Genomic DNA, 72,089 nt, shown 5'->3' with positions numbered 1-72,089 from the left:
TTTTCACATCTAGAAAAATTCCCTCCCATAGAGATAACACGTCATAATGACGATAAAGAAAGAAGTACATATGACCTTTGACCCCACTTTGCGAAGACAAGATGTCATCTGAGCAAAAAGTGGTTATTTTGTTATATGATCCTTGTCACATGGTCTTTACGTGTGCAAAATATGGGAAAGATAGGACATGTATTCACCAAGATACAGGATGAAACATTTATGACCTTTGACCCTACTTTACATAACCAAGATGGCATCTGATCAAGTAGTTGTTATTTTATGAAATAATGAACGTGACATGAACTAAGCATGTACAAAATATGGTGTTGATAGGGTATGTTTTTCTTGAGTTATTGCAAAGAAAGTTGCAGAAAGAAAGAAATATTTCAATACAACGAATATAAGCTTTAATTTCAACCACGTTTATTGACGTGATCCCGACATCGTATGAAAAAACAAAATGCACATTCACGATAGCCCAAAGTCTCAGCTACAACATATTAAAATCTGGGAGAAATTCACCGAAGCATAAGTGAGCTAGTGCTCGAAAAAGACAGTCATGTCAATTTTCATTTCCAGAAAAACTGCACTCCCATAGAGATAACACGTAAACTGGTCAAATTCGACAAGGTTACTTTCAATTCATTTTTATGAGGTCATGCTGTCATTCAATCAAAATTGTGTTATAACATAACTGATAGAGTATTAAATAAGCTACAGCATACTGAAATCTGGGTGAAAATTGACTAAGGATAAGTGAGATACGCTCGAGTAAACTTGAAATTTGATGACGTCATTTTGAAAATTTACTTGTTTTGATTTATTAAGAAATTTGGTATCTTTTCATCATTTTTCCAGCATTGCCAACCGATGAAATGACATGTACAACTCATCAGCTTTCAGAATATGTAAAGAAAATTGGGGGTCACCGTCCATCCTGACGAGTAAAATCGGATTTAAAATTGGCGGTTTTTTGGCATTGTTGTACTGTATATCGCCATTGACGCGCGCGCGGAATTTCAACTTTGACGGGCCCGTATGACGTCATTTTGAGTCGGATTGACTTGAAACTTGGTAGAAATATTCCTTGACATTTCAGACATCCCATCAAAGTGAAAAAACGTGAAATTGTTATTGCATATGAGCTGTGTGTGCGTATATGCGCGCGCGCGTACGCGTCCGTCCGATTTTTTCAATTTTTCAAAAAATGCTCCAAATGGTCTGAAACGTGTGCAAAAAAAATTTGAGCTCGATTTGAGCATACAAATATTTCAACGCGCGCGTACGCGCACGTTTTAAGAGAAAATATGAATTTTTAGAATATGAGTAGAATGCGCATAACTTGAAATATAGTTGACGTAAATTTCATTGAAAAACTCCATTCCATTAATGAGATATGATTGAGAATGTGTTTTCATATAATGACGTCATAGTGACGTCACGGTCGACTGATCACTATGATTTTATTAGACCCGTCGTCTTTGGGACATGATACATATATGGTATAAATTTGAAATTGATAGGAAGAACACTTTCTGAGCTAATCGATACACAAATTTTGTCCAGAAATAAAGAAAGAAGAAGACCCAACAAAGAATCCGTACAGATACAGAAGGTGATCCGAGAGGATACTCGGATCACCTAATAAGTTTGACATTGATAGGAAGAGGAATTTCTGAGCTAATCGATACACAAATTTTGTCCAGAAATAAAGAAGAAGAAGAAGAAAAACAAAGAATCAGTACAGATACAGAAGGTGATCCGAGAGGATACTCGGATCACCTAATAACCAGAGATGTTACATCAGTGTAAAGCTCAAAGAATGTCAGCCGAAGACCTAAAATGACGGCGCCCTCATCGTCTGAGACGACGTTAACGCCGCAATATTGGTACTGTATTTTAATTAGGTGATCCGAGTATCCTCTCGGATCACCTTCTGTATCTGTACGGATTCTTTGTTGGTGGTTCTTCTTCTTAGGTGATCCGAGTATCCTCTCGGATCACCTTCTGTATCTGTACTGATTCTTTGTTCTTCATTAGGTGATCCGAGTATCCTCTCGGATCACCTTCTGTATCTGTACTGATTCTTTGTTCTTCATATTTTTTAGGTGATCCGAGTATCCTCTCGGATCACCTTCTGTATCTGTACTGATTCTTTATTCTTCTTTCTTTGTTTCTTTCTTTATTTCTCCTCAAAAGTTGTGCAGAGGTTAGCTCAGAAAGTGCATTGCTTCTCAATGTCAAACTTATACCATATATGTGTCATGTCGCAAAGACGACAGCGCAAGTAAAATCATAGTGATCAGTCGACCGTGACGTCACTATGACGTCATTATATGAAAACACATTTTCATGCATATCTCATTAATGGAGTGGAATATTTCAATGAAATTTACGTCACATATATTTCAAGTCAAGCGGATTCTACTCATATGCTCAAAATTCATTTTTATTTCAAAACGCGCGCGTACGCGCGCGTTGAAAAATTTGTATGCTCAAATCGAGCTCAATTTTTTTTTGCACACGTTTCAGACCATTTTGAGCATTTTTTGAAAAATTGAAAAAATCGGACGGACGCGTACGCGCGCGCACATATTCGCACGCAGAGCTAATATGAAATAGAAATTTTCCATTTTTTCACACGGATCGGATGTCCAAAATGTCAAGGATTATTTCTACCAAGTTTCAAGTCGATCCGACTCAATATGACGTCATACGGGCCCGTCAAATTCAAAATTCCGCGCGTGCGTCAATGGGGATACACAGTGCAACTATGCCAAAAAACCGCCAATTTTAAATCCGATTTTACTCGTCAGGATGGACGGTGACCCCCCATTTTCTTGACACATTCTGAAAGCTGATGAGTTGTACATGTCATTTCATGGGTTGGCTATGCTGACAAAATGATTAAAAGATATCAAATTTCTTAATAAAGTAAAAAAAGTAAATTTTCAAAATGACGTCATCAAATTTCAAGTTTACTCGAGCGTATCTCACTTTTCCTTTGCCAATTTTCACCCAAATTTCAATATGTTGTAGCTTACGAAATGCTCTTTCATAAATGTCATTACGCAATTTTGATTAGATGACTACATCACCTCGAAAAAATGGATTGAAAGTAACCTTGTCAAATTTGACCAGTTTACGTGTAATCTCTATGGGAGTGCAATTTTTATGGAAATGAAAATTGACATAACTATCTTTATCGAGCACTAGCTCACTTATGCTTCAGTGAATTTCTCTGAGATTTTAATATGTTGTAGCTGAGAGGTAGGGCTATCGTAAGTGTGCCCTTCGTTTTTTCATACGATGTCGGGATCACGTCAAAAAACTTACTTGAAATTAAAGTTTATCTTCGATGTATTGAAATATTTCTTTCTTTTTGCAACTTTATGTGCAATAACTCAAGAAAAACATACCCTATCACCACCACATTTTGCACATGTTTAGTTCATGTCACAAACATTATTTCATAAAATAACAACTACTTGATCAGACGCCATCTTGGACATGTAAATTAGGGTCAAAGGTCATAGATGTTTCATCCTGTATCTTGGTGAATACATGTCCTATCTTTCCCATATTTGGCACACGTAAAGACCATGTTACAGGGATCATTTCATAAAATAACCACTTTTTGCTCAGATGCCATCTTGTCTGTGCAAAGTGGGGTCAAAGGTCATATGTACTTCTTTTTCTATCTTCGCTATGACGTGTTATCTCTATGGGAGGGAATTTTTTAGATGAGAAAATCGACATGACTCTCTTTATCGAGCACTATCTTACTTATGCTTTGGTGAATTTCTCTCAGATTTTAATATGTTGTAGCTGAGACTTTGCAGTATCAGGACTCGAATCATTGATAAAAAAAAAAATCGGATCACCTTAATTTGTCATTGATGACAAATTACAATCTCTAGTTTTTTTTATTCTTCTTTATTTCTGGGCAAAATTTGTGCAGCGGTTAGCTCAGAAAGTGCATTACCTTTCAATGTCAAACTTATACCATATATGTATGATGTCCCAAAGACGACAGATCAAGTAAAATCATAGTGATCAGTCGACCGTGACGTCACTATGACGTCATTATATGAAAACACATTTTCAATCATATCTCATTAATGGAATAGAATTCTTCAATGAAATTTACGTCACATACATTTCAAGTTATGCGCATTTTACTCATATTCTCAAAATTCATATTTTCATTTAAAACGTGCGCGTACGCGCGCGTTTAAATATTTGTATGCTCAAATCGAGCTCAAATTTTTTTTGCACACGTTTCAGACCATTTGGAGCATTTTTTGAAAAATTGAAAAAATTGGACGGACGCGTACGCGCGCGCACATATTCGCCCACACAGCTCATATGGAATGGAAATTTCCCGTTTTTTTACACTTATCGGATGCCTAAAATGTCAAAGAATATTTCTACCAAGTTTCAAGTCAATCCAACTCAATATGACGTCATACGGGTCCGTCAAAGTTGAAATTCCGCGCGCGCGTCAATGGCGATATACAGTGCAACGATGCCAAAAAAACGCCAATTTTAAATCCGATTTTACTCGTCAGGATGGACGGTAACCCCCCATTTTCTGTACATATTCTGAAAGCTGATGAGTTGGACATGTTATTTCATGGGTTGGCGATGCTGGCAAAATGATTAAAAGATATCAAATTTCTTAATAAAGTAAAAAAAGTAAATTTTCAAAATGACGTCATCAAATTTCAAGTTTACTCGAGCGTATCTCACTTATCTTTTGCCAATTTACACCCAGATTTCAGTATGTTGTAGCTTATTAAATGATCTTTCATTAATATAATAACAACATTTTGATTGGATGGCGGCATCACCTTGTAAAAATGGATTGAATGTAATATTGTCAAATTTGACCAGTTTACGTGTTATCTCTATGGGAGAGCAGTTTTTTCTGGCAGTGAAAATTGACATGACTCTCTTTTTCGAGCAGTAGCTCACTTATGCTTCGGTGAATTTCTCCCAGATTTTAGTATGTTGTAGCTGAGACTTTGGGCTATCGTAAGTGTGCCCTCTATTTTTTCCTACGACGTCGGCATCACGTCAAAAAACTTGGTTGAAAATGGCACGAGGCTTCGATGCAGCGTCATTTTGCTTAATACACAGGGCCTATGGAGAATGAAATAGGTCATTGCGTAGCGCATCCGACTCGTAACCCTAAGGTCCCTGGTTCGAGGCTCACCCCTGCCAATATTTTTTTTTAATTTTTTTAAACACCTTTTTTCTTCTTTTTCTTTAGTTAATCTTAATCTCCCTTTCCCTACTTTATCTTTTTCTGATTTTTTTATGCTTCTCCTTCAAATTTCTATAAAATAACATAATTTTTTCTTTATTTTTCTTTCTTTCTACTACTTTCTGTGCAATAGATGAACAACAACAATGGCTATCAGTCCCATATTTTGCACATGTTTAGTACATGTCACGTACATTATTTCATAAAATAACAACTACTTGATCAGACACCATCTTGGGTATGTAAATTAGGGTCAAAGGTCATAAATGTTTCATCCTGTATCTTGGTGAATACATGTCCTATCTTTCCCATATTTTGCACACGCAAAGACCATGTTACAATAATCATTTCATAAAATAATCACTTTTTGCTTAGACGCCATCTTGGGTGTGCAAAGTGAGGTCAAAGGTCAAATATACTTCATTCTGTATTTCCGTTAGTGTATACGGAATTCGGTACCAAAGATGGCAGGTCTCACTCCCTTTTCTAAATGAGAATCCAAACATCACACGGCCAATGTCCCCGTCAACACAGATGAAACCTCTATGGTCACGAATATTTGGATCAGGACTCAAATCATTGATTTTCAAAGAGATCGGATCACCTAATTTGTCAGTGTTGACAAATTCCGAGTCTAGTATTTTTAGGTGATCCGAGTATCCTCTCGGATCACCTTCTGTATCTGTACGGATTCTTTGTTAGGTGATCCGAGTATCCTCTCGGATCACCTATTGTATCTGTACTGAATCTTTCTTCTTTATTTCTTTCTCCTCAAATGTTGTGCAGCGATTAACTCAAAAAGTCATTCACCTATGACTTTTAAACTTATACCATATATGTATCATGTCATAAGAACGACAGATCAATTGTATCTTTGTGATCAGTCAACCATGACGTCACTATGACGTCATTATCTGAAATCACGTTCACATTCGTATCTCATTAATGAAATGGAATTTCTCGATGACATTTACATATAATATAGTTCAAGTCAAGTTCTATCGATATATTTAAGAAAATTTCATCACGACCCTGGTAAACGAGCGCGTACGCGCGCGTTGAAATTTTAATATGTTCCAATCGAGCTCAAAATTGTTTTGCACACGTTTCAGGTCATTTGGAGTATTTCAGAAAAAATCGACGGACGCGTACGCGCGCGCGCATATACGCACGCACAGCTCATATGCAATAGAAATTTCCCGTTTTTTCACCCTTATCGGCTGCCTGAAATGTCAAGCAATATTTCTACCAAGTTTCAAGTCAATCCGACTCAATATGACGTCATACGGGCCCGTCAAAGTTGAAATTCCGCGCGCGCGTCAATGGCGATATACAGTACAACTATGCCAAAAAACTGCCAATTTTAAATCCGATTTTACTCGTCAGGATGGACGGTGACTCCCCATTTTCTGTACATATTTTGAAAGCTGATGAGTTGTACACGTCATTTCATGGGGTGGTAATGCTGACAAAATGATTAAAAGATATCAAATTTCTTAATAAAGTAAAAAAAGTAAATTTTCAAAATGACGTCATCAAATTTCAAGTTCATTCGAGCGTATCTCACTAGTCCTTTGTCGATTCTCACCCAGATTTCAGTATGGTGTAGCTTATCTAATGTTCTTTCAAACATAACATAACAAAATTTTGATTGGATAACGGTATCACCTCGTAAAAATGGATTGAAAGTAATCTTGTCAAATTTGACCAGTTTACGTGTTATCTCTATGGGAATGCAGTTTTTCTGGAAATGAAAATTGACATGACTATCTTTATCGAGCACTAGCTCACTTAAGCTTCGGTAAATTTCTCCCAGATTTTAATATGTTGTAGCTGAGACTTTACGCTACCGTAAGTGTGCCCTTTGTTTTTTCATACGATGTCAGAATCACGTCAAAAAATTGGGTTGAAATTCAGGCTTATCTTCGATGTATTGAGATATTTCTTTCTTTCTGCAACTTTCTTTGCAATAACTCAAGAAAAACGACCTCTATCACTTCCATATTTTGCACATGTTTAGTTCATGTCACGTGAATTATTTCATAAAATAACAACTACTTGATCGGACACCATCTTGGGTATGTAAATTAGGGTCAAAGGTCATAAGTGTTTCACCCTGTATCTTAGTGAATACATGTCGTATCTTTCCCATATTTTGCACACGCAAAGACCATGTTACAAGGATCATTTCACAAAATAACCACTTTTTACTCAGATGCCATCTTGTCTGTGCAAATTCAGGTCAAAGGTCATATGTACTTCTTTTTGTATCTTCGTGATGACGTGTTATCTCTATGGGAGGGAATTTTTTTAAATGTGAAAATTGACATGATTGTCTTTATCGAGCACTAGCTCACTTACCCTTCGGTGAATTTCTCCCAGATTTTAATATGTTGTAGCTGAGACTTTGCGCTATCGTTAAATTTCATTTTGTTTTTCATACGATGTCGGGATCACGATAAAAAACTTGGTTGAAATTAAAGCTTATCTTCTATGTATTGAGATATTTCTTTCTTTCTGCAACTTTCTTTGCAATAACTCAAGAAAAACACGCCCTATCACCCCCATATTCTGCACATGTTTAGTTCATGTCACGTACATTATTTCATAAAATAACAACTACTTGATCGGACAACATCTTGGGTATGTAAATTAGGGTCAAAGGTCATAAATGTTTCATCTTGTATCTTGGCGAATACCTGTCCTATCTTTCCCATATTTTGCACACGTATAGACGATGTCGCAAGAATCATTTCACAAAATAACCACTTTTTCCTCAGATTCCATCTTGGGAGTGTAAAGGTGGGTCAAAGGTCATATGTATTTGTTGTTGTATCTTCGTTATCTAGTGTATACGGAATTTGGTACCAAAGATGGCAGATATGACTCCCTTTTCTAAACGAGAATTCAAACATCACACGGCCAACGTTTTTAACAACAGACGAAACCTGTATGGTCATGCCTATTGCGATCAGGACCCGAATCATTGATGAAAAAAAATCGGATCACCTTAATTTGTCAGTAATGACAAATTACAATCTCTAGTTCTTCTTCTTTCTTTCTTTCTGGACAAAAGTTGTGTTTCGATTAGCTCAGAAAGTGCTCTTGCTATCAATGTCAAACTTATACCATATATGTATCGTGTCACAAAGACGACAGATCAAGTAAAATCATTGTGATCAGTCGACCGTGACGTCACTATGACGTCATTATATGAAAACACATTTTCATTCATATCTCATTAATGGAATGGAATTTTTCAATGAAATTTACGTCACATAAAGTTCAAGTCAAGCTGATTCTACACATATTCTCAAAATTCATCTATGCGCTTAAAACATGCGCGTACGCGCGCATATAAATATTTGTATGCTCCAATTGAGCTCAAATTTTTTTTGCACACGTTTCAGACCATTTGGAGCATTTTTTGAAAAATTGAAAAATTTGGACGGACGCGTACGCGCGCGCGCATATACGCACGCACAGCTCATATGCAATAGAAATTTCCCGTTTTTTCACACGGATCGGATGTCTGAAATGTCAAGGAATATTTCCACCAAGTTTCAAGTCAATCCGACTCAATATGACGTCATACGGGCCCGTCAAAGTTGAAATTCCGCGCGCGCGTCAATGGCGATATACAGTGCAACTATGCCAAAAAACCGCCAATTTTAAATCCGATTTTACTCGTCAGGATGGACGGTGACCCCCCATTTTCTTTACATATTTTGAAAGCTGATGAGTTGTACATGTCATTTCATGGGGCGGCAATGCTGGCAAAATGATTAAAAGATATGAAATTTCTTAATAAAGCAAAAAAAGTAAATTTTCAAAATGACGTCATCAAATTTTAAGTTCATTCGAGCGTATCTCACTAATCCTTTGCCAATCTTCATCGAAATTACATTATGATGTAGCTTATTAAATGGTCTTTCATTAATGTAATAACAACATTTTGATTAAATGACGGCATCATCTCGTAAAAATGGATTGAATGTAATCTTGTCAAATTTGACCAGTTTACGTGTTATCTCTATGGGTGTGCAGTTTTTCTGGAAATGAAAATTGACATGACTATCTTTACCGAGCACTAGCTCACTTATGCTTTGGTGAATTTCTCCCAGATTTTAATATGTTGTAGCTGAGACTTTGTGCTATCGTAAGTGTGCCCTTCGTTTTTTCATACAATGTCTGCATCACGTCAAAAAACTTGGTTGAAATTAAAGCTTATCTTTGATGTATTGAAATATTTCTTTCTTTCTGCAACTTTCTTTGCAATAACTCAAGAAAAACATATCCTATCACCCCCATATTTTGCACATGTTTAGTTCATGTCACGTACATTATTTTATAAAATAACAACTACTTGATCAGACGCCATCTTGGGTATGTAAATTAGGGTCAAAGGTCATAAATGGTTCATCCTGAATCTAAGTGAATACATGTCCTATCTCTCCCATATTGTGCACACGCAAAGATCATGTTACAAGAATCATTTCACAAAATAACCACTCTTTGCTCAGATGCCATCTTGTGTGTGCAAAGTGGGGTCAAAAGGTCATATGTACTTCTTTCTGTTTCTTCGTTATGACGTGTTATCTCTATGGGAGGGAAGTTTTCTAGATGTGAAAATTGACATGATTGTCTTTATCGAGCACTAGCTCACTTACCCTTCGGTGAATTTTTCTCAAATTCTAATATGTTGTAACTGAGACTTTGCGCTATCGTTACGTGCCATTTGTTTTTTCATATGATGTCGGGATCATGTTAAAATACTTGGTTGAAATTAAAGCTTATCTTCGATGTATTGAGATATTTCTATGTTTCTGCAACATTCTTTGCAATAACTCAAGAAAAACAGCCCATATCACCCCCATATTTTACACATGTTTAGTTCATGTCACGTACATTATTTCATAAAATAACAACTACTTGATCAGACGCCATCTTGGGTATGTAAATTAGGGTCAAAGGTCACAAATACTTCATCCTGTATCTTGGTGAATACATGTCTTATCTTTCCCATATTTTGCACACGGAAAGATCATGTTACAAGAATCATTTCACTAAATAACCACTCCTTGCTCAGATGCCATCTAGGTTGTGCAAAGTGGGGTCAAAGGTCATATGTACTTGTTGCTGTATCTTCGTTATAGTGTATACAGATTTGGTACCAAAGATGGTAGATATGACTCCCTTTTCTAAATGAGAATCCAAACATCACACGGCCAATGTCTCTGAACACAGATGAAACCTGCATGGTCATGCCTATTGCGATCAGGATTTGAATCATTGATTAAAAAAAAAAAAATCGGATCACCTTAATTTGTCAGTGATGACAAATTACAATCTCTAGTTTTTATTCTTCTTTATTTCTGGGCAAAATTTGTGCAGCGGTTAGCTCAGAAAGTGCATTACCTTTCAATGTCAAACTTATACCATATATGTATGATGTCCCAAAGACGACAGATCAAGTAAAATCATAGTGATCAGTCGACCGTGACGTCACTATGACGTCATTATATGAAAACACATTTTCAATCATATCTCATTAATGGAATAGAATTCTTCAATGAAATTTACGTCACATACATTTCAAGTTATGTGCATTTTACTCATATTCTCAAAATTCATATTTTCATTTAAAACGTGCGCGTACGCGCGCGTTGAAATATTTGTATGCTCAAATCGAGCTCAAATTTTTTTTGCACACGTTTCAGACCATTTGGAGCATTTTTTGAAAAATTGAAAAAATTGGACGGACGCGTACGCGCGCGCACATATTCGCCCACACAGCTCATATGGAATGGAAATTTCCCGTTTTTTTACACTTATCGGATGCCTAAAATGTCAAAGAATATTTCTACCAAGTTTCAAGTCAATCCAACTCAATATGACGTCATACGGGTCCGTCAAAGTTGAAATTCCGCGCGCGCGTCAATGGCGATATACAGTGCAACGATGCCAAAAAAACGCCAATTTTAAATCCGATTTTACTCGTCAGGATGGACGGTAACCCCCCATTTTCTGTACATATTCTGAAAGCTGATGAGTTGGACATGTCATTTCATGGGTTGGCGATGCTGGCAAAATGATTAAAAGATATCAAATTTCTTAATAAAGTAAAAAAAGTAAATTTTCAAAATGACGTCATCAAATTTCAAGTTTACTCGAGCGTATCTCACTTATCCTTTGCCAATTTACACCCAGATTTCAGTATGTTGTAGCTTATTAAATGATCTTTCATTAATATAATAACAACATTTTGATTGGATGGCGGCATCACCTCGTAAAAATGGATTGAATGTAATATTGTCAAATTTGACCAGTTTACGTGTTATCTCTATGGGAGAGCAGTTTTTTCTGGCAGTGAAAATTGACATGACTCTCTTTTTCGAGCAGTAGCTCACTTATGCTTCGGTGAATTTCTCCCAGATTTTAGTATGGTGTAGCTGAGACTTTGGGCTATCGTAAGTGTGCCCTCCATTTTTTCATACGACGTCGGCATCACGTCAAAAAACTTGGTTGAAAATGGCACGAGGCTTCGATGCAGCGTCATTTTGCTTAATACACAGGGCCTATGGAGAATGAAATAGGTCATTGCGTAGCGCATCCGACTCGTAACCCTAAGGTCCCTGGTTCGAGGCTCACCCCTGCCAATATTTTTTTTTATTTTTTTAAACACCTTTTTTCTTCTTTTTCTTTAGTTAATCTTAATCTCCCTTTCCTTACTTTATCTTTTTCTGATTTTTTTATGCTTCTCCTTCAAATTTCTATAAAATAACATAATTTTTTCTTTATTTTTCTTTCTTTCTACTACTTTCTGTGCAATAGATGAACAACAACAATGGCTATCAGTCCCATATTTTGCACATGTTTAGTACATGTCACGTACATTATTTCATAAAATAACAACTACTTGATCAGACACCATCTTGGGTATGTAAATTAGGGTCAAAGGTCATAAATGTTTCATCCTGTATCTTGGTGAATACATGTCCTATCTTTCCCATATTTTGCACACGCAAAGACCATGTTACAAGAATCATTTCATAAAATAATCACTTTTTGCTTAGACGCCATCTTGGGTGTGCAAAGTGAGGTCAAAGGTCAAATATACTTCATTCTGTATTTCCGTTAGTGTATACGGAATTCGGTACCAAAGATGGCAGGTCTCACTCCCTTTTCTAAATGAGAATCCAAACATCACACGGCCAATGTCCCGTCAACACAGATGAAACCTCTATGGTCACGAATATTTGGATCAGGACTCAAATCATTGATTTTCAAAGAGATCGGATCACCTAATTTGTCAGTGTTGACAAATTCCGAGTCTAGTTAGGTGATCCGAGTATCCTTCGGATCACCTTCTGTATCTGTACTGATTCTTTATTTCTGGACAAAAGTTGTGCAGAGATTAACTCAGAAAGTCCTCTGCCTATCAAATTCAAAATTATACCATGTATGTATCATGTCACAAAGACGACAGATTTTGTAAAATCATTGTGATCAATGGACCGTGACGTCACTATGACGTCATTATATGAAAGCACATTTTCATTAATATCTCATTAATGGAATGGAATTTTTCTATGAAATTTACGTCACATATAGTTCAAATCAAGCGCACTCTACACATTTTCTCAAATTTCAGTTTACACTTAAACCGCGCGCGTACGCGCACGTTAAAATATTGACATGCTCCAATCGAGCTCAAATTTTTTTTGCACACGTTTCAGATCATTTGGAGCATTTTTTGAAAAATTGAAAAAATTGGACGGACGCGTACGCGCGCGCACATATACGCACGCACAGCTCATATGCAATAGAAATTTCCCGTTTTTTTACACTTATCGGATGACTGAAATGTCAAGGAATATTTCTACCAAGTTTCAAGTCGATCCGACTCAATATGACGTCATATGGGCCCGTCAAAGTTGAAATTCCGCGCGCGCGTCAATGGCGATATACAGTGCAACTATGCCAAAAAACTGCCAATTTTAAATCCGATTTTACTCGTGAGGATGGACGGTGACCCCCCATTTTCTGTACATATTTTGAAAGCTGATGAGTTGTACATGTCATTTCATGGGGTGGCAATGCTGACAAAATGATTAAAAGATATTAAATTTCTTAATAAAGTAAAAAAAGTAAATTTTCAAAATGACGTCATCAAATTTCAAGTTCATTCCAGCGTATTTCACTAATCCTTTGTCAATTTTCACCAAGATTTCAGTATGTTGTAGCTTATTAAATGCTCTTTCATTAACATAATAACGGTATTTTGATTAGATGACGGTATCACCTCGTAAAAATGGATTGAATGTAATCTTGTCAAATTTGACCAGTTTACGTGTTAACTCTATGGGAGTGCAGTTTTTATGGAAATGAAAATTGACATGACTATCTTTATCGAGCACTAGCTCGCTTATGCTTCGGTGAATCTCTCTAAGATTTTAATATGTTGTAGCTGAGACGTAGGGCTATCGTAAGTGTGCCCTTCGTTTTTTCATACGATGTCTGCATTACGTCAAAACACTTGGTTGAAATTAAAGCTTATCTTCCATGTATTGAAGTATTTCTTTCTTTCTGCAACTTTCTTTGCAATAACTCAAGAAAAACGGCCTCTATCACTATCATATTTTGCACATGTTTAGTTCATGTGACGTGAATTATTTCATAAAATAACAACTACTTGATCGGACACCATCTTGGGTATGTAAATTAGGGTCAAAGGTCATAAGTGTTTCACCCTGTATCTTAGTGAATACATGTCCTATCTTTCCCATATTTTGCATACGCAAAGACCATGTTACAAGGATCATTTCACAAAATAACTACTTTTTACTCAGATGCCATCTTGTCTGTACAAATTGAGGTCAAAGGTCATATGTACTTCTTTTTGTATCTTCGTTATGACGTGTTATCTCTATGGGAGGGAATTTTTTTTAATGTGAAAATTGACATGACTGTCTTTATCGAGCACTAGCTCACTTATGCTTCGGTGAATTTCTCCCAGATTTTAATATGTTGTAGCTGAGACTTTGCGCTATCGTTTTGTTAACTTCGTCTTTTCATACGATGTCGGGATTACGATAAAAACTTGGTTGAAATTAAAGCTTATCTTCTATGTATTGAGATATTTCTTTCTTTCTGCAACTTTCTTTGCAATAACTCAAGAAAAACACGCCCTATCACCCCCATATTTTGCACATGTTTAGTTCATGTCTCGTACATTATTTCATAAAATAACAACTACTAGATCGGACAACATCTTGGGTATGTAAATTAGGGTCAAAGGTCATAAATGTTTCATCGTGTATCTTAGTGAATTCCTGTCCTACCTTTCCCATATTTTTCACACGTATAGACGATGTCGCGAGAATCATTTCACAAAATAACCACTATTTCATCAGATGCGATCTTGGGAGTGCAAAGGTGGGTCAAAGGTCATATGTACTTGTTGCTGTTTCTTCGTTATAGTGTATACAGAATTTGGTACCTAACATGGCAGATATGACTCCCTTTGCTAAATGAGAATGCAAACATCACACGGCCAATGTCTCTAAACACAGATGAAACTTGTATGGTCATGCCTATTGCGATCAGGACTCGAATCATTGATAAAAAAATCGGATCACCTTAATTTGTCAGTGATGACAAATTACAATCTCTAGTTAGGTGATCCGAGTATCCTCTCGGATCACCTTCTGTTTTTGTACGGATTCTTTCTTCTTCTTCTTCTTCTTCTTTTTCTTCTTATTTCTCCCCAAAAGTTGTGCATCGATTAGCTCAGAAAGTCCTCTTCCTATCAATTTCAAACTTATACCATATATGTATCGTCTCCCAAAGACGGCAATCGAACTAAAATCAAAGTGATCAGTCGACCGTGACGTCACTATGACGTCATTATATGAAAACACATTCTCAATCATATCTCATTAATGGAATGGAATTTTTCAATGAAATTTACGTCACATATATTTCAAGTCAAGCGCATTCCACTCATATTCTCAAAATTCATCTATACCTTAAAACGTGCGCGTACGCGCGCGTTGAAATATTTGTATGCTCAAATCGAGCTCAAATTTTTTTTGCACACGTTTCAGACCATTTAGAGCATTTTTTGAAAAATTGAAAAAAATTTACGGACGCGTACGCGCGCGCGCATATACGCACGCACAGCTCATATGCAATAGAAATTTCCCGTTTTTTCACACTTATCGCCTGCCTGAAATGTCAGGGAATACGTCTACCAAGTTTCAAATCAATCCGACTCAATATGACGTCATACGGGCCCGCCAAAGTTGAAATTCCGCGCGCGCGTCAATGGCGACATACAGTGCAACAATGCCAAAAAACCGCCAATTTTAAATGCGATTTTACTCGTCAGGATGAACGGTGACCTCCCATTTTCTTTACATATTCTGAAAGCTGATGAGTTGGACATGTCATTTCATGGGTTGACGATGCTGGAAAAATGATTAAAAGATATCAAATTTCTTAATAAAGTAAAAAAAGTAAATTTTCAAAATGACGTCATCAAATTTCAAGTTCACTCGAGCGTATCTCACTTATCCTTTGCCAATTTACACCCAGATTTCAGTATGTTGTAGCTTATTGAATGATCTTTCATTAAAATAATTACAACATTTTGATTGGATGACGGCATCACCTCGTAAAAATGGATTAAAAGTAATATTGTTAAATTTGACCAGTTTACGTGTTATCTCTATGGGAGAGCAGTTTTTCTGGAAGTGAAAATTGACATGACTCTCTTTTTCGAGTACTAGCTCACTTATGCGTCGGTGAATTTCTCCCAGATTTTAGTATGTTGTAGCTGAGAGTTTGGGCTATCGTGAGTGTGCCCTTTATTTTTTCATACGACGTCGGCATCACGTTGAAAAACTTGGTTGAAAATGGCACGAGGCTTCGATGCAGCGTCATTTTGCTTAATACACAGGGCCTATGGAGAATGAAATAGGTCATTGCGTAGCGCATCCGACTCGTAATCCTAAGGTCCCTGGTTCGAGGCTCACCCCTGCCAATATTTTTTTTTATAATTTTTTTAAACACTTTTTTCTTCTTTTTCTTTAGTTAATCTTAATTTCCCTTTCTTTACTTTATCTTTTTCTGATTTTGTTTTATGCTTCTCCTTCAAATTTCTATAAAATAACAATTTTTCTTTATTTTTCTTTCTTTCTACTACTTTCTGTGCAATAGATGAACAACAACAATGGCTACCAATCCCATATTTTGCACATGTGTAGTACATGTCACGTACATTATTTCATAAAATAACAACTACTTGATCGGACACCATCTTGGGTATGTAAATTAGGGTCAAAGGTCATAAATGTTTCATCCTGTATCTTGGTGAATACATGTCCTATCTTTCCCATATTTTGCACACGCAAAGACCATGTTACAAGAATCATTTCATAAAATAATTACTTTTTGCTTAGACGCCATCTTGGGCGTGCAAAGTGAGGTCAAAGGTCAAATATACTTCATTCTGTATTTCCGTTAGTGTATACGGAATTCGGTACCAAAGATGGCAGGTCTCACTCCCTTTTCTAAATGAGAATTCAAACATCACACGGCCAATGTCCCGTCAACACAGATGAAACCTGTATGGTCATGAATATTTGGATCAGGACTCAAATCATTGATTTTCGAAGAGATCGGATCACCTAATTTGTCAGTCTTGACAAATTCCGAGTCTAGTTAGGTGATCCGAGTATCCTCTCGGATCACCTTCTGTATCTGTACGGATTCTTTGTTTTTCTTCTTCTTTATTTCTCCTCAAAAGTTGTGTATCGATTAGCTCAGAAAGTGCTCCTCATATCAATTTCAAAATTATACCATATATGTATCGTCTCCCAAAGACGGCAATCGAACTAAAATCAAAGTGATCAGTTGACCGTGACGTCACTATGACGTCATTATATGAAAACACATTCTCAATCATATCTCATTAATGGAATGGAATTTTTCAATGAAATTTACGTCACATATATTTCAAGTTATGCGCATTCTACTCATATTCTCAAAATTCATATTTTCTCTTAAAACGTGCGCGTACGCGCGCGTTGAAATATTTGTATGCTCAAATCGAGCTCAAGTTTTTTTTGCACACGTTTCAGACCATTTGGAGCATTTTTTGAAAAATTGAAAAAATTGGACGGACGCGTACGCGCGCGCACATATTCGCACACACAGCTCATAAGCAATGAAAATTTCCCGTTTTTTTAGACTTATCGGATGCCTAAAATGTCAATGAATATTTCTACCAAGTTTCAAGTCAATCCGACTCAATATGACGTCATACGGGCCAATCAAAGTTGAAATTCCGCGCGCGCGTCAATGGCGATATACAGTGCAACGATGCCAAAAAAACGCCAATTTTAAATCCGATTTTACTCGTCAGGATGGACGGTGACCCCCCCATTTTCTTTACATATTCTGAAAGCTGATGAGTTGGACATGTTATTTCATGGGTTGGCGATGCTGGCAAAATAATTAAAAGATATCAAATTTCTTAATAAAGTAAAAAAAGTAAATTTTCAAAATGACGTCATCAAATTTCAAGTTTACTCGAGCGTATCTCACTTATCCTTTGCCAATTTACACCCAGATTTCAGTATGTTGTAGCTTAGTAAATGATCTTTCATTAATATAATTACAACATTTTGATTGGATGACGGCATCACCTCGTAAAAATGGATTGAAAGTAACATTGTCAAATTTGACCAGTTTACGTGTTATCTCTATGGGAGAGCAGTTTTCCTGGCAGTGAAAATTGACATGACTCTCTTTTTCGAGCACTAGCTCACTTACACTTCGGTGAATTTCTCCCAGATTTTAGTATGTTGTAGCTGAGACTTTGGGCTATCGTAAGTGTGCTCTCTATTTTTTCATACGATGTCGGCATCACGTCGAAAAACTTGGTTGAAAATGGCACGAGGCTTTGATGCAGCGTCATTTTGCTTAATACACAGGGCCTATGGAGAATGAAATAGGTCATTGCGTAGCGCATCCGACTCGTAACCCTAAGGTCCCTGGTTCGAGGCTCACCCCTGCCAATATTTTTTTTAAATTTTTTAAAACACTTTTTTCCTTCTTTTTCTTTAGTTAATCTTAATCTCCCTTTCCTTACTTTATCTTTTCCTGATTTTTTTATGCTTCTCCTTGAAATTTCTATAAAATAACATAGTTTTTCTTTATTTTTCTTTCTTTCTACTACTTTCTGTGCAATAGATGAACAACAACAACGGCTATCAATCCCATATTTTGCACATGTTTAGTACATGTCACGTACATTATTTCATAAAATAACAACTACTTGATCGGACACCATCTTGGGTATGTAAATTAGGGTCAAAGGTCATAAATGTTTCATCCTGTATCTTGGTGAATACATGTCCTATCTTTCCCATATTTTGCACACGCAAAGACCATGTTACAAGAATCATTTCATAAAATCATCACTTTTTGCTTAGACGCCATCTTGGGTGTGCAAAGTTAGGTCAAAGGTCAAATATACTTCATTCTGTATTTCCGTTAGTGTATACGGAATTCGGTACCAAAGATGGCAGGTCTCACTCCCTTTTCTAAAAGAGAATCCAAACATCACACGGCCAATGTCCTGTCAACACAGATGAAACCTGTATGGCCATGAATATTTGGATCACGACTCAAATCATTGATTTTCGAAGAGATCGGATCACCTAATTTGTCAGTGTTGACAAATTCCGGTTCTAGTTCTTCTTCTTTCTTTATTTCTGGACAAATTTTGTGTATCGATTAGCTCAGAAAGTATTCTTCCTATCAATGTCAAAATTATACCATATATGTATCATGTCCCAAAGACGACGGGTCTAATAAAATCATTGTGATCAGTCGACCGTGACGTCACTATGACGTCATTATATGAAAACACATTCTCAATCATATCTCATCAATGGAATGGAATTTTTCAATGAAATTTACGTCACATATATTTCAAGTTATGCGGATTCTACTCATATTCTCAAAATTCATATTTTCTCTTAAAACGTGCGCGTACGCGCGCGTTGAAAAATTTGTATGCTCAAATCGAGCTCAAATTTTTTTTGCACACGTTTCAGACCATTTGGAGCATTTTTTGAAAAATTGAAAAAATTGGACGGACGCGTACGCGCGCGCACATATTCGCACACACAGCTCATATGCAATGGAAATTTCCCGTTTTTTCACACTTATCGTATGCCTAAAATGTCAAGGAATATTTCTACCAAGTTTTAAGTCAATCCGACTCAATATGACGACATACGGGCCCGTCAAAGTTGAAATTCCGCGCGCGCGTCAATGGCGATATACAGTGCAACGATGCCAAAAAAACGCCAATTTTAAATCCGATTTTACTCGTCAGGATGGACGGTGACCCCCCATTTTCTTTACATATTCTGAAAGCTGATGAGTTGTACAAGTCATTTCATAAGTTGGCAATGCTGGAAAAATGATTAAAATATATCAAATTTCTTAATAAAGTTAAAAAAGTAAATTTTCAAAATGACGTCATCAAATTTCAAGATCATTCAAGTATATCTCACTTATTCTTAGTTGATTTTCGTCCAAATTTCAATATGTTGTAGCTTATTAAATGCTCTTTCAGATATATAATAACAACAATTTGATTGGATGACGGCATCACCTCGTAAAAAGGGATTAAAAGTAACATTGTTAAATTTGACCAGTTTACGTGTTATCTCTATGGGAGTGCAGTTTTTCTGGAAATGAAAACTGACATGACTATCTTTATCGAGCACTAGCTCACTTATGCTTCGGTGAATTTCTCCCATATTTTAGTATGTTGTAGCTGAGACTTTGGGCTATCGTAAGTGTGCCCTTCCTTTTTTCATACGGAGTCGGCATCATGCCCAAAAACTTGGTTGAAATTAAAGCTTATCTTCCATGTATTTTCATATTCCTTTCTTTCTGCAACTTTCTTTGCAATCACTCAAGAAAAACAAGCTCTATCAGCCCTATATTTTGCACATGTTTAGTTTATGTCACGTACATTATTTCATAAAATAACAACTACTTGATCGGGCACCTTCTTGGGTATGTAAATTAGGGTCAAAGGTCAAAAATGTTTCATCTTGTATCTTGGTGAATACATGTCTTATCTTTCCCATCTTTTGCATACGTAAAGACCATGTTACAAGAATCATTTCACAAAATAACCACTTTTTACTCAGACGCCATCTTGTCTGTGCAAAGTAGGGTCAAAGGTCATATGTACTTCTTTCTTTATCTTCATTATGACGTGTTATCTCTATGGGAGGGAATTTTTCTAGATGTGAAAATTGACATGATTGTCTTTATCGACGACTAGCTCAATTACCCTTCGGTGAATTTCTTCCAGATATTAGTATGTTGTAGCCAATGTAATACTCTTTAAGTTTTGTTAATCAAAGTTTTAATCGGATGATGTCTTCACCACTTGAAAATGGATATAATGTAACCTTGTCAAATTTAACCAGTTTACGTGTTATCTCTATGGGAGGGAATTTTTCTGGAAATGAAAATTGACATGACGGTCTTTATCGAGCACTACCTCACTTACTCTTCTGTAAATTTCTCCCAGATTTTGATATATTGTAGCTGAGACTTTGGGCTATCATCAGTGATTCTCCATTTTTTCATACGACGCCGAGATCACGTCAAAAAACTTGGTTGACATCAAACTTATCTTCGATGTATTGAGATATTTCTTTCTCTCTGCAACTTTCTTTGCAATAACTCAAGAAAAACAGCCCCTATCATCCCCATATTTTGCACATGTTTAATTTATGTCACGTACATTATTTCATAAAATAACAACTACTTGATCAGACACCATCTTGGGTATGTAAATCAGGGTCAAAGGTCATAAATGTTTCAACCTGTATCTTGGTGAATACATGTCCTATCTTTCCCATATTTTGCACACGTAAAGACCATGTTACAAGAATCATTTCACAAAATAACCACTTTTTGCTCAGATGCCATCTTGGCTGTGCAAAGTTGGGTCAATGGTCAAAATACTTCATTCTATATCTTCGTTATAGTGTATACAGAATTTGGTACCAAAGATGGCAGACCTGACTCTCTTTTCTAAATGAGAATCCAAACATCACACGGCCAATGTCTCTAAACACAGATGAAACGTATATGGTCATGTCTATTGCGATCAGGACTCGAATCATTGATTAAAAAAAAAAATCGGATCACCTAATTTGTCAGTCTTGACAAATTCCAAGTCTAGTTAGGTGATCCGAGTATCCTCTCGGATCACCTTCTGTATCTGTACTGATTCTTTATTAGGTGATCCGAGTATCCTCTCGGATCACCTTCTGTATCTGTACTGATTCTTTATTAGGTGATCCGAGTATCCTCTCGGATCACCTTCTGTATCTGTACTGATTCTTTGTTCTTCTTTTTAATCTTCTTTATTTCTGGACAAAATTTGTGCAGAGGTTAGCTCAGAAAGTGCATTGCCTCTCAATGTCAAACTTATACCATATATGTATCATGTCGCAAAGACGACAGCGCAAGTAAAATCATAGTGATCAGTCGACCGTGACGTCACTATGACGTCATTATATGAAAACACATTTTCATGCATATCTCATTAATAGAATGGAATTCTTCAATGAAATTTACGTCACACATATTTCAAGTCAAGTGAATTCTACTCATATTCTCAGAATTCATTTTTATCTCAAAACGCGCGCGTACGCGCGCGTTGAAAAATTTGTATGCTCAAATCGAGCTCAAATTTTTTTTGCACACGTTTCAGACCATTTGAAGCATTTTTTGAAAAATTGAAAAAATTGGACGGACGCGTACGCGCGCGCACATATTCGCACACACAGCTCATATGCAATAGAAATTTCCCGTTTTTTTACATTTATCGGATGCCTGAAATGTCAAGGAATATTTCTACCAAGTTTCAAGTCAATCCGACTTAATATGACGTCATACGGGCCCGTCAAAGTTGAAATTCCGCGCGCGCGTCAATGGCGATATACAGTGCAACGATGCCAAAAAAATGCCAATTTTAAATCCGATTTTACTCGTCAGGATGGACGGTGACCCCCCATTTTCTTTACATATTCTGAAAGCTGATGAGTTGAATATGTTATTTCATGGGTTGGCGATGCTGGAAAAATGATTAAAAGATATCAAATATCTTAATAAAGTAAAAAAAGTAAATTTTCAAAATGACGTCATCAAATTTCAAGTTCACTCAAGCGTATCTCACTTATCCTTCGCCAATTTACACCCAGATTTCAGTATGTTGTAGCTTATTATATGATCTTTCATTAATATAATTACAACATTTTGATTGGATGACGGCATCACCTCGTAAAAATGGATTGAAAGTAATATTGTCAAATTTGACCAGTGTACGTGTTATCTCTATGGGAGAGCAGTTTTTCTGGCAGTGAAAATTGACATGACTATCTTTTTCGAGCACTAGCTCACTTATGCTTCGGTGAATTTCTCCCAGATTTTAGTATGTTGTAGCTGAGACTTTGGGCTATCGTAAGTGTGCCCTCCATTTTTTCATACGATGTCGGCATCACGTCGAAAAACTTGGTTGAAAATGGCACGAGGCTTCGATGCAGCGTCATTTTGTTTAAAGGGAAGATAAACCCCAAGAGCAATGTGGATGGAGTGAAAGCAGCAACATTAGTAGAACACATCAGTGAAAGTTTGAAGAAAATCGGACAATCGATGCAAAAGTTATGAATTTTTAAAGTTTTGCTGTTGGAACCGCTGGACGAGGAGACTACTAGAGGTTATGACGTATGAGTGGACAACAATACCAAGAAAATATAAAGAAAATTCTACAAAAATCCATTTTTCATGAAAATTACAAATTCCATCAACTTGATATTGACATATGTTAGGGGTAGCAATTATTCCCCCTGCTTTCTGAAAGAGGTTGGTCCATTGCTCTTTCATAATTCTAGAAAAGTGAATTTTTGTTGAATTTCCTTTATATTTTCTTTGTATTGTTGTCCACTCATACGTCATATCCTCTAGTAGTCTCCTCATCCAGCGGTTTCAACACCAAAACTTTAAAAATTCATAACTTTTGCATCGATTGTCCGATTTTCCTCAAACTTTCACTGATGTGTTCTACTAATGTTGCTGCTTTCACTCAATCCACATTGCTTTTTGGGTTTACCTTCCCTTTAATACACAGGGCCTATGGAGAATGAAATAGGTCATTGCGTAGCGCATCCGACTCGTAATCCTAAGGTCCCTGGTTCGAGGCTCACCCCTGCCAATATTTTTTTTAATTTTTTTAAACACTTTTTTTCTTCTTTTTCTTTAGTTAATCTTAATCTCCCTTTCCTTACTTTATCTTTTTCTGATTTTTTTATGCTTCCCCTTCAAATTTCTATAAAATAACATAATTTTTTCTTTATTTTTCTTCTTTCTACTTTCTGTGCAATAGATGAACAACAACAATGGCTATCAATCCCATATTTTGCACATGTTTAGTACATGTCACGTACATTATTTCATAAAATAACAACTACTTGATCGGACACCATCTTGGGTATGTAAATTAGGGTCAAAGGTCATAAATGTTTCATCCAGTATCTTGGTGAATACATGTCCTATCTTTCCCATATTTTGCACACGCAAAGACCATGTTACAAGAATCATTTCATAAAATAATCACTTTTTGCTTAGACGCCATTTTGGGTGTGCAAAATGAGGTCAAAGGTCAAATATACTTCATTCTGTATTTCCGTTAGTGTATACGGAATTCGGTACCAAAGATGGCAGGTCTCACTCCCTTTTCTAAATGAGAATCCAAATATCACACGGCCAATGTCTCTAAACAAGGATGAAACCTTATGGTCATTGCCTATTGTGATCAGGACTCGAATCATTGATTAAAAAAAAAAATCGGATCACCTAATTTGTCAGTCTTGACAAATTCCGGGTCTAGTTAGGTGATCCGAGTATCCTCTCGGATCACCTATTGTTTCTGTACGGAATCTTTCTTTATTTCTTTCTCCTCAAAAATTGTGCAGAGGTTAGCTCAGAAAGTGCATTGCCTATGAATGTTAAACTTATACCATGTATATATCATGTCGCAAAGACGACAGCGCAAGTAAAATCATAGTGATCAGTCGACCGTGACGTCACTATGACGTCATTATATGAAAACACATTTTCATGCCTATCTCATTAATGGAATGAAATATTTCAATGAAATTTACGTCACATATATTTCAAGTCAAGTGAATTTTACTCATATTCTCAAAATACATTTTTATCCCAAAACGCGCACGTACGCGCGCGTTGAAATATTTGTATGCTCAGATTGAGCTCAAAATTTTTTTGCACACGTTTCAGACCATTTGGAGCATTTTTTGAAAAATTGAAAAAATCGGACGGACGCGTACGCGCGCGCGCATATACGCACGCACAGCTCATATGAAATTGTGATTTCCAGTTTTTTCACTTTGATCGGATGTATAAAATGTCAAGGAATATTTCTACCAAGTTTCAAGTCAATCCAACTCAATATGACGTCATACGGGCCCGTCAAAGTTGAAATTCCGCGCGCGCGTCAATGGCGATATACAGTGCAACCATGCCAAAAAACTGCCAATTTTAAATCCGATTTTACTCGTCAGGATGGACGGTGACCCCCCATTTTCTGTACATATTTTGAAAGCTGATGAGTTGTACATGTCACATCATGGGGTGGCAATGCTGACAAAATGATCAAAAGATATCAAATTTCTCAATAAAGTAAAAAAAGTAAATTTTAAAAATGACGTCATCAAATTTCAAGTTCACTCGAGCGTATCTCACTAGTCCTTAGTCAATTTTCACCCAGATTTCAGTATGTTGTAGCTTATTTAATGTTCTTTCAAACATAACATTACAATATTTTGATTGGATAACGGTATCACCTCGTAAAAATGGATTGAAAGTAATCTTGTCAAATTTGACCAGTTTACGTGTTATCTCTATGGGAGTGCAGTTTTTCTGGAAATGAAAATTGACATGACTATCTTTATCGAGCACTAGCTCACTTACCCTTCGGTAAATTTCTCCCAGATTTTAATATGTTGTAGCTGAGACTTTGCGCTACCGTAAGTGTGCCCTTCGTTTTTTCATACAATGTCGGGATCACGTCAAATATTTTGGTTGAAATTCAGGCTTATCTTCGATGTTTTGAGATATTTCTTTCTTTCTGCAACTTTCTTTGCAATAACTCAAGAAAAACACGCTCTATCACCCCCATATTCTGCACATGTTTAGTTCATGTCACGTACATTATTTCATAAATTAACAACTACTTGATTGGACACCATCTTGGGTATGTAAATTAGGGTCAAAGGTCATAAGTGTTTCATCCTGTATCTCATTGAATACATGTCCTATCTTTCCAATATTTTGCAAACGCAAAGACCATGTTACAAGAATCATTTCACAAAATAACCACTTTTTACTTAGATGCCATCTTGTCTGTGCAAATTGAGGTCAAAGGTCATATGTACTTCCTTTTGTATCTTCGTTATGACGTGTTATCTCTATGGGAGGGAATTTTTTTAAATGTGAAAATTGACATGATTGTCTTTATCGAGCACTAGCTCACTTATCCTTCGGTGAATTTCTCCCAGATTTTAATATGTTGTAGCTGAGACTTTGCGCTATCGTTAAATTTTATTTTGTTCTTCATACGATGTCGGGATCACGATAAAAAACTTGGTTGAAATTAAAGCTTATCTTCTATGTATTGAGATATTTCTTTCTTTCTGCAACTTTCTTTGCAATAACTCAAGAAAAACACGCCCTATCACCCCCATATTCTGCACATGTTTAGTTCATGTCACGTACATTATTTCATAAAATAACAACTACTAGATCGGACAACATCTTGGGTATGTAAATTAGGGTCAAAGGTCATAAATGTTTCATCTTGTATCTTGGCGAATACCTGTCCTATCTTTCCCATATTTTGCACACGTATAGACGATGTCGCAAGAATCATTTCACAAAATAACCACTTTTTCCTCAGATGCCATCTTGGGAGTGCAAAGGTGGGTCAAAGGTCATGCGTACTTGTTGCTGTTTCTTCGTTATAGTGTATACAGAATTTGGTACCAAACTTGGCAGATATGACTCCCTTTGCTAAATGAGAATGCAAACATCACACGGCCAATGTCTCTAAACACAGATGAAACTTGTATGGTCATGCCTATTGCGATCAGGACTCGAATCATTGATAAAAAAAAATCGGATCACCTTAATTTGTCAGTAATGACAAATTACAATCTCTAGTTCTTCTTCTTCTTTATTTCTTTATTTCTCCCCAAAAGTTGTGCAGAGGTTAGCTCAGAAAGTCCTCTGCCTATCAATTTCAAAATTATACCATATATGCATCATGTCCTAAAGACAACAAATCTAATGCATCATTGTGATCAGTTGACCGTGACGTCACTATGACGTCATTATATGAAAACACATTCTCAATCATATCTCATTAATGGAATAGAATTTTTCAATGAAATTTACGTCACATATATTTCAAATTATGCGCATTCTACTCATGTTCTCAAAATTCAATTTTCTCTTAAAACGTGCGCGTACGCGCGCGTTGAAATATTTGTATGCTCGAATCGAGCTCAAATTTTTTTTGCACACGTTTCAGACCATTTGGAACATTTTTTGAAAAATTAAAAAAATTGGACGGACGCGTACGCGCGCGCGCATATACGCACGCACAGCTCATATGCAATTGAAATTTCCAGTTTTTTCACTTTGATCCGATGTCTGAAATGTAAAGGAATATTTATACCAAGTTTCAAGTCAATCCGACTCAATATGACGTCATACGGGCCTGTCAAAGTTGAAATTCCGCGCGCGCGTCAATGGCGATATACAGTGCAACTATGCCAAAAAACTGCCAATTTTAAATCTGATTTTACTCGTCAGGATGGACGGTGACCCCCCATTTTCTGTACATATTTTGAAAGCTGATGAGTTGTACATGTCATTTCATGGGGTGGCAATACTGACAAAATGATTAAAAGATATCAAATTTCTTAATAAAGTAAAAAAAGTAAATTTTCAAAATGACGTCATCAAATTTCAAGTTTATTCGAGCGCATCTCACTAGTCCTTTGTCAATTTTCACCCAGATTTCAGTATAATGTAGCTTATTTAATGTTCTTTTAAACATAAAATTACAACATTTTGATTGGATGACGGTATCACCTCGTAAAAATGGATTGAAAGTAATCTTGTCAAATTTGACCAGTTTACGTGTTATCTCTATGGGAGTGCAGTTTTTCTGGAAATGAAAATTGACATGACTATCTTTATCGAGCACTAGCTCACTTACCCTTCGGTAAATTTCTCCCAGATTTTAATATGTTGTAGCTGAGACTTTACGCTACCGTAAGTGTGCCCTTTGTTTTTTCATACGATGTCGGGATCACGTCAAAAATTTTGGTTGAAATTCAGGCTTATCTTCGATGTATTGAGATATTTCTTTCTTTCTGCAACTTTCTTTGCAATAACTCAAGAAAAACGGCCTTTATCACTTCCATATTTTGCACATGTTTAGTTCATGTCACGTAAATCATTTCATAAAATAACAACTACTTGATCGGACACCATCTTGGGTATGTAAATTAGGGTCAAAGGTCATAAGTGTTTCATCCTGTATCTTAGTGAATACATGTCCTATCTTTCCCATATTTTGCACACGCAAAGACCATGTTACAAGGATCATTTCACAAGATAACTACTTTTTACTCAGATGCCATCTTGTCTGTGCAAATTGAGGTCAAAGGTCATATGTACTTCTTTTTGTATCTTCGTTATGACGTGTTATCTCTACGGGAGGGAATTTTTTTAAATGTGAAAATTGACGTGATTGTCTTTATCGAGCACTAGCTCACTTACCCTTCGGTGAATTTCTCCCAGATTTTAATATGTGGTAGCTGAGACTTTGCGCTATCGTTCAGTTGACCTTCGTTTCTTCATACGATGTCGAGATTACGATAAAAAACTTGCTGGAAATTAAAGCTTATCTTCTATGTATTGATATATTTCTTCTTTCTGCAACTTTCTTTGCAATAACTCAAGAAAAACACGCCCTATCACCCCCATATTTTGCACATGTTTAGTTCATGTCACGTACATTATTTCATAAAATAACAACTACTAGATCGGACAACATCTTGGGTATGTAAATTAGGGTCAAAGGTCATAAATGTTTCATCTTGTATCTTGGTGAATACCTGTCCTATCTTTCCCATATTTTTCACACGTACAGACGATATCGCAAGAATCATTTCACAAAATAACCACTATTTCATCAGATGCAATCTTGGGAGTGCAAAGGTGGGTCAAAGGTCATATGTGCTTGTTGCTGTGTCTTCCTTATAGTGTATACAGAATTTGGTACCTAACATGGCAGATATGACTCCCTTTGCTAAATGAGAATGCAAACATCACACGGCCAATGTCTCTAAACACAGATGAAACTTGTATGGTCATGCCTACTGCGATCAGGACTCGAATCATTGATTAAAAAAAAATCGGATCACCTTAATTTGTCAGTGATGACAAATTACAATCTCTAGTTCTTCTTTCTTTGTTTCTTTCTTTATTTCTCCTCAAAAGTTGTGCAGAGGTTAGCTCAGAAAGTGCATTGCTTCTCAATGTCAAACTTATACCATATATGTGTCATGTCGCAAAGACGACAGCGCAAGTAAAATCATAGTGATCAGTCGACCGTGACGTCACTATGACGTCATTATATGAAAACACATTTTCATGCATATCTCATTAATGGAGTGGAATATTTCAATGAAATTTACGTCACATATATTTCAAGTCAAGCGGATTCTACTCATATTCTCAAAATTCATTTTTATTTCAAAACGCGCGCGTACGCGCGCGTTGAAAAATTTGTATGCTCAAATCGAGCTCAATTTTTTTTTGCACACGTTTCAGACCATTTTGAGCATTTTTTGAAAAATTGAAAAAATCGGACGGACGCGTACGCGCGCGCACATATTCGCACGCAGAGCTAATATGAAATAGAAATTTTCCATTTTTTCACACGGATCGGATGTCCAAAATGTCAAGGATTATTTCTACCAAGTTTCAAGTCGATCCGACTCAATATGACGTCATACGGGCCCGTCAAATTCAAAATTCCGCGCGTGCGTCAATGGGGATACACAGTGCAACTATGCCAAAAAACCGCCAATTTTAAATCCGATTTTGCTCGTCAGGATGGACGGTGACCCCCCATTTTCTTGACACATTCTGAAAGCTGATGAGTTGTACATGTCATTTCATGGGTTGGCTATGCTGACAAAATGATTAAAAGATATCAAATTTCTTAATAAAGTAAAAAAAGTAAATTTTCAAAATGACGTCATCAAATTTCAAGTTTACTCGAGCGTCTCTCACTTTTCCTTTGCCAATTTTCACCCAAATTTCAATATGTTGTAGCTTATGAAATGCTCTTTCATAAATGTTATTACGCAATTTTGATTAGATGACTACATCACCTCGAAAAAATGGATTGAAAGTAACCTTGTCAAATTTGACCAGTTTACGTGTAATCTCTATGGGAGTGCAATTTTTATGGAAATGAAAATTGACATGACTATCTTTATCGAGCACTAGCTCACTTATGCTTCAGTAAATTTCTCTGAGATTTTAATATGTTGTAGCTGAGAGGTAGGGCTATCGTAAGTGTGCCCTTCGTTTTTTCATACGATGTCGGGATCACGTCAAAAAACTTACTTGAAATTAAAGCTTATCTTCGATGTATTGAAATATTTCTTTCTTTTTGCAACTTTATGTGCAATAACTCAAGAAAAACATACCCTATCACCACCACATTTTGCACATGTTTAGTTCATGTCACAAACATTATTTCATAAAATAACAACTACTTGATCAGACGCCATCTTGGACATGTAAATTAGGGTCAAAGGTCATAGATGTTTCATCCTGTATCTTGGTGAATACATGTCCTATCTTTCCCATATTTGGCACACGTAAAGACCATGTTACAGGGATCATTTCATAAAATAACCACTTTTTGCTCAGATGCCATCTTGTCTGTGCAAAGTGGGGTCAAAGGTCATATGTACTTCTTTTTCTATCTTCGCTATGACGTGTTATCTCTATGGGAGGGAATTTTTTAGATGAGAAAATCGACATGACTCTCTTTATCGAGCACTATCTTACTTATGCTTTGGTGAATTTCTCTCAGATTTTAATATGTTGTAGCTGAGACTTTGCAGTATCAGGACTCGAATCATTGATAAAAAAAAATCGGATCACCTTAATTTGTCATTGATGACAAATTACAATCTCTAGTTAGGTGATCCGAGTATCCTCTCGGATCACCTTCTGTATCTGTACGGATTCTTTGTTTTTCTTCTTCTTTATTTCTCCTCAAAAGTTGTGTATCGATTAGCTCAGAAAGTGCTCCTCCTATCAATTTCAAAATTATACCATATATGTATCGTCTCCCAAAGACGGCAATCGAACTAAAATCAAAGTGATCAGTCGACCGTGACGTCACTATGACGTCATTATATGAAAACACATTCTCAATCATATCTCATTAAGTGAATGGAATTTTTAAATGAAATTTACGTCACATATATTTCAAGTTATGCGCATTCTATTCATATTCTCAAAATTCATATTTTCTTTTAAAACGTGCGCGTACGCGCGCGTTGAAATATTTGTATGCTCAAATCGAGCTCAAGTTTTTTTTGCACACGTTTCAGACCATTTGGAGCATTTTTTGAAAAATTGAAAAAATTGGACGGACGCGTACGCGCGCGCACATATTCGCACACACAGCTCATAAGCAATGAAAATTTCCCGTTTTTTTAGACTTATCGGATGCCTAAAATGTCAATGAATATTTCTACCAAGTTTCAAGTCAATCCGACTCAATATGACGTCATACGGGCCAATCAAAGTTGAAATTCCGCGCGCGCGTCAATGGCGATATACAGTGCAACGATGCCAAAAAAACGCCAATTTTAAATCCGATTTTACTCGTCAGGATGGACGGTGACCCCCCATTTTCTTTACATATTCTGAAAGCTGATGAGTTGGACATGTTATTTCATGGGTTGGCGATGCTGGCAAAATAATTAAAAGATATCAAATTTCTTAATAAAGTAAAAAAAGTAAATTTTCAAAATGACGTCATCAAATTTCAAGTTCACTCGAGCGTATCTCACTTATCCTTTGCCAATTTACACCCAGATTTCAGTATGTTGTAGCTTATTAAATGATCTTTCATTAATATAATTACAACATTTTGATTGGATGACGGCATCACCTCGTAAAAATGGATTGAAAGTAACATTGTCAAATTTGACCAGTTTACGTGTTATCTCTATGGGAGAGCAGTTTTCCTGGCAGTGAAAATTGACATGACTCTCTTTTTCGAGCACTAGCTCACTTACACTTCGGTGAATTTCTCCCAGATTTTACTATGTTGTAGCTGAGACTTTGGGCTATCGTTAATGTGCTCTCCATTTTTTCATACGATGTCGGCATCACGTCGAAAAACTTGGTTGAAAATGGCACGAGGCTTTGATGCAGCGTCATTTTGCTTAATACACAGGGCCTATGGAGAATGAAATAGGTCATTGCGTAGCGCATCCGACTCGTAACCCTAAGGTCCCTGGTTCGAGGCTCACCCCTGCCAATATTTTTTTTAAATTTTTTAAAACACTTTTTTCCTTCTTTTTCTTTAGTTAATCTTAATCTCCCTTTCCTTACTTTATCTTTTCCTGATTTTTTTATGCTTCTCCTTGAAATTTCTATAAAATAACATAGTTTTTCTTTATTTTTCTTTCTTTCTACTACTTTCTGTGCAATAGATGAACAACAACAACGGCTATCAATCCCATATTTTGCACATGTTTAGTACATGTCACGTACATTATTTCATAAAATAACAACTACTTGATCGGACACCATCTTGGGTATGTAAATTAGGGTCAAAGGTCATAAATGTTTCATCCTGTATCTTGGTGAATACATGTCCTATCTTTCCCATATTTTGCACACGCAAAGACCATGTTACAAGAATCATTTCATAAAATCATCACTTTTTGCTTAGACGCCATCTTGGGTGTGCAAAGTTAGGTCAAAGGTCAAATATACTTCATTCTGTATTTCCGTTAGTGTATACGGAATTCGGTACCAAAGATGGCAGGTCTCACTCCCTTTTCTAAAAGAGAATCCAAACATCACACGGCCAATGTCCCGTCAACACAGATGAAACCTGTATGGCCATGAATATTTGGATCAGGACTCAAATCATTGATTTTCGAAGAGATCGGATCACCTAATTTGTCAGTGTTGACAAATTCCGGTTCTAGTTAGGTGATCCGAGTATCCTCTCGGATCACCTTCTGTATCTGTACTGATTCTTTGTTTTTCTTCTTCTTCTTCTTTATTTCTGGACAAAATTTGTGTATCGATTAGCTCAGAAATTCCTCTTCCTATCAATGTCAAACTTATACCATATATGTATCATGTCCCAAAGACGACGGGTCAAGTAAAATCGTAGTGATCAGTCGACCGTGACGTCACTATGACGTCATTATATGAAAACACATTTTCATTCATATCTCATTAATGGAATAGAATTTTGCAATGAAATTTACGTCACATACATTTCAAGTTATGCGCATTTTACTCATATTCTCAAAATTCATATATTCTCTTAAAACGTGCGCGTACGCGCGCGTTGAAATATTTGTATGCTCAAATCGAGCTCAAATTTTTTTTGCACACGTTTCAGACCATTTGGAGCATTTTTTGAAAAATTGAAAAAATTGGACGGACGCGTACGCGCGCGCACATATTCGCACACACAGCTCATATGCAATGGAAATTTCCCGTTTTTTTAAACTTATCGGATGCCTAAAATGTCAATGAATATTTCTACCAAGTTTCAAGTCAATCCGACTCAATATGACGTCATACGGGCCAATCAAAGTTGAAATTCCGCGCGCGCGTCAATGGCGATATACAGTGCAACGATGCCAAAAAAACGCCAATTTTAAATCCGATTTTACTCGTCAGGATGGACGGTGACCCCCCATTTTCTTTACATATTCTGAAAGCTGATGAGTTGTACATGTCATTTCATGGGTTGGCGATGCTGGCAAAATAATTAAAAGATATCAAATTTCTTAATAAAGTAAAAAAAGTAAATTTTCAAAATGACGTCATCAAATTTCAAGTTCACTCGAGCGTATCTCACTTATCCTTTGCCAATTTACACCCAGATTTCAGTATGTTGTAGCTTATTAAATGATCTTTCAGTAATATCATTACAACATTTTGATTGGATGACGGCATCACCTCGTAAAAATGGATTGAAAGTAACATTGTCAAATTTGACCAGTTTACGTGTTATCTCTATGGGAGAGCAGTTTTCCTGGCAGTGAAAATTGACATGACTCTCTTTTTCGAGCACTAGCTCACTTACGCGTCGGTGAATTTCTCCCAGATTTTAGTATGTTGTAGCTGAGACTTTGGGCTATCGTAAGTGTGCCCTCCATTTTTTCATACGATGTCGGCATCACGTCGAAAAACTTGGTTGAAAATGGCACGAGGCTTTGATGCAGCGTCATTTTGCTTAATACACAGGGCCTATGGAGAATGAAATAGGTCATCGCGTAGCGCATCCGACTCGTAACCCTAAGGTCCCTGGTTCGAGGCTCACCCCTGCCAATATTTTTTTAAATTTTTTTAAACACTTTTTTCTTTCTTTTTCTTTAGTTAATCTTAATCTCCCTTTCCTTACTTTATCTTTTCCTGATTTTTTTAAGCTTCTCCTTCAAATTTCTATAAAATAACATAGTTTTTCTTTATTTTTCTTTCTTTCTACTACTTTCTGTGCAATAGATGAACAACAACAACGGCTATCAATCCCATATTTTGCACATGTTTAGTACATGTCACGTACATTATTTCATAAAATAACAACTACTTGATCGGACACCATCATGGGTATGTAAATTAGGGTCAAAGGTCATAAATGTTTCATCCTGTATCTTGGTGAATACATGTCCTATCTTTCCCATATTTTGCACACGCAAAGACCATGTTACAAGAATCATTTCATAAAATCATCACTTTTTGCTTAGACGCCATCTTGGGTGTGCAAAGTTAGGTCAAAGGTCAAATATACTTCATTCTGTATTTCCGTTAGTGTATACGGAATTCGGTACCAAAGATGGCAGGTCTCACTCCCTTTTCTAAAAGAGAATCCAAACATCACACGGCCAATGTCCCGTCAACACAGATGAAACCTGTATGGCCATGAATATTTGGATCAGGACTCAAATCATTGATTTTCGAAGAGATCGGATCACCTAATTTGTCAGTGTTGACAAATTCCGGTTCTAGTTAGGTGATCCGAGTATCCTTCGGATCACCTTCTGTATCTGTACGGATTCTTTTTCCTTCTTTATTTCTGGACAAAATTTGTGTAGAGATTAGCTCAGAAAGTGCATTGCCTATGAATGTCAAACTTATACCATATATGTATCATGTCCCAAAGACGACGGGTCAAGTAAAATCGTAGTGATCAGTCGACCGTGACGTCACTATGACGTCATTATATGAAAACACATTTTCAATCATATCTCATTAATGGAATGGAATTTTTCAATGAAATTTACGTCACATAAATTTCAATTCAAGGGAATTCTACTCATGTTTTCAAAATTCATCGCATCGTTAAAACTTGCGCGTACGCGCGCGTTGAAATATTTTTATGCTCCAATCGCGCTCAAATTTTTTTTGCATACGTTTCAGACCATTTGGCGCATTTTTTGAAAAATTGAAAAAATCGGACGGATGCGTACGCGCGCGCACATATACGCACGCACAGCTCATATACAATAGAAATTTCCCGTTTTTTCACTTTGATCGGATGTCTGAAATGTCAAGGAATATTTCTACCAAGTTTCAAGTCAATCCCACTCAAAATGACGTCATATGGGTCCGTCAAAGTTGAAATTCCGCGCGCGCGTCAATGGCGATATACAGTGCAACAATGCCAAAAAACTGCCAATTTTAAATCCGATTTTACTCGTCAGGATGGACGGTGACCCCCCATTTTCTTTACATATTCTGAAAGCTGATGAGTTGTACATGTCATTTCATGGGTTGGCAATGCTGGAAAAATGATTAAAATATATGAAATTTCTTAATAAAGTTAAAAAAGTAAATTTTCAAAATGACGTCATCGAATTTCAAGTTCATTCAAGCATATCTCACTTATTCTTTAGTTGATTTTCGTCCAAATTTCAATATGTTGTAGCTTATTAAATGGGCTTTCAGATATATAATAACAACAATTTGATTGGATGACGGCATCACCTCGTAACAAGGGATTAAAAGTAACATTGTTAAATTTGACCAGTTTACGTGTTATCTCTATGGGAGTGCAGTTTTTCTGGAAATGAAAACTGACATGACTATCTTTATCGAGCACTAGCTCACTTATGCTTCGGTGAATTTCTCCCATATTTTAGTATGTTGTAGCTGAGACTTTGAACTATCGTGAGTGTGCCCTTTGTTTTTTCATACGGAGTCGGCATCATGCCCAAAAACTTGGTTGAAATTAAAGCTTATCTTCCATGTATTTTCATATTCCTTTCTTTCTGCAACTTTCTTTGCAATAACTCAAGAAAAACAAGCTCTATCAGCCCAATATTTTGCACATGTTTAGTTTATGTCACGTACATTATTTCATAAAATAACAACTACTTGATCGGGCACCTTCTTGGGTATGTAAATTAGGGTCAAAGGTCAAAAATGTTTCATCCTGTATCTTGGTGAATACATGTCTTATCTTTCCCATATTTTGCATACGTAAAGACCATGTTACAAGAATCATTTCACAAAATAACCACTTTTTGCTCAGACGCCATCTTGTCTGTGCAAATTGGGTTCAAAGGTCAAATATACTTCATTCTGTATTTTCGTTAGTGTATACGGAATTGTGTACCATAGATGTCAGGTCTGACTACCTTTTCTAAATGACAATCCAAACATCACACGGCCAATGTCCACTAAACACAGATGAAACCGGTATGGTCATGCCTATTGGGATCAGGAAACTCAAATCGTTGATTTACGAACAGATCGGATCACCTAATTTGTCAGTGTTGACAAATTCCAAGTCTAGTTAGGTGATCCGAGTATCCTCTCGGATCACCTTCTGTATCTGTACGGATTCTTTGTTGGTTCTTCTTCTTCTTCTTCTTCTTCTTCTTCTTCTTTATTTCTGGACAAAATTTGTGTAGAGGTTAGCTCAGAAAGTCCTCTTCCTATCAATTTCAAAATTATACCATATATGTATCATGTCCCAAAGACGACAGATCTAATGTATAATAGTGATCAGTCGACCGTGACGTCACTGTGACGTCATTATATGAAAACACATTCTCAATCATATCTCACTAATGGAATAGAGTTTTTCAATGAAATTTACGTCACATATATTTCAAGTTATGCGCATTCTACTCATATTCTCAAAATTCATATTTTCTCTTAAAACGTGCGCGTACGCGCGCGTTGAAATATTTGTATCCTCAAATCGAGCTCAAAATTTTTCTGCACACGTTTCAGACCATTTGGAGCATTTTTTGAAAAATTGAAAAAATCGGACGGACGCGTACGCGCGCGCACATATACGCACGCACAGCTCATATGCAATGAAAATTTCCCGTTTTTTCACTTTGATCGGATGTCTGAAATGTCAAGGAATATTTCTACCAAGTTTCAAGTCAATCCCACTCAAAATGACGTCATACGGGCCCGTCAAAGTTGAAATTCCGCGCGCGCGTCAATGGCGATATACAGTACAACAATGCCAAAAAACCGCCAATTTTAAAACCGATTTTACTCGTCAGGATGGACGGTGACCCCCCATTTTCTTTACATATTCTGAAAGCTGATGAGTTGTACATGTCATTTCATGGGTTGGCAATGCTGGAAAAATGATGAAAAGATACCAAATTTCTTAATAAATCAAAACAAGTAAATTTTCAAAATGACGTCATCAAATTTCAAGTTTACTCGAGCGTATCTCACTTATCCTTAGTCAATTTTCACCCAGATTTCAGTATGCTGTAGCTTATTTAATACTCTATCAGTTATGTAATAACACAATTTTGATTGAAAGACAGCATGACCTCATAAAAATGAATTGAAAGTAACCTTGTCGAATTTGACCAGTTTACGTGTTATCTCTATGGGAGTGCAGTTTTTCTGGAAATGAAAATTGACATGACTGTCTTTTTCGAGCACTAGCTCACTTATGCTTCGGTGAATTTCTCCCAGATTTTAATATGTTGTAGCTGAGACCTTGGGCTATCGTTAATGTGCATTTTGTTTTTTCATACGATGTCGGGATCACGTCAATAAACGTGGTTGAAATTAAAGCTTATATTCGTTGTATTGAAATATTTCTTTCTTTCTGCAACTTTCTTTGCAATAACTCAAGAAAAACATACCCTATCAACACCATATTTTGTACATGCTTAGTTCATGTCACGTTCATTATTTCATAAAATAACAACTACTTGATCAGATGCCATCTTGGTTATGTAAAGTAGGGTCAAAGGTCATAAATGTTTCATCCTGTATCTTGGTGAATACATCTCCTATCTTTCCCATATTTTGCACACGTAAAGACCATGTGACAAGGATCATATCACAAAATAACCACTTTTTGCTCAGATGACATCTTGTCTTTGCAAAGTGGGGTCAAAGGTCATATGTACTTCTTTCTTTATCGTCATTATGACGTGTTATCTCTATGGGAGGGATTTTTTCTAGATGTGAAAATTGACATGATTGTCTTTATCGAGCACTAGCTCACTCACCCTTCGATGAATTTCTCCCAGATTTTAATATGTTGTAGCTGAGACTTTGCGCTATCGTAATGTGTCCTCCGTTTTTTCATACGACGACAAAAGCACGTCGAAAAACTCGGCTTAAGTAATCAAAGCTTAGCTTCATTAGGTGATCCGAGTATCCTCTCGGATCACCTTCTGTATCTGTACGGATTCTTTGTTGGTTCTTCTTCTTCTTCTTCTTCTTCTTCTTCTTTATTTCTGGACAAAATTTGTGTAGAGGTTAGCTCAGAAAGTCCTCTTCCTATCAATTTCAAAATTATACCATATATGTATCATGTCCCAAAGACGACAGATCTAATGTATAATAGTGATCAGTCGACCGTGACGTCACTGTGACGTCATTATATGAAAACACATTCTCAATCATATCTCACTAATGGAATAGAGTTTTTCAATGAAATTTACGTCACATATATTTCAAGTTATGCGCATTCTACTCATATTCTCAAAATTCATATTTTCTCTTAAAACGTGCGCGTACGCGCGCGTTGAAATATTTGTATCCTCAAATCGAGCTCAAAATTTTTCTGCACACGTTTCAGACCATTTGGAGCATTTTTTGAAAAATTGAAAAAATCGGACGGACGCGTACGCGCGCGCACATATACGCACGCACAGCTCATATGCAATGAAAATTTCCCGTTTTTTCACTTTGATCGGATGTCTGAAATGTCAAGGAATATTTCTACCAAGTTTCAAGTCAATCCCACTCAAAATGACGTCATACGGGCCCGTCAAAGTTGAAATTCCGCGCGCGCGTCAATGGCGATATACAGTACAACAATGCCAAAAAACCGCCAATTTTAAATCCGATTTTACTCGTCAGGATGGACGGTGACCCCCCATTTTCTTTACATATTCTGAAAGCTGATGAGTTGTACATGTCATTTCATGGGTTGGCAATGCTGGAAAAATGATGAAAAGATACCAAATTTCTTAATAAATCAAAACAAGTAAATTTTCAAAATGACGTCATCAAATTTCAAGTTTACTCGAGCGTATCTCACTTATCCTTAGTCAATTTTCACCCAGATTTCAGTATGCTGTAGCTTATTTAATACTCTATCAGTTATGTAATAACACAATTTTGATTGAAAGACAGCATGACCTCATAAAAATGAATTGAAAGTAACCTTGTCGAATTTGACCAGTTTACGTGTTATCTCTATGGGAGTGCAGTTTTTCTGGAAATGAAAATTGACATGACTGTCTTTTTCGAGCACTAGCTCACTTATGCTTCGGTGAATTTCTCCCAGATTTTAATATGTTGTAGCTGAGACCTTGGGCTATCGTTAATGTGCATTTTGTTTTTTCATACGATGTCGGGATCACGTCAATAAACGTGGTTGAAATTAAAGCTTATATTCGTTGTATTGAAATATTTCTTTCTTTCTGCAACTTTCTTTGCAATAACTCAAGAAAAACATACCCTATCAACACCATATTTTGTACATGCTTAGTTCATGTCACGTTCATTATTTCATAAAATAACAACTACTTGATCAGATGCCATCTTGGTTATGTAAAGTAGGGTCAAAGGTCATAAATGTTTCATCCTGTATCTTGGTGAATACATCTCCTATCTTTCCCATATTTTGCACACGTAAAGACCATGTGACAAGGATCATATCACAAAATAACCACTTTTTGCTCAGATGACATCTTGTCTTTGCAAAGTGGGGTCAAAGGTCATATGTACTTCTTTCTTTATCGTCATTATGACGTGTTATCTCTATGGGAGGGATTTTTTCTAGATGTGAAAATTGACATGATTGTCTTTATCGAGCACTAGCTCACTCACCCTTCGATGAATTTCTCCCAGATTTTAATATGTTGTAGCTGAGACTTTGCGCTATCGTAATGTGTCCTCCGTTTTTTCATACGACGACAAAAGCACGTCGAAAAACTCGGCTTAAGTAATCAAAGCTTAGCTTCATTAGGTGATCCGAGTATCCTCTCGGATCACCTTCTGTATCTGTACGGATTCTTTGTTGGTTCTTCTTCTTCTTCTTCTTCTTCTTCTTCTTTATTTCTGGACAAAATTTGTGTAGAGGTTAGCTCAGAAAGTCCTCTTCCTATCAATTTCAAAATTATACCATATATGTATCATGTCCCAAAGACGACAGATCTAATGTAGAATAGTGATCAGTCGACCGTGACGTCACTGTGACGTCATTATATGAAAACACATTCTCAATCATATCTCACTAATGGAATAGAGTTTTTCAATGAAATTTACGTCACATATATTTCAAGTTATGCGCATTCTACTCATATTCTCAAAATTCATATTTTCTCTTAAAACGTGCGCGTACGCGCGCGTTGAAATATTTGTATCCTCAAATCGAGCTCAAAATTTTTCTGCACACGTTTCAGACCATTTGGAGCATTTTTTGAAAAATTGAAAAAATCGGACGGACGCGTACGCGCGCGCACATATACGCACGCACAGCTCATATGCAATGAAAATTTCCCGTTTTTTCACTTTGATCGGATGTCTGAAATGTCAAGGAATATTTCTACCAAGTTTCAAGTCAATCCGACTCAATATGACGTCATACGGGCCCGTCAAAGTTGAAATTCCGCGCGCGCGTCAATGGCGATATACAGTACAACTATGCCAAAAAACTGCCAATTTTAAATCCGATTTTACTCGTCAGGATGGACGGTGACCCCCCATTTTCTGTACATATTTTGAAAGCTGATGAGTTGTACATGTCATTTCATGGGGTGGCAATGCTGACAAAATGATTAAAAGATATCAAATTTCTTAATAAAGTAAAAAAAGTAAATTTTCAAAATGACGTCATCAAATTTCAAGTTCATTCGAGCGTATCTCACTAGTCCTTTGTCAATTTTCACCCAGATTTCAGTATGATATAGCTTATTTAATGTTCTTTCAAACATGAAGTAACAAAATTTTGATTGGATAACGGTATCACCTTGTAAAAATGGATTGAAAGTAATCTTGTCAAATTTGACCAGTTTACGTGTTATCTCTATGGGAGTGCAGTTTTTCTGGAAATGAAAATTGACATGACTATCTTTATCGAGCACTAGCTCACTTAAGCTTCGGTAAATTTCTCCCAGATTTTAATATGTTGTAGCTGAGACTTTACGCTACCGTAAGTGTGCCCTTTGTTTTTTCATACGATGTCAGAATCACGTCAAAAATTTGGGTTGAAATTCAGGCTTATCTTCGATGTATTGAGATATTTCTTTCTTTCTGCAACTTTCTTTGCAATAACTCAAGAAAAACGGCCTCTATCACTTCCATATTTTGCTCATGTTTAGTTCATGTCACGTGAATTATTTCATAAAATAACAACTACTTGATCGGACACCATCTTGGGTATGTAAATTAGGGTCAAAGGTCATAAGTGTTTCACCCTGTATCTTAGTGAATACATGTCCTATCTTTCCCATATTTTGCACACGCAAAGACCATGTTACAAGGATCATTTCACAAAATAACCACTTTTTACTCAGATGCCATCTTGTCTGTGCAAATTCAGGTCAAAGGTCATATGTACTTCTTTTTGTATCTTCGTTATGACGTGTTATCTCTATGGGAGGGAATTTTTTTAAATGTGAAAATTGACATGATTGTCTTTATCGAGCACTAGCTCACTTACCCTTCGGTGACGTTCTCCCAGATTTTAATATGTTGTAGCTGAGACTTTGCGCTATCGTTATGTGCCATTCGTTTTTTTCATACGATGTCGGAATTACGATAAAAAACTTGGTTGAAATTAAAGCTTATCTTCTATGTATTGAGATATTTCTTTCTTTCTGCAACTTTCTTTGCAATAACTCAAGAAAATCACGCCCTATCACCCCCATATTTTGCACATGTTTAGTTCATGGCTCGTACATTATTTCATAAAATAACAACTACTAGATCGGACATCTTGGGTATGTAAATTAGGGTCAAAGGTCATAAATGTTTCATCTTGTATCTTAGTGAATACCTGTCCTATCTTTCCCATATTTTTCACACGTATAGACGATGTCGCGAGAATCATTTCACAAAATAACCACTATTTCATCAGATGCAATCTTGGGAGTGCAAAGGTGGGTCAAAGGTCATATGTACTTGTTACTGTTTCTTCGTTATAGTGTATACAGAATTTGGTACCTAACATGGCAGATATGACTCCCTTTGCTAAATGAGAATGCAAACATCACACGGCCAATGTCTCTAAACACAGATGAAACTTGTATGGTCATGCCTATTGCGATCAGGACTCGAATCATTGATAAAAAAAAATCGGATCACCTTAATTTGTCAGTGATGACAAATTACAATCTCTAGTTCTTCTTCTTCTTCTTCTTCTTTATTTCTCTACAAAAGTTGTGTAGAGATTAGCTCAGAAAGTGCATTGCCTATGAATGTCAAACTTACACTATATATGTATCGTGTCCCAAAGACGACAATCGAACTAAAATCAAAGTGATCAGTCGACCGTGACGTCACTATGACGTCATTATATGAAAACACATTCTCAATCATATCTCAATTATGGAATGGAATTTTTCAATGAAATTTACGTCACATATAGTTCAAGTCAACGTGATTCTACTCATGTTTTCAAAATTCATCTATATACTTCAAACGTGCGCGTACGCGCGCGTTGAAATATTTGTATGCTCAAATCGAGCTCAAAATTTTTTTGCACACGTTTCAGACCATTTGGAGCATTTTTTGAAAAATTGAAAAAATCGGACGGACGCGTACGCGCGCGCACATATACGCACGCACAGCTCATATGCAATGAAAATTTTCCGTTTTTTCACTTTGATCGGATGTCTGAAATGTCAAGGAATATTTCTACCAAGTTTCAAGTCAATCCCACTCAAAATGACGTCATACGGGTCCGTCAAAGTTGAAATTCCGCGCGCGCGTCAATGGCGATATACAGTGCAACAATGCCAAAAAACTGCCAATTTTAAATCCGATTTTACTCGTCAGGATGGACGGTGACCCCCCATTTTCTTTACATATTATGAAAGCTGATGAGTTGTACATGTCATTTCATGGGTTGGCAATGCTGGAAAAATGATTAAAATATATCAAATTTCTTAATAAAGTTAAAAAAGTAAATTTTCAAAATGACGTCATCAAATTTCAAGTTCATTCAAGCATATCTCACTTATTCTTTAGTTGATTTTCGTCCAAATTTCAATATGTTGTAGCTTATTAAATGGTCTTTCAGATATATAATAACAACAATTTGATTGGATGACGGCATCACCTCGTAAAAAGGGATTAAAAGTAACATTGTTAAATTTGACCAGTTTACGTGTTATCTCTATGGGAGTGCAGTTTTTCTGGAAATGAAAACTGACATGACTATCTTTATCGAGCACTAGCTCACTTATGCTTCGGTGAATTTATCCCATATTTTAGTATGTTGTAGCTGAGACTTTGAACTATCGTGAGTGTGCCCTTTGTTTTTTCATACGGAGTCGGCATCATGCCCAAAAACTTGGTTGAAATTAAAGCTTATCTTCCATGTATTTTCATATTCCTTTCTTTCTGCAACTTTCTTTGCAATAACTCAAGTAAAACACCCCGTATCATCCCCATATTTTGCACATGTTTAGTTCATGTCACGTACATTATTTCATAAAATAACAACTACTTGATCGGACGTCATCTTGGGTATGTAAATTAGGGTCAAAGGTCATAAATGTATCATCTTGTATCTTGGTGAATACATGTCTTATCTTTTCCATATTTTGCACACGTAAAGACCATGTTACAAGGATCATTTCACAAAATAACCACTTTTTGCTCAGATGCCATCTTGGCTGTGCAAAGTGGGGTCAAAGGTCATATGTACTTCTTTCTTTATCTTCGTTATGACGTGTTATCTCTATGGGAGGGAATTTTTGTAGATGTGAAAATTGACATGATTGTCTTTATCGAGCACTAGCTCACTTATGCTTCGGTGAATTTCTCCCAGATTTTAATATGTTGTAGCTGAGACTTTGGGCTATCGAAAGTGTGCCCTCCATTTTTCATACGATGTCGGGATCACGTCAAAAAACGTGGTTGAAATTAAAGCTTATCTTCGATGTATTGAGATACTTCTTTCTTTCTGCAACTTTCTTTACAATAACTCAAGAAAAACAGACCTTATCACTCCCATATTTTGCACATGTTTAGTTCATGTCACGTACATTATTTCATAAAATAATAACTACTTGATCAGACGTCATCTTGGGTATGTAAATTAGGGTCAAAGGTCATAAATGTATCATCCTGTATCTTGGTGAATACATGTCCTACCTTTCCCATATTTTGCACACGTAAAGACCATGTTACAAGGATCATTTCACAAAATAACCACTTTTTGCTCAGATGCCATCTTGTCTGTGCAAATTGGGGTCAAAGGTCAAATATACTTCATTCTGTATTTTCGTTAGTGTATACGGAATTGTGTACCATAGATGTCAGGTCTGACTACTTTTTCTAAATGAGAATCCAAACATCACTCGGCCAATGTCCACTAAACACAGATGAAACCTGTATGGTCATGCCTATTGGGATCAGGAGACTCAAATCGTTGATTTACGAACAGATCGGATCACCTAATTTGTCAGTGTTGACAAATTCCAAGTCTAGTTATCATTATTATCATTATTAGGTGATCCGAGTATCCTCTCGGATCACCTATTGTATCTGTACGGATTCTTTCTTCTTCTTTAGGTGATCCGAGTATCCTCTCGGATCACCTTCTGTATCTGTACTGATTCTTTATTCTTCTTTATTAGGTGATCCGAGTATCCTCTCGGATCACCTTCTGTATCTGTACGGATTCTTTCTTCTTCTTTATTTCTTTATTTCTCCCCAAAAGTTGTGCAGAGGTTAGCTCAGAAAGTCCGCTGAATATCAATTTCAAAATTATACCATGTATGCATCATGTCCCAAAGACGACAAATCTAATGTATCATTGTGATCAATCGACCGTGACGTCACTATGACGTCATTATATGAAAACACATTCTCAATCATATCTCATTAATGGAATAGAATTTTTCAATGAAATTTACGTCACATATATTTCAAGTTATGCGCATTTTACTCATGTTCTCAAAATTCATATATTTTCTTAAAACGTGCGCGTACGCGCGCGTTGAAATATTTGTATGCTCCAATAGAGCTCAAAATTTTTTTGCACACGTTTCAGTTCATTTGGAGCATTTTTTGAAAAATTGAAAAAATCGGACGGACGCGTACGCGCGCGCGCATATACGCACGCACAGCTCATTTGCAATTGAAATTTCAAGTTTTTTCACTTTGATCGGATGTCTGAAATGTCAAGAAATATTTATACCAAGTTTCAAGTCAATCCGACTCAATATGACGTCATACGGGCCCGTCAAACTTGAAATTCCGCGCGCGCGTCAATGGCGATATACAGTGCAACTATGCCAAAAAACCGCCAATTTTAAATCCGATTTTGCTCGTCAGGATGGACGGTGACCCCCCATTTTCTTTACATATTTTGAAAGCTGATGAGTTGTACATGTCATTTCATGGGGTGGCAATGCTGGCAAAATGATTAAAAGATATGGAATTTCTTAACAAAGTAAAAAAAGTAAATTTTCAAAATGACGTCATCAAATTTCAAGTTTATTCGGGCATATCTCACTAATCCTTTGTCAATTTCCATCCAGATTTCAGTATGTTGTAGCTTATTAAATGCTCTTTCATTAATGTAATAACAATATTTTGATTAGATGACGGCATCACCTCGTAAAAATGGATTGAAAGTAATCTTGTCAAATTTGACCAGTTTACGTGTTATCTCTATGGGAGTGCAATTTTTCTGGAAATGAAAATTGACATGACTATCTTTATCGAGCACTAGCTCACTTATGCTTTGGTGAATTTCTCTAAGATTTTAATATGTTGTAGCTGAGACTTTGTGCTATCGTAAGCGTGCCCTTTGCTTTTTCATACGATGTCTGTATCACGTCAAAAAACTTGGTTGAAATTAAAGCTTATTTTCGATGTATTGAAATATTTCTTTCTTTCTGCAACTTTCCGTGCAATAACTCAAGAAAAACATATCCTATCAACCCCGTATTTTGCCCATGTTTAGTTCATGTCACGTACATTATTTGATAAAATAACAACTACTTGATCAGACGCCATCTTGGGTATGTAAATTAGGGTCAAAGGTCATAAATGTTTTATCCTGTATCTTGGTGAATGCATGTCCTACCTTTCCCATATTTTGCACACGGAAAGATCATGTTACAAGAATCATTTCACAAAATAACCACTCTTTGCTCAGATGCCATCTTGTCTGTGCAAAGTGGGGTCAAAAGGTCATATGTACTTCTTTCTGTTTCTTCGTTATGACGTGTTATCTCTATGGGAGGGAATTTTTCTAGATGTGAAAATTGACATGATTGTCTTTGTCGAGCACTAGCTCACTTACCCTTCGGTGAATTTTTCTAAGATCTTAACATGTTGTAACTGAGACTTTGCGCTATCGTTACGTGCTCTTTGTTTTTTTTTTTTTTCATATGATGTCGAGATCATGTTATAATACTTGGTTGAAATTAAAGCTTATCTTCGATGTATTGAGATATTTCTATATTTCTGCAACTTTCTTTGCAATAACTCAAGAAAAACAGCCCCTATCACCCCCATATTTTACACATGTTTAGTTCATGTCACGTACATTATTTCATGAAATAACAACCACTTGATCAGACGCCATCTTGGGTATGTAAATTAGGGTCAAAGGTCACAAATGTTTCATCCTGTCTCTTGGTGAATACATGTCTTACCTTTCTCATATTTTGCACACGGAAAGATCATGTTACAAGAATCATTTCACAAAATAACCACTTTTTGCTCAGATGCCATCTAGGTTGTGCAAAGTGGGGTCAAAGGTCATATATGTACTTGTTGCTGTATCTTCGTTATAGTGTATACAGATTTGGTACCAAATGAGAATCCAAACATCACACGGCCAATGTCTCTGAACACAGATGAAACCTGCATGGTCATGCCTATTGCGATCAGGATTTGAATCATTGATTAAAAAAAAAAAAAAAAATCGGATCACCTTAATTTGTCAGTGATGACAAATTATAATCTCTAGTTTATTTCTTTATTTCTCCCCAAAAGTTGTGCAGAGGTTAGCTCAGAAAGTACTCTGCCTATCAATTTCAAAATTATACCATGTATGCATCATGTCCTAAAGACAACAAATCTAATGTATCATTGTGATCAGTTGACCGTGACGTCATTATGACGTCATTATATGAAAACACATTCTCAATCATATCTAATTAATGGAATGGAATTTTTCAATGAAATTTGCGTCACATATATTTCAAGTTATGCGCATTCTACTCATATTCTCAAAATTCATATTTTCTCTAAAAACGTGCGCGTACGCGCGCGTTGAAATATTTGCATACTCCAATCGAGCTCAAAATTTTTTTGCACACGTTTCAGACCATTTGGAGCATTTTTTGAAAAATTGAAAAAATTGGACGGACGCGTACGCGCGCGCGCATATGCGCACGCACAGCTCGTATGTCATAGAAATTTCCCGTTTCTTCACACTTATCGGATGCCTGAAATGTCAAGGAATATTTCTGCCAAGTTTCAAGTCAATCCGATTCAATATGACGTCATACGGGCCCGTCAAAGTTGAAATTCCGCGCGCGCGTCAATGGCGATATACAGTGCAACGATGCCAAAAAAACGCCAATTTTAAATCCGATTTTACTCGTCAGGATGGACGATGACCCCCCATTTTCTTTACATATTCTGAAAGCTGATGAGTTGTACATGTCATTTTATGGGTTGGCGATGCTGGCAAAATGATTAAAAGATATCAAATTTCTTAATAAAGTAAAAAAAGTTAATTTTCAAAATGACGTCATCAAATTTCAAGTTCACTCCAGCGTATCTCACTAATCCCTCGCCAATTTTCACCCAGATTTCAGTATGTAGTAGCTTATGAAATGCTCTTTCATTAATATAATAACAACATTTTGATTGGATGACGGCATCACCTCGTGAAAATGGATTGAATGTAATCTTGTCAAATTTGACCAGTTTACGTGTTATCTCTATGAGAGTGCAGTTTTTCTGGAAATGAAAATTGACGCGACTATCTTTTCCGAGCACTAGCTCACTTATGCTTCGGTGAATTTCTCCCAGATTTTAATATGTTGTAGCTAAGACTTTGGGCTATCGTAAGTGTGCCCTCTATTTTTTCATACGACATCGGCATCACGTCGAAAAACTTGGCTAAAATTGGCACTTGGCTTCGATGCAGCGTCATTTTGCTTAATACACAGGGTCTATGGAGGATGAAATAGGTCAGTGCATAGCGCATCCGACTCGTAATCCTAAGGTCCCCGGTTCGAGGCTCGCCCCTGCCAATATTTTTTAGGTGATCCGAGCATCCTCTCGGATCACTTTCTGTTTCTGTACGGATTCTTTCTTCTTCTTTTTATTTCTCCCCAAAAGTTGTGCATCGATTAGCTCAGAAAGTCATCTTCCTATCAATTTCAAACTTATACCATATATGTATCGTCTCCCAAAGACGGCAATCGAACTAAAATCAAAGTGATCAGTCAACCGTGACGTCACTATGACGTCATTATATGAAAACACATTCTCAATCATATCTCATTAATCGAATGGAATTTTTCAATGAAATTTACGTCACATATATTTCAAGATATGCGCATTCTACTCATATTCTCAAAATTCATATTTTCTCTTAAAACGCGCCCGTACGCGCGCGTTGAAATATTTGTATGCTCAAATCGAGCTCAAATTTTTTTTGCACACGTTTCAGACCATTTGGAGCATTTTTTGAAAAATTGAAAAAATCGGACGGACGCGTACGCGCGCGCACATTTACGCATGCACAGCTCATATGCAACTGAAATTTCCCGTTTTTTTACGTTTATCGGATGCCTGAAATGTCAAGGAATATTTCTACCAAGTTTCAAGTCAATCCCACTCAATATGACGTCATACGGGCCCGTCAAAGTTGAAATTCCGCGCGCGCGTCAATGGCGATATACAATGCAACAATGCCAAAAAACTGCCAATTTTAAATCCGATTTTTCTCGTCAGGATGGACGGTGACCCCCAATTTTCTTTACATATTCTGAAAGATGATGAGTTGTACATGTCATTTCATGGGTTGGTGATGCTGGAAAAATGATTAAAAGATATCAAATTTCTTAATAAAATAAAAAGAGTAAATTTTCAAAATGACGTCATCAAATTACAAGTTCACTCGAGCGTATCTCACCTATCCTTTGCCAAATTACACCCAAATTTCAGTATGTTGTAGCTTATTAAATGATCGTTCATTAATATAATAACAACATTTTGATTGGATGACGGCATCACCTCGTAAAAATGGATTAAAAGTAATATTGTCAAATTTGACCAGATTACGTGTTATCTCTATGGGAGGGCAGTTTTTCTGTCAGTGAAAATTGACATGACTCTCTTTTTCGAGCACTAGCTCACTTATGCTTCGGTGAATTTCTCCCAGATTTTAATATGTTGTAGCTGAGACTTTGGGCTATCGTAAGTGTGCCCTCCATTTTTTCATACGACGTCGGCATCACGTCAAAAAAACTTGGTTGAAAATGGCACGAGGCTTCGATGCAGCGTCATTTTGCTTAATACACAGGGCCTATGGAGAATGAAATAGGTCATTGCGTAGCGCATCCGACTCGTAATCCTAAGGTCCCTGGTTCAAGGCTCACTCCTGCCAATACTTTTTTTTTATATTTTTTTAAACACTTTTTTCTTCTTTTTCTTTAGTTAATCTTAATCTCCCTTTCCTTACTTTATCTTTTTCTGATTTTTTTATGCTTCTCCTTCAAATTTCTATAAAATAACATAATTTTTTCTTTATTTTTCTTTCTTTCTACTACTTTCTGTGCAATAGATGAACAACAACAATGGCTATCAATCCCATATTTTGCACATGTTTAGTACATGTCACGTACATTATTTCATAAAATAACAACTACTTGATCGGACACCATCTTGGGTATGTAAATTAGGGTCAAATGTCATAAATGTTTCATCCTGTATCTTGGTGAATACATGTCCTATCTTTCCCATATTTTGCACACGCAAAGACCATGTTACAAGAATCATTTCATAAAATAATTACTTTTTGCTTAGACGCCATCTTGGGTGTGCAAAGTGAGGTATGAAACCTGTATGGTCATGAATATTTGGATCAGGACTCAAATCATTGATTTTCGAAGAGATCGGATCACCTAATTTGTCAGTGTTGACAAATTCCGGTTCTAGTTTTAAACTTTTTTTTTGAACACTTTTTTTCTTCTTTTTCTTTAGTTAGTCTCATTCTCCCTTCCTAACTTTATCTTTTTCTGATTTTTTTAATGCTTCTTCAAATTTCTATAAAATAACTTCATTTTTTCTTTATTTTTCTTTCTTAAGTCTACTTTCTGTGCAATAGATCAATAACAACAATGGCTATCAACCCCATATTTTGCACATGTTTAGTTCGTGTCACGTACATTATTTCATAAAATAACAACTACTTGATCAGACACCATCTTGGGTATGTAAATTAGGGTCCAAGGTCATAAATGTTTCATCCTGTATCTTGGTGAATACATGTCCTATCTTTCCCATATATTGCACACGTAAAGACCATGTTACAGGGATCATTTCATAAAATAACCACTTTTTGCTCAGATGCCATCTTGTCTGTGCAAAGTGGGGTCAAAGGTCATATGTACTCTTTCTATCTTCGCTATGACGTGTTATCTCTATGGGAGGGAATTTTTTAGATATGAAAATTGACATGACTCTTTATCGAGCACTATCTTACTTATGCTTTGGTGAATTTCTCTAAGATTTTAATATGTTGTAGCTGAGACTTTGCACTATCAGGACTCGAATCATTGATTAAAAAAAAATCGGATCACCTTAATTTGTCAGTGATGACAAATTACAATCTCTAGTGTTAAACTTCCCGTTGTCACAAAAAATTCTTTCTGCTCAAATGTTGTGTAGAGGTTAGCTCAGAAAGTCCTGATCCTATCAATGTCAAAATTATACCATATATGTATCATGTCCAAAAGACGACAGATCTAATAAAATTATAGTGATCAGTCGACCGTGACGTCGCTATGACGTCATTATATGAAAACACATTGTCATTCATATCTCATTAATGGAATGAAATTTTTCTATGAAATTTACCTCACATATAGTTCGAATCAAGGTGATTCTACTCATGTTTTCAAAATTCATCTATACTCTTAAAACGTGCGCGTACGCGCGCGTTGAAATATTTGTATGCTCCAATCTAGCTCAAAAGTTTTTTGCACACGTTTCAGACCATTTGGAGCATTTTTTGAAAAATTGAAAAAATCGGACGGACGCGTACGCGCGCGCGCATATACGCACGCACAGCTCATGTGCAATATAAATTTCCCGTTTTTACACTCAGATCGGATGTCTGAAATGTCAAGGAATATTTCTACCAAGTTTCAAGTCAATCCCACTCAAAATGACGTCATACGGGTCCGTCAAAGTTGAAATTCCGCGCGCGCGTCAATGGCGATATACAGTGCAACAATGCCAAAAAATTGCCAATTTTAAATCCGATTTTACTCGTCAGGATGGACGGTGACCCCCCATTTTCTTTACATATTCTAAAAGCTGATGAGTTGTACATGTCATTTCATGGGTTGGCAATGCTGGAAAAATGATTAAAATATATCAAATTTCTTAATAAAGTTAAAAAAGTAAATTTTCAAAATGACGTCATCAAATTTCAAGTTCATTCAAGCATATCTCACTTATTCTTTAGTTGATTTTCGTTCAAATTTCAATATGTTGTAGCTTATTAAATGGTCTTTCAGATATATAATGACAACAATTTGATTGGATGACGGCATCACCTCGTAAAAAGGGATTAAAAATAGCATTGTTAAATTTGACCAGTTTACGTGTTATCTCAAAGGGAGTGCAGTTTTTCTGGAAATGAAAACTGACATGACTATCTTTATCGAGCATTAGCTCACTTATGCTTCGGTGAATTTCTCCCATATTTTAGTATGTTGTAGCTGAGACTTTGGGCTATCGTAAGTGTGCCCTTCGTTTTTTCATACGGAGTCGGCATCATGCCCAAAAACATGGTTGAAATTAAAGCTTATCTTCCATGTATTTTCATATTCCTTTCTTTCTGCAACTTTCTTTGCAATAACTCAAGAAAAACAAGCTCTATCAGCCCAATATTTTGCACATGTTTAGTTTATGTCACGTACATTATTTCATAAAATAACAACTACTTGATCGGGCACCTTCTTGGGTATGTAAATTAGGGTCAAAGGTCAAAAATGTTTCATCCTGTATCTTGGTGAATACATGTCTTATCTTTCCCATATTTTGCATACGTAAAGACCATGTTACAAGAATCATTTCACAAAATAACCACTTTTTGCTCAGACGCCATCTTGTCTGTGCAAAGTAGGGTGAAAGGTCATATGTACTTCTTTCTTTATCTTCATTATGACGTGTTATCTCTATGGGAGGGAATTTTTCTAGATGTGAAAATTGACATGATTGTTTTTATCTACGACTAGCTCACTTACCCTTTGGTGAATTTCTTCCAGATTTTAGTATGTTGTAGCCAATTTAATACTCTTTAAGTTCTATTCTATCAAAGATTTAATTGGATGAAGTCTTCACCTCGTAAAAATAGATTGAAGGTAACCTCGTCAAATTTGATCCATTTGCGAGTTATCTCTATAGGAGTGCAGTTTTTCTTGAAATGAAAATCAACATGACTGTCTTTTTTGAGCACTATCTAACTTATCCTACGGTGAATTTCTCCCAGATTTTAATGTGTTAGCTGAGACTTTGCGCTATCGGTAATGTGTCCTCCGTTTGTTTTTTTTTCATACGACGTCGAAATCACGTCGAAAAACTTCGCTTAAATTAAAGCTTAGCTTCGATGTATTTTCATATTTCTTTCTTTTTGCACATTTCTTTGCAATAACACATGAAAGACATTCCCTAGTACCCCCATATTTTGAACATGTTTAGTTCATGTGACGTACATTATTTTATAAGGTCACAACTACTTGATCGAACACCATCTTGGGTAGGTAAATTAGGGTCAAAGGTCATAAATTTATCATCCTGTATCTTGGTGAATACATGTCCTATCTTTCCAATATTTCGCACACACAAAGACCACGTTACCAAGATCATTTCACAAAATAACCAGTTTTTTTTTTTAGATGACATTTTAGCTGTGCAAAGTGGGGTCAATGGTCAAATATACTTCATTATGTATCTTCGTTATAGTGTATACCGACTTTGGTACCAAAGATGGCAGACCTGACTCTCTTTTCTGAATGAGAATCCAAATATCACATGGCCAATGTCCATAACCACAGATGAAACCTTTACGGTCATGCCTATTGGGATCAGGACTCAAATCATTGATTTTCGAAAAGAGTACTAGCTCACTTACCCTTCGGTGAATTTCTCCCAGATTTTAATATGTTGTAGCTGAGACTTTGCGCTATCGTACGTGTCCCCTTTGTTTTTCATACGGTGTCGGGATCACGTCCAAAAACGTGGTTAAAATTAAAGGTTATCTTCGATGTATCTCTCCCATATGTTGCACACGCAAAGACCATGTCACATCGATCATTTCACAAAGTAATCACAGTTTGTTCAGATGCCATCTTGGCTGTGCAAAGTGGGCTCAATGATCAAATATACTTCATTCTGTATCCTCGTTATAGTGTGAACGGAATTTGGTACCATAGATGGCAGACCTGACTCCCTTTTCAAAATCAGTATCCAAACATCACACAGCCAATATCCCTAAACACAGATGAAACCTGTATAGTCATGCCTATATTGGGATCAAAACTCAAACCACTGATTTTCAAAAGATCGGATCACCTAATTTGTCAGTCTTGACAAATTCCAAGTCTAGTTCCAATAATTATTTTGACACCACGAGAATCTGATTGACGGCAAGGCATTATTTGTGTTTCTGTATGCATAATTTATCACCTTCAAATCGTGTTTGCAGTTGATAACTAAGCGACTGCCACTTCCTTCTTTTATGAGCAATCATTGCAAATTTAAAAAAAAAAAGAAACAGAATCAATACATACTTTGGTACCAAGGAAACAATTTCTTTTACATTTCATTAACAAAAAACAATGGTTAGGATTTCAGGGGAAATTCTGAAAAATAGCTGTGAAATTTGAAAATCACTTGCTTTCTTATTCTTCAATGACTTGCCAAGTTTTATGAATGACGTCCCCTTCCGCAATGACCCCGAAACGAGCTCTCCATATTTCTTTGATCAATATTTGGAAGTGTTTTGATACAATTATTGTCATCCATTTTATGTGGGGGTGGGAGTTGACAAGCTCTCAAGAAATCACAATTCAGATACCTCCGTCTTAGCGAGTCTTGAAAAGAGGTAATTGAGTTTAATCAGGCCATCAGGTTACTTAGGAAAATGGATATTATTTTTATTGTCCCCAATTTTTTTCTTCTTCTTTCAAGATTGTTTTGAAAGAAATATAATAAAAGTTCCAAAATATACCCAATGTTTTATTGTCATGTCAGTAATTTCAGCTTGATAACTCCTTTGAAAACAATCTGAGCTGTGAACAATACTACTGTATTCATCTCTCTCTCTCTCTCACACACACACACACACTCACACATGCACACACACACACACACATAGTATATGTATTCATGTATGTCAATAGTTAGACCCTATTATAGAGATGGATGTGTAGACATGGATAGATAGATAAGATATAGGTAGATAGACAGATAGATAGATAGATAGATAGATAGATAGATAGATAGATATAGATAGATAGATAGATAGATATAGATAGATAGATAGATAGATAGATAGATAGATAGATAGATAGATAGACAGTAGATAGATAGATAGATAGATAGATAGATGGATAGAGATAGATAGATAGATAGATAGATAGATAGATAGATAGATAGATAAATAAATATGTATGTATCTTTGTGTGTGTATTTATAACCATGTCTAGTTGTATAACTTGGCTAATATCATGATACCAATGAAGAAAGAGAAGAGATGAGGAACAAAGAAGGGAAAACATGGTCTTTGGTAGAGAAAAAAAAAGCATTACAAACACTGTCAAACTTGCTCTCTTTCAACAACATGTAACTATACACTCTTTTCTTAAGAATACAATTTATACAATTATTATGTAACAAACCCCACTCATTATGCATACTGCTTTATTTAGGGGGAAAGCTATATTGAAATACATTGTAGTACACCCACCCACTGTTCAATCAGTCATGAAGAATAGGCTTACTTTGTACAAGTACGTCATGAGGTCTACATCTTTTTCACTTGAAGTTTAACCTCTGTCACAATGCAATCAAACCCACACACAATCAAAGACACACAACCTTGTGTACACTCCTATATACAAATAATGAACACCATATTGATTATTTAGCTTTTATTCAGATATATGATGACAATATCGATAAATCGCATTTTTTGTACACCAATGTATGGTAAGTACAAACACAACTTGCAACTGACAGACGTTGGCATGTGCTTGTGCCCAGCAAGACAGTGTAATGTACATGGGGAAGAAAGTTTTTTTTTTTTTTTTTTTTTTCATTTAGTCTTCATAATTACAAATGGGAAATGACCAGCTGCTAGCTTCACTCATGGAAACGGATGAGAAGTCTTACAAATATCACAAGGGCTTCCTCTACTGTTACATCACATCAATGCATACCACAGTTATAGTGCAATTGCAACTCTGCGAGCAATGTGTACATATGTACGTACACAAATTTTTGTAGTACTATTATTGAAGTGTAATTATTACAACGGAAATCGGCATAGAGAGAGAAAGGACAACAGAACAAGCAAATTCAAATCAAACAATAATCAATTTTCAACCAATTAAAAGATGTAACAACATTGCAGATGTTCCAATGACTACATACACAAATATGGATTGTCGTTGCATTTGCATCATACCCCATTAAAAATTGATTTGGACAATTCCAGAACTTTTACCATTTTATGGTACCTATACTGTATAAGCTGTTATTTTCGCGTACAGATATTTTCGCAAATGAGGAGGTCTCGGTTATTTTTGCAGGTTATTATTTTCGTGAATGGAAACCTACGCTGTTCTAAGTGTGCTATTACCCTTGCGCATAACGACATTTTTTCGCGTGTTGTTAAACTCGTGGTCTAAGAGTGATTCGCAAAATTCGCGAAAGTAACAGCTTATACAGTACATACTATACATACTATACATACTATGTATGTATGTTCCTGCACCACAAGATTTCTGTATACACTCCATCACATTCACACAATGATGAGGAGTAGGTCTACACTTGCATAGGACAACTGCTCCATAAGAGATAAAATTCTAGAACAACAAAACTGAACAGACACACAATATACAGTGTACGTAATTATACAGTGTATACTCTTCGAAGTGAAGTGTTAATGGTTTATGGTTTGTAAGCATATACCTCTCATCATTATTTTGTTTGAACATTTGATGACATACGTAAATGGTATCCCGGGGTACCAAACAAAAATCAGCCATTTTGTTGAATTATTCATTTTTTTTAAAAGGTTGTACCCTGGGTGCCAAAAAGAGGAAATTATTTTGGTGCTGGAGCTAACGCACGCTAGCCACTGCACTGCACTGAAGCACACGCTAGTGGTAACACAGCGTGCCATGCACGCATAGTATAACATGCAGTGGCATGGGAATGACTATGTACACGCACACACAGTGCATGCATTTTTCTCTGGCTGTCCTCAAGTGGACGTGAGGTGGTGCTACACAACGTGGTAATCCGGGGTACTATGGTACCCCGGGGTAACGCATGATGCATCATATCATCTTAGACTCTCCAATGTTGCCAGATTACATCACAGAGGTCTCGTCAGAACAAAGGACAGAAAAATTGAAAATTCTGTCTTCTCACATTATACAGCAATGACAGAAATTCCTTACACACTGTATGTATTCTTGAGGATGAAGTACCGTAGATAACATGGCATACTGCAATAACTACTGATTTTACTATGTTGACAGTACAAACTTGTACTTCTTGTGTGATACGGGACATGCAAATAAGTTCCTTACTCATGGAAGGCAAGTTCATTCACCATTATCATACAGGCCAACATCCTTCACAAAAAACAATGGTGTTACCAGTACTCGTTTTGTGAATGCTGCAAAATAATTAAACCATAAGAGGTAGAAATTAAAGAAACACACAGAATCATGAATCTTGGCCAGGTATAATGGACCAGAAATATCCATGAATTTGAATACTATCAGTAATCAGTCTATTCTGGTTAATACAGTGTCCTCATACAGTGCCAAATGGTATACCTCTCATGCAATTACAGCCAAGTTAACAACCTGGTAAATGACCACCTGTTTAACAAGGTGGCACAAGATATTGTGCAGGCATACACTTCACAACAAACAAGGCAAATCTATGAACATCATGCACTTTCTCTTGCAAGTTCCCTTGCTATGCATGTATTGGAGAGAGACTTGTCACATGGTACTCATTCACAGTGTCACCATTCTGCATTCTACACATGATGAGTTTTAGCTTCATGTGGCTTTTTTTTCTGTTGAATAAAATGAATGCTCATTACAAGCTTTAAACCAGTATACCAAGACATTGATTGTAATATAGATACATTGGTAAACATAGTAATGGTTGTCTTGTGTGTTAGGCAAAAAGAGAATGGAGGAGATAATATTTAATATGCTTCTTGTATGTAACTCAGCTTTTACAATTTCTCAACTACTTCACAACTCTCTGGTATATGCAAATTCACCAAGACTGAAAGATGTTAATCAGAAATTGTAATCCAAGAAACAACTGTCGAAGCTGACTGACTTCATCCTGATCATTGGCAAAATACAGGTACAATGCTACGAGTGCACTACTTTGTTGTACCTACCACATGGCATTATAGACTGCGTCATCTTACAATAAATGCTGAATTTGTGGAGATTATCATTATTGACTGAAAATGCTGTTCGTGCCATGTTGAGACTTTCCACATTCATCATGGTTTTGCCAATGAGCAGAGATTATTTTATCTCACATACCCTATGTACACATACAACAAATGATAGATATCTACTTTTCTCTGATGTTTCACAACTTGTACTGTCATCGCTGATTTGTAATACGAAAGGAACTGTCTGACCAACATGCAAAAATGTACAGTAGCCAATATAGCAATCAAACGTGAGCACTATCAGTCCCATATCTGCACTCTTTCTGCCTCTGGAATCAGGTCCCAATGGGGCGAGCGTTTGTTATGCGCCAACCAGTTGAAATCATCGATGTCATTCCAAGCATTTTTGCTCCTATCAAGACCACTGCGCTCATAGTCCTGCTCAAGGCCATCGTATTTCCAGTTGAAAGGCGCAAACGACACCATCGAGGTATCCTCGATGATGGCTCTGCTCGTCACGTGGATGTAAAACCTTGTGTCGCTCGTGTTGTGCACCCGCAGCTGTTGGCAGGCGAGGACCAGCGTGCTGTTGAGACACCTGTCGACAAACACCGAACCTGGGATGGGCCCGCAGAAGATCTTGCAGTCGGTGATGTTGCTGATGTGCAGAGCACTGGGACAGCCCGGCAACTTGACGACGCAGGAAGTGAGGTTGGAGAGACCGACATCCTTCGCGTGCATTTCCTCTGCACTAAGACATAGCGTCTCAGCAGTGCGATTGGAGAATCCGCAGGCATTAGCCGTCATCACATTCAGTGGTTTCGCAGAATCGACATCATCCGTTCCAATCTTCCTTGGCTGCTGAATCGTCTGCTCTTCTCCCCTCTTTCTCGCCTTGAATGCAAACTTCTTCTTCGGCATCAACACATCTCTCTTTTCATTGATATCTTTTATCAGCTTTGTTAACTGTTCTTGGGAATTGCGTATATCGTAGGAAGGTAGGAAAGGAGAGGTGTCCGTCACATACTTCTGTAATTTCTGTGCCAATTCTGTCAAGTCGTCAAAGAAATCGTTCAAATTGGACTTATCCACGTTCTCTGCAGTTGCTAAGCGCTCCTCGATCACAGCCTTCTCTGCATTGAAAGTTTTGCTGAAGAACTCGGCACTCTCCGTTTGGACAGTCGAATTTTCGCGTTCTTCCTTCTGTTTTTCCAGTCTTGCTAACCTTGCTTCATGACGTTTGACGAGTGCCTCGGGAATCTTGTCCTTTTTCTCCATCTTTCCGTTTGAAACTGAGTGACTGGGCGCCGTGGGTTGGCACTTGATCGTGTCCGTTACTTCCACGTAGGTCGCCATGATGACATGACTCATCGCATTTAATCGCATGCGATCTTACGATCACTCCTGTTGTCTTGTGTCGGGATCGCGTCTGGATCCAATAAACTTGCACACTTGCACACTTTCGTGGAGGACACGGATCGTTGTCATTTGTAATCGTTCACGATCGCTCGACTCGCAGTGGGGCAGAGATCGAAGACTAGACTTTTTTTAGTCACAATATAAATAATTTTACACAATAATATCAAAATCATTACATAACGTGAATTTTATCAACTAACTATAATAAAAAATAAATTATTAAAAAAGAATACAAACTATTTTTGCACAATTATGCAATTTAATTGGTAAACTATTTCCTAAAATATTGCTTTTGACTTTTAGTACGTCTAGGAATGTAAACAAAGTTCATAACGAAAAGAGATACGAGCGAGATAGGCAGAGCTCGGTTATGCAATGACGTTCACAACGGGGAACGCAACAACGCAACGTCTCCGTCTTCATGGTCTTGGATCTGTATAAAGGTTGATATTAATTCTCCGTCAACTTCATGCTCATCAAGTTGTTAAAATGATTGCTATGCGCTGTTTTCGACGAATTTGCATTGATTGAATGATTAATTGTTGTGAGCAACTGCCATGCAGTAATGCACGCACCGAAAGACGTGCTTGCTAATGCCAGTACCATATATACATTATTCTGTAGGGTTGGACCTACTACTAATCGACCGCCTAATGTTTATTTGCTTGATAAGAATATTTAACACTGAAATTCACGTAAAAAACTTGAACTACGTGATTGAGAAAATCCAGCTCTATCAAATGCCGTCGTTCCCTTTTCGATTCGAAGTTTCAGTGCAAAAATATCGCCGACGAACTTGCGTGGCCTCGTTTCAGCTCCCCGCGGTAAATCGCGTTTTTAGGATCGACCGCTGATTTTGCATTGACAATGCACGTAAACCGAGTTGTATTGAACACCGTGTTGTACGAAGCTTTTTAGAAGCCTTTTAGAAACTTCCATAGACAATACATTGTGCTGTCATTACGATTCGGTGAAAATATTCATTCGAAATTTTGTCCTTGATTAAAACCATTAATGAAGAGTGAATTATCGCGTTTTCCCACACCATCCTAATCTACATTCAAAGCCAATCCATTTTTATGTGCTTTGCGCGCAGAGAAGTGCGTATGAAGTGTTCAGTGCGCGAATTATACGCGGTCGGTTTCAATAAGGGTGGTCGATATGTAGTAGGGCTACCATACTGGACTGTGGCTAGTGGGTGCCTTGATTTGAGCTTGCCTTAAATAAATTGGTCTATAAAGTTGTTTTGTAGGGATGCCTATGCCTGATGCAGCCCGACCAGACCCCACGCTGTGCAAAGCATGGCGTGGAACAGCGAACAGTGTTGTACAGAGACAGTGCTGTGTTTAGTTATTCAACCTATTTAGTATTAGACTAACGTCTACTTAGCTACTGTACTGACCAGTCCATGGACTGCACTGTGTCCACATGGTCCAGCTGGATCCAGGCGCAGGCCGCGCAGGCAGGATATAGGCTAGGCCCTACAGATATAGGTAATTACACATGACCGTGAACGCGTGGTGACATGCCGTGTGAGCTGAGCCTGAGGAAGCTTTTGAGCTTCTCATATAAATTTGACTGTGCTTTATTAGACTGAGTGAGTGATATTCAGACCAGAGTTTTTCAGCGTATATCAATATCATCCATATCCAGTTCCAGATCGGATCCTATCTGCTAACACATTTTATTCACAAATTTTAACTGATCACTCGTCTGGTTTGTAAAATTTGAAATGAGCATGAGCATGACCAGGAGACCATGCAAAAAGCAATGTGATCAATGATCTTGCATATTGATGGGCCCAGGGCCAGGGCCATTGAATAGGCCTATTATGAGTTTGATATGCATTGAATCATTCAATGCATGTCATATTCATTGAATGCAAATTTTATTCAATTCTGTAATCTAGGCAGATTCTTTAAACAAATTAAATGACGTCTTCTTCTTCTTTGCTGTCATTGTCGTCGTCATCATCATCCTCATCTTCTTCTTCTTCAGTAGTACTGTCCAACACCCCTATATGCAGGGGCCAACCGAAATGAAATGATTCCCAATGCAATGTGGAATATTTGCTTTCACACAATGAAACTGTCTTTTCCTTTTTATTCTAAATGAATCTTTATCCTTTGTGGGATGTGCTGTGTCGAAAACCTCAGAAGAGTACACTTACTCAAACTGTTAATGGTGAGACTGCTATGAGTAATGAGTAATAATCTAATAGAGAGGTGTGTACTTCTCAAGGCACAAAAGGGTAAATTTGGTTTGTATGGGTTGAAGCATTGTAAATCATTCCCTTGGACTTTTTTAAAAACTAGACAGCACTGATTTGAAGGCATCCAGTTCAAAGAATGGTGGGTTGACCTCATCTATCTTGGTGTAGGCTGTTCCAGAGACCAAGTTATGTCCTTAAATCAGTTCATCATTTAGGGGACAGTGTTTTGCCAACTGATAGTACAGGGCTGTACACTCGCCAATTTTTTCTGCTGGTCCAACCTGTCTGTCAGACCTGCTTACCTGCCAGAAGGTACCCAGTTTTTCAGAATTTTTACTGGTCCATTCCTGAAAAAGTTACTGGGCCGACAGTGGCTTTTACTGGTCCTGGACCGTCAGACCGGTGCCAGTGTGCAGCGTTGGATGGTAGTATATCTACTACGTATATGCACCATCTTAGATTTCTACATTATGTGCACTTTGTCACAATTTGTACAGCACATCATGTACACACATTGCATCTCATGATGGAAGTCATGGTGTTGCCAAAGCACTTCACTTCGAGCAAACTTCGATAAACTTTGCATTTTGTTCAAATATTTTTCTTCTGTATTTGTACAAAAAAAAAAGGATAACTACCAGATACAGGCATTTTTAAAACACACAGATTGAATTGCCTACTTTTGTAATTTATGTGATATTAGCACTCCCGTTTGGTGACAGGATGCACCACATCTTTAGTAGTGTTTGCATGGTAGGCATATTGATTTTAACACATTTTATTGAGTAGAAAAGGATCTTTGATTTCTGTGCATCTGGCCTTATACATTATACTGTATGTTTATGAACAAAAACCATCCTATGTTCTGTATACACATGTGGCAAATAGCTTTCCCCCCCTGTTTAATCATTTCTTCTTCTTCTTCTTCTTCTTCTTTCTAGACAGTGTCATGAAGCAAGATGGGAGTGATGAGCAGTGGCATCATTTTAGCAGTTGCATCTTTTGTTTTCCTACTTGGAAATTACTGCCTGGCTCTGACAAGAGACCCACACAACAGACCTAATGTCATCCTTTTCGTCGCAGATGACATGGGGTAAAACTTCTGCATTTGTCTCTCTGTCTTGTACTTAGTCATCATGCTGAGTAGGAATTGTTGTAGAACTGAAGGAATCTTAAAAGCTATTCACCTGTTTCTCAGTCAATATGTGAAATCCTGATACTGTATTTCAAGACAATTTTCTTGCATTGAATAGATGGAAATTATCATGCTGTAAATGTTCTCACAATGAAATAGAATAATTTCACTTTTCTTTGTAGTAGAAGAACAAACTGTCAATGCAAAATACCTACTACCTACATGTAGGTATTTGTTTATATCTTTATGTTGTTTGTTTGTGTGTTGTTGTTTTTGTGCAAATTTCTTTATAATTAAAGTTATGGAGTGGCAGTAATTGACCAGGAGAACAGAACTCTCTTTATGTGTTGAAGGAATATGAAGAATAGCCAATGTTATCAACAGTGAAACCATTTCACAGCATGTATTATTATGCAGTACCAGTAAATATTCACAAGAAAAATCTGTTAGGGCATATGCACTTGATTTGAAGACATCTCATGTTAATTTCAAGATTATCTGTCCCGTCAATATAACAATTATATTTGTCTCTCCGTTCTTTTTAGTTATGGTGATCTAGCTTCGTACGGTCACCCAAGCCAAGAGCATGGTCCCATTGACCAGATGGCCAGCGAGGGAATGAAATTTAGCCGATGGTATAGCCCAGATGTTCTGTGCAGTCCGAGCAGGGGAGCCATGTTAACAGGTGATTGAACCTTGTTTCATTTCAATATTCAAGCTTTATAAGGTGTTTCATGGTGTTCTCAAAGCATTTGATTTACAGCAAAGTCCTCAGGACTGGCAGTTTTCTTTTGTTATATCAAAATTACGTTATAACCCAACAAATAAAACAATACAAATATACAGAGTGGATAATATTGTGACCTGAATTTTTACTTCGTTGTAACCGGAATTTTGTTATAACTGTGTTCGTTATAACAGGAGTGCACTGTATTATGTTACATTCGCTCTTTACAAGTCCTATGAATTTGTTAAGTTTTCCCTTCAGTAATTTCAAAGGTATAACAGCCTTATGAAGTTAATAGCAGAACTCACACAGCTTGGAAAACTGTTTTATGTTACTGAGAGTGCATATTTCTACCAAGGCCAGGCAAGAATATATATAGGTAAATCAAGTCGAGAAAGGCATATAATGCAGTATGACAGAGGAAACAATAAAAAGGACCTCTGAGCGACACTCTATGTACTTATCCACTTTAATCTGCATAAATGTATTTATTGCAGGGCGTCTACCTGTCCGTGTCGGCCTTCATGGGCCAGTGAGAGTGTTTGAGATGACCAGCAGCCATGGCCTGCCCAAGTCAGAAATCACCATAGCAGAGATGCTGAGGGATGTGGGATACAGCACTGGGATAGTGGGCAAGTGGCATCTTGGTAAGTATTGAAGGTAAACAAAATGACAACGACTTTAAGAGAGAGAAACACAAGTGAATTCCTGTTGCATTGCTGACTTTTCTGTTTCAGGCAATTCAAGCTATGATCATCAAATCTAAGAGGTGGCACAATTTTGTGAAGATGTACAAAGTTATATTTCTTCCATATTTTTAGTAAATCCTGTCTGTTTCCTTGTGTATTGAAAGAGCACAAATTCTTTGGTGATTCCCGGGTAATTAGTCAATAGATTCAGAGTTAAAGTGTGGTGACCCTCCTCCCCTCTTTTTTCTGTCCTTGCTATTGTCTGAGATGCATAGTTTCACTCACCATCATGAATATTCAGTGGTTGCATGCAGTAATCAGTGCAAGCTGGGTCCTGTAGGGTGTCACTGGATTTTATTGTTTTTCATTTACAGCTGTATATTCTAATTGGCACTGAATGATTATTGGTATTGGCCATAAAAGTGAGGGGAAGAGAAGAAGGGAACATGACAATCATATGGTGGATTTTGATTTGGTGGGAAGAAAGTTGTGAAATAGAGAAGAAAAGTGAGGAGGTTGTGACTGTTCAAGAAAGTAAACAGTGATGATCTGCTTGATATTTAAAGGCAGCGTGGAATAGGCTATAGAAATAGCACATCCGGTATTAGGGTCGGTGTAGAAAACTAAGGCAAGGAAATGTCAGTCTAAATCCCCAGTAGGGGAAATAATATTATTATTCAACCAAGGTATATAACAAATTGCAATTTCATGAAGATTTGGGTGTCAACCCTTGGTCTATAACAGGAATAAACGAATTCAAACGCGATGATGGCAACCATCTACCTCACCACCACGGCTTTGACTTTGTGGGTCACCTCATGCCCTTCACCAATCACTGGACATGTGATGAAACCAAGGTGAACAAAATTTATCTGTGAAAAGGAGAATAGAAAAGATAGATACAGTCAAACCTGTCTATAGCGGCCACCTAAGGGACACGAAAAGAGTGGCCATTATAGACAGGTGGCTGCTAAAGACAGGTTATCCTACTTTTGTGTGCATTGCCTACAATTCTGGCGTTAATGAAATTATTGCACAGTATCATGTGTAAAGGCATTAAGAAAGCTTAACACTCGTGCATTGTTACGACTGAATGAGTGATGAATGCAGTGGTGGTGATTATTGAACGTTGCCCATGAATGACTGGCGCCGCTACAAAGTAGAAAAACACGCAGAATTATCGGCTCAGCTATGGCTCCAGTGGGTCTGTGGCCACTATAAGACAGGTTAAAATCTACCGCAGGAAACAAAATTTGTGGCTGCTGGCTGCGTTAGACAGGTGGTTGCTATGCACAGGGTCTTTAAAGGGACTGTACAGTACTGGTTGAGGTGAGGATTCATGTTTTGAACATTCCTAAGTGAGATAATGAAAAGCCTCTTATGAAATATGAAAGAGCATGTAATTTTAAGAAGGATTCAACATTTATTTGATGAAAATTGGTTTTCAAATGGCTGAGATATCAAAAAAAGTGCTAATAATAAAAGGCGACATGCCACAACTTTATTAGGATCTCTTTGTTTCACCTTGTTTTTGGATATCTCAGCCATTTCAAAACCAATTTTCATCGAATAAACTTTTGATACCCCTTAGAACTGCATGCTCTTTGACCTCTCATAGAGTGGTTTCTGAATATCTCGCAAAACGTTAAAAGCTAAATCCTCACCTTGACCAGAACTGTACACACCCTTTAACAGGGCTTTTCTCTCGGGGGGGGGGGGGGGGGGGGGGGGGGGGGGGGATTTTTCAGTGGCCGCTATAGACAGGTGGCCACTAAATCAGGTTTGACTGTATAGTACCTTGTGAGAAAATTTTGAAATGTGCAAGATTGTTCAGTCTCTCAAGAATTTGTAGTTTTACACTTTTCACCACCCCCATCATAACGCTCCATGACTCAAAACATCAAGTTGAAAGCATGTGTTGTGATATGTCCATCATAAGTGACACAGAGGCAGCAATGCACGGGTGAGATAGGCAGCCTTGTGCATGAGTATGGATGTAGGTTTTGAAACTTTACTAGAAGCTCTTATTACGATGCTACAGTGCTTTTGATGAGTATACCACCAAGCGCCACAGCAAACATTACCACACCTTGTGAAAACTTGAATAAATAGTGCTTGCAAGCACCATTTGTAAGGATTACTTATAAGAATCATATTTATAAGGATTACTTATAAGAATCATCACATCACACATGTAGTGAATTTAAAAACCAAACATGTCCTGTTGGTACAAATTACCTTTTTTTCTGCTCATGTGCAAAGTGGAACCCAAACTGGCTAATTCTATGTTTGTCTCCCTCACCCCCCCCCCCTTCAACCCAAGCTATACATGTCGGCACCAGACAGATACTACTGCCTGCTCTACTACAATGACTCCATTGTCCAGCAGCCGGTCAGACACCACGACCTGACCAGGAGACTGGTGGACGATGCCAAGGCCTTTATCCACAGCCATCGGGATGAGCCCTTCTTCTTCTACTTCTCCTTCCCACAGCTCCACACCGACATGTTCAGCAGCCCCTGGTTCAGCGGGACATCCAAGAGAGGTCAGGAGGTCAGAATTTCAATGTCCTCTGCCCTGTCAGTAGACATTTATAGAGAGCTATCCCAGTTGCAATTTTTTTCCCCCAAGTATGATGTATATCATGTAGATCAGAAATGGATGCTGCACAGTTTGAAAAAAAAAAAGGCTTCTTTATATCTACTGATCATCACCACTTTTACAGGTGTATTCATACCTTTCCAGGGTTTCAAAATGTGTTATATTGTCATTGGTTTTTTTTTTTTTTGTACATATGTGTATGTATTTACTCTTCTTTTTTTCTGTAACAAACGAACATTACTTTGTAATGTAAAGCAAAGTGAAGGAAAAGGAAAAAAAGATAGATCTTAATTCTGTAAAGGGCTTTGTTCGAGAGCATGGAACACCTTGATGTTACCCCTGTGAAAATTTTGACTTTAGAGCAATTATCAGAGAGAATATGTAATTGACTGCATTCATGAGTGCAATATCTCTGGAATATTCTTTCTACCCATTCCAAAACTTGAAGAATTGCTTAGGAAGTCTCACTCTGAAACAAACAAAAAAGGAAAGAGTTATACAATGGAAACCCAATATAAAGAGATCTGATACACCAAAATACCCGATATAACAAACTAATATCTCCGGTCCAAATTGATTTATTTCCTTTCTTTTGTATTGTTTATTGAATACTGATATAACAGAATATCTGATATAAGGAACAAATTGTCATGGTCCCAAGGATCTCGTTATACTGAGTTTCCACTGTATAGGCATACATGAATGGTGTGATTGTGTCTATGGTAAAATTGCAATAACCATTCCTCTTAGTTGCTAATATAATGTTTTCTCTCCACTTCCATTTGTGAAGCTCAGAAGTTATATATCTGTGAGTCATGTTGTTACAGCATACACTATCTGACATGAATTAATTGAAGAAGTTATTCATCTGGTTAATTTACAAACTTTTGGTAGTCTCGTCTATGGTCAGGCAGTGTTTTCCTTCAGAGCCCTGTGTATATATACATGCAAACATAGCATAGTAAAACAAAGCAGAGATGGAAAACATGACATATCAGGATTATAGAATTAGTTCATGTCAGTTATCACCACATTCCTCTATTTTTAGGTCGCTATGGTGACTCATTGAATGAAATGGCCTGGGCAGTCGGGGAAACCCTTGCAACAGTCAGGGAGGCTGGTTTAGACAACAACACACTGGCTGTCTTCCTATCTGACCATGGTCCACATGTTGAGATGTGTAGAGAAGGAGGGTCACCAGGCATTCTCAAAGGTAAGGAAGCATTAATGGTGATGAAATGCAGTACAGGCAACTCCCATTTTAACAAAGTCTTTGGGACCAGCAGTTTTCATTTGTTATATCAACAGTTCATTATAGTAAGGCAATAATTTGGGGACCTTTAATTGTTGTAACGAGAATTTCATTATAACACTGTACATTATTACTGGAGTGCATTATAACCACACCATTTAAAGTATACAGACATTATATATATATATATATATATATATATATATATATATATATTTGTTTGTTTTTTTAATTTCTAAAAAGTCCTTCGTGTTCAGCATTGTGGGTAGGTAAAGTTTACATGATGATCTATCATGCCCTAACAATCATATTTTTCAGCAAGCTCCATGCGAGTCACTCGTGCACAGAAGATCGATGGATTCTGCTATGGTGCGATTTGTCAATAATTGATTATAAACCATTACATGGCAAACATGATCAGATATGTTCTCAGATAGCAATAGGGCATACTGTCAGTGAAAACGTTTTTTGTTGTCACCCAAGTAAAATTGTGTTATCACTGCCCTATTTCACACACTTCTTATACATATGTATCCATTTTAGAGCAAGAAATCAACAGTTTCTGCAGGCATATGGAAACTATATTTTACCTTTGATTATCTCACCAGGAGGCAAAATAACAACATGGGAGGGAGGTGTGCGTGTGCCAGCCATTGCCAGATGGCCAGGCACCATACCTCCAGGCGTCCATTCTGGTACCTTGATGAGCACCATGGACCTCTTTGCCACACTAGCAGAGCTTGCCGGTGGGAAGGTCCCAGACGACCGCATCATGGACTCGCAGAGCGCGCTGTCCGTGCTGACCAACGGGTCCGACTCGCCTCGGTCATTCCTCTTCCACTACTGCAACGACAGGCTCATGGCGGTCACCCTCGGGGATTTCAAGGCCCACTTTTTCACCAAGCCGATGCCGACGCCGCAGGGCTTTGCAGAAGCTTGCCTGGAGGAGTGGACTCCCACGGGAGGACACCACCACACAGGCTTGAGCTGCGACCCTCCTTTTTCCAAGGCCCATGATCCTCCCCTGTTGTACAACATCGGAGTTGATCCATCAGAGCTTGCTCCCCTTCCAGCACGCAAGTACGCCAAGGTGCTGGAAGAGATCGCCAAGATTGTAGCAGAGCATCGGAGGAGCCTGGTGAAAGGGGAGCCCCAGTTTGTGAGAGACTTGAGCAAGACGCTCACACCTTGTTGCAACCCTCCGTACTGCATGTGTAATTACGAGAGAAATAGGTATCTCCATTAATTGGGCCTATAGCCTGTACCATTTGTGTGTGTGTGCGCGCGCATGTGTGCATTGTGTGTGTGTGTGTGTGTTTGTGTGTGTGTGTGTGTTGTTCATGAGCCATGCCCCTTTGATCAGTTTGATATATGTCTGAAATAGAAACAAGGTTTCAGGAGTCATGGAAATGAGGAACACATCTGCCCAAGATAACATATTGTAGCAAAGTCCCAAATTTACTGTTGTTTTCCTTGGAAGACAGGTTTTAGTTATTCATTATACTGAGAGGTTTCCAAGCAAATGACAGTCTAATAGAGACTTTGTTTTGTTTTCTTAATTTATTTTTGTGTGTGTGTGGTTATGGGACACTTACGTAATCATCTTCTGGCCAAACTTGATCGGATGTACAGGTAACAGTACTGACAAACAAGCCACTTGTACAACCTGATTGGTGCTACGCAGTATTGCATAGGTAAAGTAGAGTTGATTCGAGCATTTCATATCTCTCAGAGAGCAAAGCCTTGTTTTATATATATTTGTCTTATACAACAACACTCAGGACGTCAAGGTATATGGTCCTGGCAGATTTTCGAATATGGTACAGAATGGCAGCCAATTCTTAGGAAACGCTAATGGTTGTACACTACTGTACACGAAGCAGGTGATTGCAATTGTTGACAGTAAATGAGTGACTAGGTGCACATGAAAAAAGTATGGTTGTTGTGACCTCAGAGGTGTGCATTGGTACAGAACTGTGAGTTGATTAACCTGTTAATAACGAGTCCCGAGTATACTCGGGCAAGTGTATATGGGAAATGTGTATTGTAGCAAAATCAGCCCATCCTCAACGGGTCAATTGTGAGCCCATCATGTGAATCAATTTGAATGGGTGACATCATCGTGCAATATCCAAAATTCTGTGTCAGCATGCAGTGATAATTTAACTGCATGTTATGTGATGACCAGTCGACCAATCTGATAGAGAAGTTTGTGGGTGTTAGATAGTATGCAAATATTGACTGCTTCAAAGGGGATGGTTAAACTATTTGCATCCAGGTGATTTCTCATCAGTGCTATGCCCTGAGATGAAGTCGAGGGGCATGGCACTATTGAGAAATCAGCGAGGGGCAAATAGTTTAACCATAACCCTAAGGAAAGCAGTCGATATTTGTTTTATATCCATCACAAGCATTTTACTAGTATGATGACAAGTTTCTCTCTTGGAAACATGTAACGTTAGTTCTAGGCCGCGGCCATGCAGTGCATGCAGCAAGCGACAGGGCTGTGTACAAATGTAATGGGCCTCCGTAGTTAATGTCGCTGTATATATATATCGTCGCTGGGGTGACAAGACCTTGTATCTGCAATTTTGGTGAAAATGACTTTTTTTGGATTGATAGTCAAATAATGGGTTAAGTGATATCCTGTCCAAATCCCAACTGTCTTACTCCAAAAATGAAGCCACCACGGCATGTCAAAGGAAAGGCTATCCCATTCACTATAGTGCTTTGGCTGCCATGTTTTTTGGCTCTCCTGAACATATGACATTTTGTAGATACGAGGTCTTGTCGCCCCAGCAACGATATATATGTATAGATAGATATACGGTATGTACCAATGTATGGAATTTACTGCTGTTGGTTCCTCTGAGCTACAGCATAGAACTATGAAAGAAGGAGGTCAAGTAGGCCTGAAAAGGGCTTCCTTACCAGATCATCATTGGTTTTAGTTTCCTGAAATAATCCATATGATGTATTCCTACTGCAATTTAGGAATGTCCTCCATTACTTGAAATAGGCATTTTGTCAATTGAGCTGAATTGCATTGATCACACACGCCATTGCACCACAGATTTCTGTACGTGGTGATATGGCACCGTCACCGCATTGTTAGCTAGCTAGCTATATGCGCGCTGTAAAAATGTGAGAAATTAAGTATCAGTCCCAGAATCGTGATTGTGTGCAGATCGTGGATTCCCAAATGTATGGTATCACACTAGATAGTAAGTCATTGTACCGCTCTCAGCTGCTCGTACAACTGTAGATGCCAGTAAATCTAATCCCTTCTTGTGGTCGGTACAATCATAATGTAAGAAGCTTTACACGAGGGATACAAGGAGCTTATCACACAGACTATCGAAAAAGTGCCATCACACAAAACACCTACTTGCTGAGATAGACGTAGTGCAAGTGCTCTGTCATAAATCGTTTACATTCACTTTTTAAGTGTGTGTGTATATGGTGTGCCACGGGATTGTATAGAATGCGAAAAAGCCTAAGAATTGGACATGCAAAATTAGGAGAATAAGAAAATATGATTGACACAGTATTACAGCAAAAATAAGGAAGCCATGGTTGGCATACATCCTCAGAAGTCACTACCTCATCTTAACCCTGAAAGGGCCGGGGGGGGGGGGGGGGGGGCGGAATCCGCCCCCCCCCCTTGACGTTTCGCGCTATAATTC

The 72,089-nt window shown here is 37.2% G+C and overlaps 1 protein-coding gene and 1 pseudogene across 1 annotated transcript; one reads left to right on the top strand and one right to left on the bottom strand.

The window, feature by feature from the left end:
• Window positions 1–55,839: 55,839 nt before the first annotated feature.
• LOC140228880 (tubulin-specific chaperone C-like) lies at window positions 55,840–59,723 on the bottom strand. The gene has a single exon (XM_072309152.1). The coding sequence runs from the start codon at window positions 59,721–59,723 to the stop codon at window positions 58,668–58,670; it is 1,056 nt and encodes a 351-aa protein (XP_072165253.1). The 3' UTR covers window positions 55,840–58,667.
• Window positions 59,724–62,947: 3,224 nt separating this feature from the next.
• On the top strand, window positions 62,948–69,661 carry LOC140228869 (arylsulfatase-like; annotated as a pseudogene).
• The last annotated feature ends 2,428 nt before the right edge of the window (window positions 69,662–72,089 follow it).

This window comes from Diadema setosum, chromosome 1 (assembly GCF_964275005.1).
Source record: "Diadema setosum chromosome 1, eeDiaSeto1, whole genome shotgun sequence".
Lineage (NCBI taxonomy): Eukaryota > Metazoa > Echinodermata > Echinoidea > Diadematoida > Diadematidae > Diadema > Diadema setosum.
This window is presented reverse-complemented; position numbering and strand designations above follow the sequence as displayed.

Excerpts from the sequence above, each read along its gene's own strand:
- LOC140228880 (XM_072309152.1), bottom strand. The coding sequence starts at position 59,723 with ATGGCGACCTACGTGGAAGTAACGGACACGATCAAGTGCCAACCCACG.